The 72,089-nt window shown below is 37.1% G+C and overlaps 1 protein-coding gene and 1 long non-coding RNA gene across 2 annotated transcripts; one reads left to right on the top strand and one right to left on the bottom strand.

The window, feature by feature from the left end:
• Window positions 1–861: 861 nt before the first annotated feature.
• On the top strand, window positions 862–56,570 carry LOC149143530 (uncharacterized). Its single transcript, XM_089451862.1, has 5 exons — window positions 862–994; window positions 40,059–40,132; window positions 55,753–55,839; window positions 55,933–56,025; window positions 56,198–56,570. Exons 1-5 carry the CDS (start codon window positions 862–864, stop codon window positions 56,393–56,395), a joined length of 585 nt encoding a protein of 194 aa, XP_089307988.1. The 3' UTR covers window positions 56,396–56,570.
• On the bottom strand, window positions 43,497–44,695 carry LOC149143531 (uncharacterized). The gene is made up of 3 exons (XR_016264954.1): window positions 44,542–44,695; window positions 43,861–44,407; window positions 43,497–43,671 (listed from the first exon to the last, which is right to left on the bottom strand). It is a non-coding gene; the product is annotated as an uncharacterized LOC149143531 (long non-coding RNA).
• Window positions 56,571–72,089: the final 15,519 nt, after the last annotated feature.

A 72,089-nucleotide genomic window follows, 5' to 3' on the forward strand; every position in this document is an offset into this window, starting at 1 on the left:
CTTCATCTTCCTTAGTACACCCAATTTTCCATGTTTCATGCTTAAAGAAGGTTATTGATGACAAACTCCCAGTTCAAACAGTATTACCAGAACTTGACAAAGAATGGAAAATCATATTGGAGCCTGAAGGATTCATGAAAGCAAAAACCGGATAGTTACGGAATCAATCAATTTCATAGTACCTCATTAAGTGGAAGAACTTACCTATTGAAGATTCCACATGGGAGTATGAGAATTTTATACAGAAGCATCCATAGCTACTCAAGCGTTGAGGATGACATTTTTTTGAAGGATAGGGGCATGTTAGATGCCTATAATACTAGTGTATCTCCATTATTGCTATTATTAGTGTAGCCCCCATATTGTTACTATTAGTATAACCCCCATATTGTTATTGTTGTGCCCCATAGAAGCCCAATATTGTTATTGTTGTGCCCTTACATTATTATTGTTATGTAGGATCTGATTATATTGCTACCCCTTAGACTCCTATATATACCAAGGAGGTATTTTCATTTGTATCATCCAAGAATTTTCATTTATGTGATGTAAAGGAGGTTTCCCCTCGAAGAGGCTAATTCTCAAATATTTGATCTATCTTTTCTTCGGTTTTGTGATCTAGTTGCATAACATCTTAGTTGTAACTTATTTGAAATTTTCTTATCATATGTGCACTTTGATACGATGTAATACGATTATTGTTTCATTTTGTATGTTGTAATATTAGATATATAATAGATAAATTAATTATTACATGAAATAAATAATAACTTTTCATTCTAAATGTTTTTTTGTTGCAAAATAAGGATCTTCCTTGATCCTCATCACATAGATCTAGATCACATTGGGTCTGATGCTGAGATGGCAGATGATGCTCATGATAACATTTATACAAATGAAAATGAGGTTGATGTTGATCCAAATGACGATGATGATGATCATGACGATTATGATCACGATGGTGATGATGATGATGAGCCAATTGTTGGTACCTGTCAGTGACATTCATGATCATATAGACTACATCATGTGTCACTTTTTATATATTGTTATGATGTCGATTTTCATTGTTACTATCATATATATCATTTTCACGTCCTCCCGTAGCATATTATTAAGTTGTATCTTTTTGACATGTATCATTTTCACATGCCATTGATCTACTAGTAGATGTGAATTTCACTTGTTTTAGTTATATATGATGATGATCTTATCAGTATTGACTAGCCAATTTTTGTATATTGAAATTGGATGATGATTTGGATGCATATTTATTACGTATGATGGTTTTTATTTACTGCTCATGATGGATGTTGTCAAATCCACTTAAATTATAGATATTGGACTCACATGTTTTAATTATAGATGATGATCATGTTACAATAATTATCTTGTTATTTTATATATACTCGATGTTGTAGATTCTATTTTGAAGGAGATTTTATAAGTATAATGATGTTAATTTGTATAGATGTCTATTTCCCTAAAAATTGTTTATAATTGTTATCTTATAAAATATTTCAAATGCATTCATATGAATTATTGTATAATCATATAACTTATTTAAGGGACATGATATATTTAACTAATTAAATTGAAATAAAACATATCAATTTAACTGTATCCAAAACAATAATCATTTTATGAAGAAAAAAAACAACAATGGAAGAAAAATTGGAAGCTACACTAGAAGAAAAACAAAAAGCAAAATTGGAAGCAAAATAGGAAGCAAAACTAGAAGCCAAATCAAAAGTCAAGCTAGAAGCAAATCCTGACGCTATTCCTGACGCTTGGAAGCAAAAAAGGAAGCAACAATGGAAGCCAAATTGGAAGAAAATTTTGAAGCCACACTAGAAGCAAAAATAGGAGAAAAGTGAGAAGCAGAACTAGACACAAAACTCAAATCCAAAAAAGATGTCAAATTGGAAGTAATTCCTAGCGCTAAGCATTATTCTCATCTCTATTCCCAATGCTCTTTCCGATGATATTCCCAGTGCTATTTCTGGGGTTATTTCTGGGTGCAATTTCTAATGAAATTTCCAAGACAATTTACAGCTGAATACTTGGCACTATTTTTGGCGCTATTTCTGACGTTATTTCGGGCGCCATTCCTAGTGTTGTTCCAGGCGTTATTTCCGACTTTATTTCCAGTGTTAAATCTAGCACTGTAAGATCCCATACCTTAAAATTTTTAGTAGATCTAGTTCTAATTAACATTAGCTTTCACCCAAAATGAGAAAACATAAGGGATCTGGAACTACAACCATTTTATTTAATTAATTAATACAAATAATACATGGCATAATAATTAACATCATAAACCCTCGCCAATGGCATGTGAGGTTTCTCATCAAATGAAAAATCACAACACTAAAGCACAATCATAGATCCTAAATGGATCCACCAAACAAATTATTCCCATGACGTTTTCATCCCTAGGATCAACTAGAATTGGCCTTGCCAAGTTCTCAACAAAGGCAAAATAGATAAATAACTAAGGATGATCTCAATGTCTACCTCCCATCCCCTTTTATAGGCTTGATGGACTCTCCACAAGCTCTATTTTATTATTTTCCATCAAAAAATGAAGGGGAATACCATGGGAAGGTACCATGGGTAAATACCACGGTAAATACCATGGGTAGATTCTGTCTATTTTGACCATGTCCAGAAAATGGAATATTGCAAATCCTCCCACCCAAAGATTGCTTGCCCTCAAGCAATCTATTTTTATCCACACGGAAGCATCTGAACATTAATACCAGGATCCCCTACAACCCAGTGTGTTATTTTATGCCTCCATGTTAAATGGTCCTGAATGGATTCTTCGATACCTGGATCCCAAACAATCCCTCGGCCAATCCTTCCCTCGATATATTCACCTAGATCCCAAACAATCCTCTATCCAATTCTGCCCCCAATGGATTCTTCTAGATCCCATTGCCACCTAAGTTCTAAGAAATGTGGGTTATGATACCATCTCAACCTTCCACCACTTCCTGTGCCAAAGGGCCCAAGCTACAATATGTTCTTGGCTGTGAGTATCCTCCTAGGAATCAACCCATTAATAGAGTACCAACTCATCATCTCTTTCCAATTCATGCCTTGGGAAGGATGAATACTTGCAAATATACTATGTTGATGGTGCTCGATGCTCAACTCATGTTGCTCCACTCAGTCACCCAACATGATGCATTTGGAGAACTCTTCCCCACTCTTCCCAATGTATAAAGGTGGGTTGGTAGTGTTGCAAGCCTTATCTATGTACTCTTGTAGAGGGTTGCTCTAGAACTCCCAACTGTACTCCTCTTGCTTCCTTGTGAGGGACTTGAGTCGTTCCTCAACACTAGATAGCTTGGTCATTGATTCGGCACATACCCTTATGAGCTCCTCAATTTTTCTATTCTCTTGTAAGACAATGTCTCAGACTGTCTAGACTCTCTACTTCAACATCATAATATTTGTCTTGAAATGCAGGATCCTCTCTCGAAAGTCCTCTACTTGAAATTTTGGTTCACTGTTGAATGTCTTTGTATTTGTCTACACCAGATGCCCCACGACCACAAATTCATCTTGAACCTTTGACTGACCCTCCAGAAATGGCGCATCCTGCATACTATATTTTTCATGCTTCCCCGCATGATCATGCTCATCATTGGTGGGCTCCAGTATTGTAGCAATAATGTTACAACTCCTGGAGCTTCCTATCTCTAATTTTATCAACCCGGTAGTTCGTACAAACTTGGAAGCGACGGTGCGGTATGCACAAGTACTAGCTCTTGTCGCAGCTGCCACTTGGTCAGCTGGCACAAGTCCGCTAGGGCTCAAGCCAACTTCTATAGGCTCACAGAAGAAGCTTTATGAATGATGGATGAAAGCTAACTCAAAGGAGACTAGTCTAATTGCAGAAAGTAACTGAAAGCCTAATAAAGCATGAAAACCCTAGTAAACCCTAATTTAACTAGCTAGACCCTAACTATGCAAAACTGTGAATGAAACAACTACCAATAATTCCATTACTTGCAGTGAACTGAAATACATGCATCTAAGCTACTTGCATCTGAAAAGACATGTTTTTGTATTTTTTCGTTAAGTGGTTGGATTTATTGTGATGATGCTTTTGATTAGGGTTTGGTTGTGCAGGAGCGGTTGGAATGGAAGGAAAGCATGGGCAAGGTCAAGATGGCTAAGGGAGGTCCCAGAGGGTCTCCGGCATCAGTCCACAGAAGCCTACCACGTTCGGATGCTCAGCAACCGAGTTTGCAGGTTTCTACAGGAAGTCTGCAGGGGATCCTACAGGAAACTCAGGGGTTTCTACAGGAAGTCTGTGCAATTCTACAGGATGTTTGGCCATGGAAGTTTTGGGAGATGGTGGAGTGTTGGAGTAGTGTGGAAGGATAGGTGAGATGGAGATGGAGCTGGTGATGGCTCAGGAGCAGAGAAATCAGATGGAGGAAGAGTGCATGCAGTGGTTTGATGGTTGGAAGGATGGGATCAACGAAAGTTTGAGTAAATGGAGCTAAGTGATTAATGGATGAGTTGGAGGGTAAATGGGTTGGACAGAGGCTGAGTAGGTGGATTGAGGAGAGATCAAGAAGAAGAAAAAGGAAGTAGAAGGATATGGAGCAGTGTAAATGAAACAAATTGCTTATGAATGTCACCAAAAACAAGAACTCATTAACCTATGCTACCTATGATATAAAATCAATGAACAACAATGTAAATTGTGAAGGAAACTTGTGCATGGAAGTGAAATGAAGAAGTAATGCTTAAGATCAGAGTGCATGGATGGATCTGTGATTAAGGTAACTATGTTGCAGCTTGCATGAACGTAAGAAGACTGCGTTTTTTTGTGTGGTTGGTTATGGACTGCACCCCAATCTCCAAACAGAGATGGCAGTGAGGTCCTTTCAACCTTTTCTTGTAATTATGATGAATGCCAAACTTCCTATTCTAATCTAGACTACTGAAAGCACTTGATCCAATAAACTATCCTACTAAAACACAACGAGAAATTCGAATCAGCAAACTGCATTTTTCAGCGCATGTAAAGAAAATGAAATGAAATGTTGAAAGGAAAGTCAAGTAACAGTACAAGGAAGAGGAGGTCTATTGCTCTCAGGTTGGGCCCTAACCTGAGAGCTATAGCTCCCTTAAAAGCTCAGAATTAGATCCAAATCTGCTTGCCTTTATTCATGATAAAAAAGTCTAACATCATGCCAAAACTGGCTTACAAAAAGTCTAATTGGCTAACCGAATTGACTAACTAGCTACTATCTACTGGCTAACCCAAATGAGGCCCCAAGGCTTCTTATTTATACAATTTGAGGACCCAAGAGTCCTCCTAAAAGTTAGGGACTTGGCTGCCCAAGACTTGGAGTTAACAACAGTCCTACTTGACTTGCTTGGCTGCCCTTGTGCTGATTGATTCGGTGGCCCTTGAACTCCGAGATGATGGTGGAGAATTCGAGGTAAGGGCCCATAAATGAGGGGGACACCTTCCTACAAATCCTCTAGCTTGTTCTCCCACGAATTTGGCTGCCAAGTGCTCATTAAGACCTTCCATTTTGTCTCCAAGTTGACCAAAAAGGCTACACAAAGCACCCATTAGACTTGTTGGCATAATGACTAACCAAATTCACTCTATTAACATAAAAATAATCAAAAACATGCAATAAACAAATGAGAATGGTGGACTAAGCCAAATTAGGAGGTTGAATGAGCCCACATAATTGTACATTTTTTGGGCTCATCATCACCCCCCTACTGAAAGTGTTGCTCATCCTCTGAGCAACCAATCTCTCCTTATCTTTGATGGCCCTGGTGGCTTCCTTGGCTAGCATCTCGGCCGATTTCGCCTTTGGCTTCCCTCTTTTCAAACTTTCCTGTAGAAACTGTTCGTTGGCTTCCTGTAGAAATAGTCCTCTGTCTTCCTGTAGAAACAGTCTTTGTCTTCCTGTAGAAACGGTCTTCACTGTTTGGGTCTGCGCGGCTGAGGGTGCCTTCTTCTTGAACTGTGCTGCTAGGCATGGTGAGAATACCCGAGTGACAGTGTCACATTTTTCATCAGCATTCATCACTGCTTCATTGAGATCTTGATCTTGCCATGAATGTAGTTATGCCCATACTTCTAGCGCTGAGACTGAGGTTGTCCTCATTATTGCACCATTATTACATCATCATTGAGATCCTCACTGTTGCTTCTTAATCATATCCATGAAGTCTACCTGAAGGTTAGATCTCCATGTGTGTCTAAACTGTGATTGCAACCGTGGAATTCAGATACCCATTGAGAGATATCAATTTACTTTTTCAGATCTGTAGCTAGGATATCTGTTGCCTGTTCAAACAACATTAGAATACACATCTGATAAGTGGAAACATTAAGTTCACACACAGCCCAGATTTTTGTGGGTAGGTTACAACGTGCACCTAGCTGTGTTGGCCATGAACCTGTTGTGAGAACTTGCACGGCCAAAGTAGGCTCTTCGCTGATTTCATTGGATCCTTCCGACGGTTATCATCGACAAACAAAGAAATATATTCTGGTGACATTGTATTCAAATTCATAAAGAATTCAAATGATAAATTCAAAGCATTTTGGAAAGTTTTATCATTGCTAAATGCCATGCTAATAATGTTGTCATACTTATCAAGAAGGTGTTGCACAAAGCCAACTGAATCTTTCAGCGTCTTCCTCCCGCAGAGCTGTTCTCTGCCTTTCCTGTAGACGACATCCTGTAGAAACGCCTGTAGAGCGTGACAGGTGAGAATTTTTTTATGAAACGACAAAAATCTAAGGAATCAGGTAGAAATCTTGTAGAGCATCATTGGTTAATTGATCTGGAAGTGGTAGACATGCGCTTCAGTTGACTGCAGTTAAATAGAGGGCGGTGAGAGTCAGCCAAGCATCATTTAATTTCAACGTGATTTTTGGTGAGGGAGTGAAGTGGCCAAGTGCACGTTGGCCCCATGCAACTGTTGTCTCCACTGCAGTGTTTAACTAGTTGTCCTCTGCTGTTAATCTCATCCATCAAGCACGCTGAAGTCTAACTGTCCATCACTACCCGTTTTCAATTTCCTTCCTAAGATGGCTGAGCGCACGTGTCTCATTCACCCACCAAGTGCTGTTGAACTGGATGAGGGTGGCCAGTTAGCTGGCCACCAATTTGTCTAAATCCAACCATCTCATTGTTCACGCAGTTCTCGAATTACATTCATGCAACAGAGAAATTAGTTTAGTCACGTACCTGCAAGTCGACTGGCTGCTGTGAAGCTTTTTGCTGCTGCATGCTTGGATTCCTTGGTTGCATGAGTGCGTGGCTGATGATTTTTGATTGCTTTTCCTTGTGCAGGTGCCCTCTGGCCGGATCTGAGCTGCATGCAATCGTTTCCACGTTCAACTCTGCCCGTTCAAGCTGCTTCTGCTGCATGGTCACAAAACCAGAACTTCTTTTTTCCATTTCTCCCAAACGGTAATCGGATTGATCTGAAACTCGGTGAGCATGTTCCTACCATCATTATGCATCTCCCATAGAAAATTTGTGATCAATGGATGCACGGATTTCAAGAAAAATGGAAAATGGCTGACGATTTCAGAGCTCGATTTCTCGGAAACCGTGCATCGGAATCAGTTGAAACTACTTGGGTAGGTTACCATCACTCACATGCATATCCCCATGAAACAGGTTTTGAAACGGATGCACGGTTATGGAGAAAATGCAAAAATGGCTGATGGTGGTTGAGGCTGATTTATTGGAAACCGTGCACCGGAATTGCACGAAACTGCTCGGGCATGTTGTCATAAACCTTGTACAATTCCCCATAAAACGGTTTGTCAAATAGATGCATGGTTTTCAAGTTATGGAAAAAACAAATTCTGCTCTATGTGTTTTTGCTTCAAGGCACTTTGCATTTTGGTTGCATGGGATGACAAAATGAATTTTGGTTGTGATGCAGGTATAGAGATGATGGAGGAGGAGTTGGAAGACTGCATGACGACTTTTGAACCCTTGAGGAAGCTACCATGTTCGCCAAACCACTTTTTGAAATGCATGCCTAGTTTCCCACAATTTCTACAGGAAGTTCCTATAGAAGCACAATGAGAAGCACAAGGAGGTGAAAAAATGATGGATGAAGGCAAGGGATGGACACACAAGTGCTTGTAGGCCTAATCAACAGATTCCCACCATCAGATTCACTTTTGAAATTGGATTTGGCTCGTCCAAAGGTTCTATAGGATGTTTCCTGTAGAAATACAGAGCTTCCTGTAGAAGGCACAAGAAAGAGTCCTTTGACCTTGATTTGAGTGCTCCTCCTGTCATGAAACTTCCTTCTTTAACCTGCAATGTCATTGCTGCAACATGAAATAATTCAATGGAGATTAGCTTTATTTTTCTTTTTCTTTTTTTTCTCTTTTTTTTTTGAAAAACAACTAGGGCGCCTCATGGAGGTTTTCACCTTAATTGCCTGCCCTGGGCGCCTCCAAGGGAGGTTTTCACCCAGAGATCTTATTCTCTTTTCTCTTTTTTTTCAACCCATTGACCACCTCATGGAGGTTTTCAATCAATGAGCCAATCTAAGGCGCCTCCGAGGAGGTTTTCACCTTAGATTTTTATTTTCATCTTATTTTCATTTTTTCTTTTTCTTTTTTGTCTTTTCTTTCTTTTTTCTTTTTTTTTCTACCCTACCCTACTTGAAAAACAAAATCATTCTCAAGTATAAGAAAACTTCCAATGGAGCCATGTGCACATCGAGATTAGAGAAAAAATGATGTGAAGGCTCGAAATACATGCTTGGATAGGTATCCAGATCTCAGAGACCAAATGATCTGGTTTTGAAGGGATCAAACGAAGTTGAGGAAGAAAGTACTGCTGCAACTTAGTGACCTTCTGAAACCATATCTCAATATAGCTTTGATATCCTTGGTCATCTTGCTGATTTGGATCATTCTTCATGTCACCTTCTATCATGACCTTCTGATCTTCCTCTTGTTGTTGATTTTTCTCTTGAATACATGGAAGATTTGATGGTAACCATGAGGAAGCTTTCTCGATCTCTGATTCTGATGTCTTCTCTTCATCAAGTGCAGCCCATGGTTCTTTGATCTCCTCTTTGGACTCTTCTTTTGCTTTTGGTCCTTCAATGTTGTCAATAGAATCTCTGCTTTGCAACACTCTTCCTGAGCTTTGGTGAAGATCATTGGGCTCAAGAGGAGTCATTTGCACATGTTGTGCCTCAGATTTGCAATGGGGTTGAGCTGCTCCATTGTATGGCTTTGGAAATGGTACGGGTAGTTGAGTGGAGGTGTGAAATTGAGATGGAGATGGATGGCATTGTGATTGGGTAGGCATTTGGGGTTGCCTTGGTGGAGGAGGAGGTGATGGTTGTGGATGAGCAGGTGGTGGAGGAAAATGAGCGGGATGAAAGTTGTACTGGGGCCTCCACTCCTGATAAGGTGCATTCCACTGAGGCTGTGTATGAGCATAAGAGTGAAATGAATGAGCAACTGGCTGGGCATAATATGGATCTGTGAAGGAACAAGGAGGATATGACCAAGGAGGAGGTGTAGACCAGGAAGGATGAGCAGGGGGACCCCAAGAAGACATGAAAGTGGCTTGATAGGGGTCATAATAGGTCTCGGGTGTCCATTGCAGTTCTTGTTGGTAAGATCTAGGTCCATATGGCCTCCTTTGGTTCATATAGTAGAGTGATTCAGTGGCTCCTTTGGCTCTTTGATATGTAGCTTTGATTCTGGGTAAGGAAGGGCACTGATATGTAGGATGGTATTCTTCACAGACAAAACACACTTCTATGGAGTACAATGGACATTCGTTCCTAGGATGCCTTCTAGTGCACCTAGGACAAAAAATGGCCAAAGCCCTCTTGGCTTCTTCTTGCTTCTTTTGGATCTGCAAGGTATCCAGTTGCATGGCAAGAAACTGCCTCATATCACTCTTGAAATCTTCCAGCTGATTTTCAAATTCATCTTTGGACAAGATGTTGCTCCCAACATTTCTACTTGTAGCCATTTGCTCCAGAGGAATGTTTTCTTCTTCTTCTCCCCTAGAGGTTCTTCAAATATGTCTTGATGTCCACCCAGGGGTTCTTCAATCACAGCCATCGAAGAAGAGAGAAGGCTGTGTGAAGCAGTGGGGGTGTTTTGCAATCATTTTTCTAACTTATCTCTACTCCTACAAGGCATGAAATGAAATCTTTTTGCTTGATTTTTGCTTTTTTTTTTCTACTTCTGCTTGCAAAAATGAAATAGATTGAACTGCAACTAACTATCTTGTTGAAATGAAAATGCGGAATTGAAATGAAAGCAGGAAAGGACTAATATATTTTGCTCAAATGAAATTGCAGGAATGAAATGCTAGTCTACGATTGCAGAATTGAAATGCTAATCTATGAAAGCGAGAAATGCTAATCTATGAAATCGGGAAATGCTAATCTACTTTTGCATAGACGAAATTGCATAATGGAAATGAAATAAACTACTTAGCAGAAGATTGTAGTGGAAAATAGAAGAAAAGCGACAATTACTAATACTCTGACGCTTCCCCGGCAACGGCGCCAAAAAGATGGTGGGCTCCAGTATTGTAGCAATAATGCTACAACTCCTGGAGCTTCCTATCTCTAATTTTATCAACCCGGTAGTTCGTACAAACTTGGAAGCGACGGTGCTGTATGCACAAGTACTAGCTCTTGTCGCAGCTGTCACTTGGTCAGCTGGCACAAGTCCGCTAGGGCTCAAGCCAACTTCTATAGGCTCACAGAAGAAGCTTTATGAATGATGGACGAAAGCTAACTCAAAGGAGACTAGTCTAATTGCAGAAAGTAACTGAAAGCCAATAAAGCATGAAAACCCTAGTAAACCCTAATTTAACTAGCTAGACCCTAACTATGCAAAACTGTGAATGAAACAACTACCAATAATGCCATTACTTGCAGTGAACTGAAATACATGCACCTAAGCTACTTGCATCTGAAAAGACATGTTTTTGTATTTTTTCGTTAAGTGGTTGGGTTTATTGTGATGATGCTTTTGATTAGGGTTTGGTTGTGTAGGAGCGGTTGGAATGGAAGGAAAGCATGGGGAAGGTTAGGATGGCTAAGGGAGGTCCCAGAGGGTCTCCAGCAACAGTCCACAGAAGCATACCATGTTCGGATGCTCAGCAACCGAGTTTGCAGGTTTCTACAGGAAGTCTACAGGGGATCCTACAGGAAACTCAGGGGTTTCTACAGGAAGTCTGTGCAATTCTACAGGATGTTTGGCCGTGGAAGTTTTGGGAGATGGTGGAGTGTTGGAGTAGTGTGGAAGGATAGGTGAGATGGAGATGGAGCTGGTGATGGCTCAGGAGCAGAGAAATCAGATGGAGGAAGAGTGCATGCAGTGGTTTGATGGTTGGAAGGATGGGATCAACGAAAGTTTGAGTAAATGGAGCTAAGTGATTAATGGATGAGTTGGAGGGTAAATGGGTTGGACAGAGGCTGAGTAGGTGGATTGAGGAGAGATCAAGAAGAAGAAAAAGGAAGTAGAAGGATATGGAGCAGTGTAAATGAAACAAATTGCTTATGAATGTCACCAAAAACGAGAACTCATTAACCTATGCTACCTATGATATAAAATCAATGAACAACAATGTAAATTGTGAAGGAAACTCATGCATGGAAGTGAAATGAAGAAGTAATGCTTAAGATCAGAGTGCATGGATGGATCTGTGATTAAGGTAACTATGTTGCAGCTTGCATGAACATAAGAAGACTGTGTTTTTTTGTGTGGTTGGTTATGGACTGCACCCCAATCTCCAAACAGAGATGGCAGTGAGGTCCTTTCAACCTTTTCTTATAATTCTGATGAATTCCAAACTTCCTATTCTAATCTAGACTACTGAAAGCACTTGATCCAATAAACTATCCTACTAAAACACAACGAGAAATTCGAATCAGCAAACTGTATTTTTCAGTGCATGTAAAGAAAACGAAATGAAATGTTGAAAGGAAAGTCAAGTAACAGTACAAGGAAGAGGAGGTCTATTGCTCTCAGGTTGGGCCCTAACCTGAGAGCTATAGCTCCCTTAAAAGCTCAGAATTAGATCCAAATCTGCTTTCCTTTATTCATGATCAAAAAGTCTAACATCATGCCAAAACTGGCTTACAAAAAGACTAATTGGCTAACCGAATTGACTAACTAGCTACTATCTACTGGCTAACCCAAATGAGGCCCCAAGGCTTCTTATTTATACAATTTGAGGACCCAACAGTCCTCCTAAAAGTTAGGGATTTGGCTGCCCAAGACTTGGAGTTAACAGCAGTCCTACTTGACTTGCTTGGCTGCCCTTGTGCTGATTGATTCGGTGGCCCTTGAACTCCAAGCTGATGGTGGAGAATTCGAGGTAAGGGCCCATAAATGAGGGGGACACCTTCCTACAAATCCTCTAGCTTGTTCTCCCACGAATTTGGCTACCAAGTGCTCATTAAGACCTTCCATTTTGTCTCCAAGTTGACCAAAAAGGCTACACAAAGCACCCATTAGACTTGTTGGCATAATGACTAACCAAATTCACTCTATTAACATAAAAATAATCAAAAACATGCAATAAACAAATGAGAATGGTGGACTAAGCCAAATTAGGAGGTTGAATGAGCCCACATAATTGTACATTTTTGGGGCTCATCAATCATGTCGGCTTATTATTGTTGCCTCCTCATTTGTTTTCCTTGAATGTCTTCTTCCTGGCCTTCTCCACATATGGGGATAAGTTGTCCACCCTCTCTAGTTGTCAAACTTGGATGTACTGGTGGACTATTATCTACCACTGATTGCCATACTCTTTATGGATGTCCTCGTGGATATCTATGGACTCAACTACCACATTATCAGGAGGAACTACTCCCCTCCTTTACCCATGTACTTTTTCAAGCTGATTGATTATCATCAGCTTGTCCTAAAGGTTTCTCTGAAAAACATTGTGTCGTTGCTCACCATCTATAGTTGACTGCTTGGATCCTTCGTAGGTTATCTCTTGAAAACTGGTGAACCCAACTATGGATGAATTCCCGTGATTTGAAGGAGTCTCTAGCTATTCTTCCCTTGTCGGTTACTTATCACTTAAACATGAGTGGTTAAGGGTCCAAGGTCCCTTGTAGATAAAGCATAGTCCTTTACTCCTTGGCTCATTCTTGCTGCATATTTTGTTCTTTCTTCCTCCACCAATCCTTCTCAATTCCTTCCTAGTCAACACCCTTCTGAGCAATTTTATGTTTTTCTTGATCAACTTCTCGACTAGATCATAGGAAATTGATGATACCTTTGGTTCCTTCCTCCAAATAGTCAACAATTTGGATCTTAGTATCTTGCAGATGTCAACATCTCCTTCTAAGAAAGGAAACAGAATCTTTTGCATGCTTATTTTGACATAGTTTGGATGAGATGATGTAATGTTGGTGTAAAACCTTTGTAGTAATTGAAATATTAAGTCATTGCATTCCAAATTAAGCATAGAGGTGCCAAGGATGAACTCTGCCACCAGTTTTAAAATTATGCACCATTTTTGGAAGGTAGGGAGCTTGATGTTGTTCAACCCATGTTGGGCTTCTACTATCAATTGTGATACCTCTCTCATGATATCATTATTGTAAGACAGTAGTGGTGATTTTAAAGCCATGATATTGTCGAGACAAGAATCCAATGTGAGCCTGACCTCTTCGCAAAGATTCTCCCATAGTTTGGGTTGTATCAATTCAAGCATGGACGGCCTGAGTGCCCAACTAAGTTTCTTCCATTCTGGCTACCCCACCCTGGAAAAACATGTGTCTAATTCCTCCAAAATATGAAGGTCTCTGATTTAATTTGTTTGTTGTAGCTTGAATCTAAGTGTAAAGAGCTTAACCTCTCTTCCATGTCCTTCCTTCACTTCCCATGTACATTATTGTTGCAAAATGGCATAGACACTTTTCTAGAAAGGCCTGTTGTTTGGTCTAAAACTGGTTTTGTTGTGAAAACACCCCATGTTTCTTAAATTTTATCTAGAATTTTGTCCAAAATTTCATGAGTGTTTTCTAAGGAAGGTCCCATCTCTCTACATAACAAATCTATTCCCTCTTCTTTTTTTTTTGAAAACACAAGGAGTCAAGCTTCACCCATTTGCCTGAAGGCCGAGCGATAACCCCAACACCAAATGAGGGGTAGTTGAAATCAAATGCCAAATGACATAGTTAACCAGTTTCAAAATAAGCACTGGTGATGAGCCTCATTATTGAGTAATTATATGGGCCTTAATTGGCCTTACTTAACCTCCTAGCTTAGTCAAACCAACTATTCTCACAACTTATTACATACTTTTGATTATATTTTGTTTATGAAATGAGTTAGAGTTGGATATTTGGCTTTGTGGTCTAATGTGCATATAATGCATGAATAAGGGATAAATTCAAGGATAAATGCAGCTATAAAGGAGAAACGAAAAGAAATATAGAAAATACCTTGGTCAAGACTTGAATGGGACAAGGTAGAGGAATTATAGGAGGTTAATCCTCCTCATCTATTACCCCTCCATTCGAATATTCCTCCACCAGCTCGGAGTGCAAACAACCACATCATGAGGACTAAAAGATAGCCAAGCAAGTGAAAAGGACAAAAAACAATTTAATTATTAGTTGGGAGCCAAACCACCCTAATTTGAGAGGAAGTTGTTGGAGAGTTCATATGTATAAATAGAGAGGCTTAGGACCTCACTAGGATTCAAACTTCATTTGTAAAACTCTACTTTATTTTCTGAACTGCAAAGACTTGTGAATTTTCTCTGTAATCCATGGTTTCTATAATAAAGATGAGTTATGTTTAAGCCAGCTCTGAATTAGACTTCAAGGGCTGAAGCTCTTGGGTTAGGGCCTGACCCAAGCAGCCACAAATCCTCTTTACTGTATTGCTATTCTAGCATAGAATTATATTCTATTTATTTTTTAAGTAGTGTCATGGTTTCTTGATGCATTTGCTTAAGAAGTTTTGGTTCTAATTCATTTGGTTAAGAAGCTTTCTGGTTCTATGCATTTTTTTGAATAGCTTCCTGTTTCTATTCATATATTTCAGTAGTTGCATTTGCTATAGTTTACTGTCATTTGAGATTTTTTAATTCATAGGTCAGATTAGCTGAAAATATTACCATCAGGTTGTGCGTAGGTGTCTCGGACTCATCTCCTCCCTCTGGGACCATGACTTGAGGCAGAGACCCGCCAGCAACCCCCAAAACATAGTTTCTGGTTCTCGCATAGGCTATGGAGTTCGTTGTTTGAATGTAGTTAGCTATATGCCCTCACTGGTTTTCTCTATTATTTTCCTTTGAAACTACCTCCAACACGTTCTCCCTCCATCCCTTGTTTGCCATCTGATCACCAACAAACCTTGACAATCACCGTCCGATTCACTATTTTCTTCAACTGCTACCTCACGTGGAGTCCACCATTCACGCTATGAAATTTAAGTCCCCACTGTCGATCTGCCTTACCTAATCCGATGATTGTCGCTTCACCCAATCACCAACTAGCTAGGTCGATCTCCACCGTTGATTAGCCCCGCCTAATCCAATAGCTATCATGCAATATTTCACGGATTAATGTATGAAAGTTATCTGCCTGAGAGAACACGAGAAAAGTGATTTTCTCATGCTATATGTCGCGCAATAAGGCTAATCACGTGAAAATTTTGAAAACTTCTTATTACTTGAAGAGCACACGAAAAACTACTTTCCACCTTAGAAACTCGCTCCCTCATTTCTACACGTTGCTTTTCCGGGCGATGTGATCTCTGACCTTCACTCGCGTGATAAGATCGTAGTCGTCCATCACTCCTATTAGCCTCGCCCATCCATCTCTTGACCTCACCAGCGCGATTAAATCTCAACCACTCATCTCCTTTGTTCCCCTATCCATCCATCCACTCACCTAAATCCCTCATGACACGATCGTTGTTGTTCATCTGCCTTTCTCCCTTGTTCGTCCATCCCTTCACTTAAAACCTTCGTGATAAGATCTTAACTATCTATCCCGTTAGCAACCCTGTTCACCCATCTTCCTAAGTAACCTTCTATGATCAAATCTCCACCGTTCATTACCTTTCACCAGATTGATCCAACATTTCTTATGTGTTGTTGCTCCCTCACACCCTCCTTTCACTAGTTTCAACCTCTGATCACTTTTTCTGCTTGAAACCCGACTTATCCTAAGTTTCTTTGTTACTGCTTAGTCTAGTTTTTATGGTTTTACTTATGCAAACATAAATAATAAGCCTTAGGTTAATGTTAAATTAGCAATTCTTCTTAGCATAGCTATTTGGTTGATTAAGTTAGGTTATGATGCAAGTTTAGCCTTTCATGTTGTTTTCTTCATTACTGCAATAGAAGTAGCTCTCTCTTAGAATAAGGTTTGCTCTCCTTCCATCAAAGAATTAAAGTTTCTTCTGACTCTATAAACAGTGACAACAGGCAGGACCTTCACTTCTACTTGTGCATATAGCACTATCACCTCCAAGTTTGTACGAACCTCGGGTTGATAAGTAAAGTTGGTAGCCCTGGGAGTTGCAGCATTATTGTTGCAATACCTAGGCTCATCACTTTTTGGTGTCGTTGCCAGGGAGGTGTCTAAGTAGAAGTAATTACTGATTTCTTCTATTTCTAGTCTCCTACTTTCTTTTCTTCTACTTCTAGTCTTCAAACTTTCTTCCATTAGTTTATTTCTGCAAAAGTAATCTAGTTTCTTTCTTTCTTTTAGTTATCATTAGTTGCTTTCCTTTCCATTCTGCAAGTACTTTCTAGCTTTAAAACAAAATCTTACAAAAACCAACCCAAAAACATTTCCTTTCATGCCTCATAGGATTAGGGACAATTTAGGAAAATTCTTGTCAAATACCCCCACTGCATCCAACAGGCAACCTTCTCTCTTCTTCAGTGACGGTGAATTGGAAGACCCTTTAGGTGAGAAAACTTACCTATTTGGGGAACCTACAGAAGAAGAAGAAGAGGAAGAACCCATTCCTACTGAACCAATGGCTAGAAACCAAAATGACAGGAGAGATAGAGAGAGAATTGAGAGTGTCTTCCCCATCAGGGAAACTAATGGGGACACCAAGATGAAGAATATAAGCCCCTCTGCTCTTCCTCATTTCCATGGCCTGACCATAGAGGATCCTGAAAATTCCTATTTGAATTTTTTGTTATATTCCAAACCTATGACTATATAAATGATGAGTAAAAGTTAAAAATATTCCATCTACCCTCAAGGATGCAGCATTGCGTTGGTTTGTGGGTTTACCTGGAGATAGCATCACAACTTGGGCTCAGATGCAGCAAGCTTTTAACAACAAATATAGGGATTACTGTAGGTCAAAAGACACTAAACATGAGATTTTCAGGGTGACCATATGCCAAGATGAATCCCTAGAAGACTATGAAGAAATATTCCAGCTTAGTTACAAAAGGGCTAGGTGCACACTTGACCCTAAGTCACTAAAGTTGGTCTTGCTTAGAGGAGTAAGGGAAGATCTTCTGGATACCTTACATATGATAGCAAGAGGAGATGTCTACCAATTACCCTATGAGGACATTAAGACTATCTTTAGAAACCATTCTAGGACAACCAGGAAAAAGGGTAGGGGTAGTCAACCTATGGCAAATACATCATCCTCTAACTTATCCATCAAAGGTGAAATTGGAAATATGCTGGAAGATTTCAAAAGTGACATGATGAAAACCCTTGCCTTACAATTGGATACCATGAACATCAAAAGGAAGCAAGATGAAGCAGAGAGAGCCTTGGCCATTTTTTGTCCTAGATGCACTAGGAGGAATCTTATGAATGAATGTCCATTAAACTGTATTCATATTTTCTTAGTCTGTGAAGAAAACCACTCCACAGACACGTTCCCTTCTTTACCTGGACTCAAAGTTGTATATCAAGGAGCTGAAGGGGTAACTGAGTAGCTTTGCTACATCAACCAAAGGAGGCCTCCTAGGCCTAGACCATACCAGCAAGTTATGAAAGGGCCATCCCATGGATACTACAACACCAACCAAGCCACAATGATACCTTCTTGGGGACCCCCTGCTCATCCTTCCTGGTCTACACCCCCTCCTTGGTCCTATGCATCTCAGTATCAATCCCAGCCAGCCAGCTAGTCATTTCAACGTTATGTTGAACCACAACATTAGTGGAATACCCCACCCTAGGGGTGGAGACCCCAATTCAACAATGTTCCAACCCTATTTCCTTCACCACCTACACAACCACAACTATTGCACTATGCTCCACCCAAGCAACCCCAGATGTCTGCCCAACCAAATCCAAACCCAAACAATAGGCAGGCTCAACAAGCATACAGTGGAGAGACATCATACCTAGCTTATGTTGTAGAAATCTAGGAGATCAACCTAAGATCAGGGAGAATTCTCCCTAATAACCAACCTCCCTCTCCACATAGGGAGGTTGAGGAAGAAAGAGAGGAAGGAAACCTAAAACTAAATCCACCCTTTCCTCAAAGATTAGCCCAACCATTCCAGCCTACCCTAGAAGAAATTGAACTTCTAGGAGAATTAAAAAATCTGTGTGTAAAAATCCCCCTTCTCTAGGCAATCAAAGATGTGCTTATCTACAATAAATTGATTAAGGAGAAGTGCTTCAAGCATCTAGGAAGAAGAAAAAGGGATGCCCCTACCATTAATGTCATTGGGCAGTTGTCTGACTTAATGCTGGGGCAGGTAATATGTCCAAAATATTTGGACCCTGGAAGCCCTGTAGTAGATGTACACATCAATGACACAATTGTCCCACACACTCTGATTAATCTTGGGGCTACCATTAATGTGATGACTAAGGACACCATGCTCAAACTCAACCTCCAAGGGTCATTGAGAAAGACCACAATAGTTTTGCAACTTGCAAACTGTTCCACAGTCACCCTTGAGGGAATTGTGGAGGATGTGATGGTCTCCATTGATTCCTGGGAATACCCTGCAGATTTCCTAGTTCTCCAGCCTAAGGCTAAGCTTACTAGTTACCCTCTCATCCTTGGGAGGCCATGGCTAGCCACAACTGATGCTTACATTAGCTGCAGAGCTGGGAATATGACCATCAAGAATGGGCATATGTCCAAAACATTAGTCCTACATTGTCCTGCTCAACCTTCGCTAGAACGTGATTTACCTTTATGGTTAGAGAAGGAGGAAGACGATGAGGGTTACTTTTCCCAACTTTATACTTTGGAAGCAATCATAGGAGGAGGATAGCAAGATGAGGATGATTTAATTGAACACCTGCTCCAAAATCCAACTCCTAGTTCCCTGCCATTAGAAGAAGAAGTAAGGGAAACCCTGAAAAAACATCCAATTGATTTATGCCTGGCCAATTCCAACCCACTCCATGTCAAAACCATAGAATTTGGCCCAGAGAAAGCTTTGCAAACTAATCCATCTCTTTCTGCTTTGGAAGAGGAAAAGCTATGCAAACTACTGAGGGAGCACCTAGAAGCCTTCGCTTGGAGCCATAAGGAAATGAAGGGAGTACACCCCTCAGTGTGTACCCACCACATCTACATCCAATAAGGTTGCAAGCCAGTCAGGCAACCATAAAGGAGGATGAATCTAGCTCTTAAAGAGATAATTAAGGAAGAACTGCAAAAAATGCTAGATGCAGGATTTATTTACCCTCTCTCAGATAGTGAGTGGGTCCCTCCTTTAGTATTAGTGCCCAAGAAAAATGGTAAGTGGAGGATTTTTGTGGATTATAGGGAGTTGAAAAAACCCACCAAGAAGGATGATTTTCCCCTACCCTTCATTGACCAAGTGTTAAATGGCCTGGCAGGGAAGAAATTCTTTTCTTTCCTAGATGGATTCAGTGGATATAACCAAATCCAAATCTTCCCAAAAGACCAGGACAAGACCACATTCACCTATCCTTGGGGTACTTTTTCCTATAGGGTCCTTCCTTTTGGCCTATGCAATGCTCCTGCCACTTTCCAGAGAGCAGTCTTGAGTATCTTTGCTGAATTAGTACATGATTCTGTGGAAATCTATATGGATGACTTTACACCTTATGGCTGTGATTTCCAAGAAGCCCTGACTAACCTAGGAAAAGTATTACACAAATGCATTGAAATGAATCTATCTCTCAGTCCAGAAAAGTGTGAATTCTTAATGACTGAAGGGATTGTGTTAGGTCATTCAATATCTCAGCAAGGACTACAGGTGGACCCAAACAAAATAGCAATCATCTAAGGGGTCCCACCTCCAAAAAAGCAGAAAGATGTCAGAAGTTTCTTAGGATTGGTTGGATACTATTGAAGGTTCATAAAGGACTTCAGCAAGTTGGCCTCTCCTTTGTTTGGATTGTTGGCCAAAGATTCTGAATTTATATGGTCAAAGAACTGTCAAGAGGCCTTAGACATTCTCAAGGGTAAGTTGACTACTGCACTAATCCTTACAGCCCCAAAGTGGTCCTCCCCTTCCATATTCATGCTAATGCCTCACAGAAATCCATAGGAGTAGCCTTAGGTCAGGAAGAGGAGAAATTGCCTTATGCGATCTACTTTATCAGTAAAAACCCATCAAAGTTTGAGATAAACTGTACCGTGAATAAAAAATAACTCTTAGTTGTTGTGCATTCATTGAACAAATTCAGGAATTACATTACAGGCTATCAAACATTTGTGCATACTGATCATATTGTAACCAAATATTTAATGAACAAACCAGATGTAAATGCTAGAATTATAAGATGGTTGCTTCTATTACAACAGTTTGATCTAACCATTATTGATAAGCTTGGTAAGGACAATTTTGTTGTTGACTTTCTATCTAGAATAAATCTGCCTGCAGGTGAAGAAGGAATGGTGGATGACCAATTACCAGATGAGAATCTGATTGCTATTTCAGTTCTCTCCCCATGGTTTGCTGATATAGCAAACTATCGGGTATCATCACAGTTCCCACCAAACTTGCCCTCCAAAGAAAAAAGCAAGATAATCAGAAAGAGCGCCCCTTCACCTGGATTGGGGGCAATCTTTTCAAACTTGGCCGAAATCAAATCTTAAGAACGTGTGTAAGGGAAGAGGAAGTCTTTGACATCCTTCTGACCTATCATGATGGGCCTTGTGGAGGTCATTTTGCAGCAAAGAGGACATCATTCAAAGTGTTGCAAGCAGGCTTTTATTGGCCTACTCTTCATCAAGATGTAAAGAAGCACATTAGTCAGTGTGATCAGTGCCAGAGGATGGGAAAGCCTAGTTAAAGAGATGAAATGCCCCTACAACCTCAAGTGACTTTCGAGCCATTTGACAAGTGGGGCATGGACTTCAATGGGCCTATCAACCCTCCTTCAAATAAAAAACAACACATCATTGTGTGCATTGATTATTTGACTAAATGGGTTGAAACCAAGGCAATTAAGGCAACAACAGAGGAAAAGGTGGCTGAGTTCCTAAGGGAGAATATACTCTACAAATTTGGGTACCCTAGAGAGATAGTCACAGACCAAGGCAACCAGTTTACCTCCAACAGAATTGAAGAACTGTGCAACCACCACAGAATCAAGCATAGGACCTCCACTCCTTATCATCCACAAGCTAATGGGAAAGTGGAGGTGACCAATAGGGCACTAGAGAACATCTTAACCAAGGTGGTGAGTAGCAGCAGGAAGGATTGGGTAGAGAGACTAGTTGAGGCCACCTGGGCATATAATACAACATGGAAGACCACCACTAGATTTACACCCTATGAGTTGGTCTATGGTAAAAAGGCTATGATATCCATTGAATTTGAATATAACACATTGAGTATAGCAACACAACTAGAATTAGATCTCATTCATGCATAGAAAGAAAGGTTGTTGCATTTGGATGGCTTGGATGAATTTATAATGCAATCCCTCCTACATATAGAGATAGTTTAGCTTCAGAGGAAGGTCTGGCATGACAAGCACATCAAGGAGAAGAAATTTCAAGAAGGAGACTGGGCATTGCTATATGATTCCAGGTTTAAATATTTTATGGGCAAGTTAAGAGAAAGATGGCTTGGACCTTATGTGGTGGAAACATGCCATGACAATGGTTTAGTGCAAATCAATACTATTGATGAAGAAGCCATTCCATTGCTAGTTAATGGACACAGATTAAAAATGTAAAAGAGGCCTTTATCAAGACAAGAGATCATTGACAACATTAATAAGACAGTGATGATGGTGGAGCAAGTTCGAGCTCCTCCCTCATTCGGTTACTAAAAAAGGAAAAAGAAAAAGGATTTAGGTGAAAACCTCTATGAGGTGCCTGAGTCCCATATTTGGGTTGAAAAACTCATGAGGCGGCCCAAGGATGAGAAAAATGAAAAGGATAAGAAGATCCCTAGGTGAAAACCTTCCTGAGGCGCCCAGGGCAGATATCTAGGGTGAAAACCTCTCTGAGGTAGCCTAGGTGTTTTGTTTAAAATATATATATAAAAGAAAAGGAAAACATAATTGTTATGTGCAGGTGGGTGAGAAAGACAACTAAGGAGCAAAGAGAAGATCCAAAGGGAACCCCGCCTCACATATATTTCATCTCCTCCACTCCTTACCAATGCATCCCTCCATCAATTCTTTTTTTTTTCACTTCATTACTTCCATTCAGATGAAGATTTTATTTTCTAACAGAATCACCTCAACCATTACCATCATCCCTGGATCCAAATACACTCCTACTCCCTCATTCCATTCATTACAACATCCTCATAGCACCATTCAGCAACATGATCAAGAATTCTAAGGAAGACACCAAACATTTCCAAGTGGTAATCCACGAGCTCCATAGCAGTAGCATCATCAAATCCAAGAGCTCCACAACGACAACAAAAACATCAGATCTTCAGTCACAGACACCTGCAAAATCTAATAAATCATCAGCAGACAATAGAGGAGGAAGATGAATGACCATCAACAACACCTCTGATCTTTGATAATGGCAACATGGCATCAAGACCATAGGTAAGTATCCTACTCACTCACTCATATGCATCATTTGATCAAAACTTGTAAAGGTTAAGTGGTAGTTGGTTTATAAGTGGTGGCGAAAAGGAAATTCTTTAATAAGTCAAAAGAGAATGAAAGATTCCATAGAAACAGTGTTGTTATGGCAACCATTTGAGAATGTTTGAAGAATTAAGATTTGGTGTAGAAACACCAGTTCACCAAAGACTCAACATACCCTATTTTTTGATGCAATTACTCATAGACTCCAACAACAAAGTAAAGGAAGGAAATTCCCAATAGTTGGTTCACCTGGGTTGATCAGGATCCTCATTTAGGATGCCCTCCAAAACCTTAGGATCCCCATAACATGGCCAGTCTTCAGAAACATACCAGTAAAAGATGAAATCAAAATCCTCCCCTATGATGTTAGTCCTTCTGTCAGTGAGGAGGGGAAAAAACAAGAAGAAGAAGATACAAAGCTAGATGGGGATGAGATGGGTGAAGAAGAAACTAATACAAAGGAACATGCTGAAAGAAGATAAGGAAGATGATGCTGAAACAAGAGGAGGAAACAAAGGAAGAAACTGATGGAGATGCGAAAGAACAACAAAAGGAAGAAGATAAGAAAAATAGAGAGGACAACTACAGGAAAAGGAAAACCAGCTAGCATGTATGGTCAGCCTCTCCTTGGAGGCTATCTAGTGTAGGATTCTAGCTAAATCCTATGCTCTTTAGCTCAGAGAACAATAGCTGCAATTTCAGATTAAAACACAAGCACAAAGGAGCACCATGCCATTTCAGGACTGTAGACAGTTTGTTGATCCTTGTGATCAAAGTGCACTAAAGGATGGGGCCAAAATGGATGAGTTTTACTTGCATAACATGACCATCACAGACATGAATAATTGGGATCCTAATGCAGAGCTAGGAGATCTACAATTAATGGCTTTGGCATCATGGATAAACCATGAGACGTCATGGGCTACAGAGATGAAAGAATATTGGGTAGAGAGAAAAATGAACCTCTTTTCATCAGAGCTGAACAATCAAATCCCATGGCCCTACTCAACATCCATAATCTGATTGCAAATGATCCTCAACAGGCACTTAGATATATTTCTTCCCAAGGGCAAGCAATTTCACATTTTGAGGATATACTTAAGTTGCTAAGATATGATAATATACATGCCTACTAAAATAGAACACACTGCCACAAAATTTGAATACCAGAGAAAAGAAGAAGAGGAAAAGAGGCAGTGGGAAGAAGCAGAAAGGAAAGCAGGCTTCTATGGACAAGAAGAAGAGACCACAGTAGAAGCATGGGATGTCAGAGAGGTTACCAAAGCCACTAAGTTGCTTAGAGGATGAGCAACACTTTCAGTAGGGGGTTGATGATGACCCTCATTATTGAGTAATTATATGGGCCTTAATTGGCCTTAATTCACCTCCTAGCTTAGTCAAACCAACTATTCTCACAACTTATTCCATACTTTTGATTATATTTTGTTTATGAAATGAGTTAGAGTTGGATATTTGGCTTTGTGGTTTAATGTGCATATAATGCAGGAATAAAGGATAAAAGCAAGGATAAATGTAGGTGTAAAGGATAAAAGCAAAGAACTATAACAAAGACCTTGGTCAAGACTCAAATGGGACAAGGTAGAGGAATTATAGGAGGTTAATCCTCCTCATCTACTACCCCTCCATTCGAATATTCCTCCACCAACTCGGAGTGAAAACAACCACATCATGAGGACTAAAAGACAACTGAGCAAGTGAAAAGGACAGAAAATGGTTTATTTTGAGTTGGAAGCCAAACCACCCTAATTTGAGAGGAAGTTTTTGGAGACTTCATATGTATAAATAAAGAGGCTTAGGACCTCACTAGGATTCAGACTTCATTTGTAAAACTCTGTTTTATTTTTTGAACTGTAAAGACTTATGAATTTTCTCTGTAATCCATGGTTTCTATAATAAAGATGAGTTCTACCAAGCCAGCTCTGAGTTAAACTTCGAGGGCTGAAGCTCTTGGGTTAGGGCCCAACCCAAGTAGCCACAACTCCTCTTTACTGTACTGTTATTCTAGCATAGAATTATGTTCTGTTTATTTGTTAAGTAGTTTCATGGTTTGCTGATGCATTTTCTCAAGAAGTTTTGGTTCTGATTCATTTGGTTAAGCAACTTTCTGGTTCTGTTCATTTATTTGAATAGCTTCCTGTTTTTGTTCATCTGTTTCAATAGTTGCATTTGCTGTAGTTTACTGTCATTTGTGTTTTTTTAATTCACAGGTCAGATTAGAGGAAAAGATTACTATCAAGTTGTGTGCAGGTGTCTCGACCTCATCTCCTCCCTTTGGGACCATGACTTGAGGTAGAGACCCACCAGCAACCCCAAAAACATAGTTTCTGGTTCTCACATAGGCTATGGAGTTCGCTGTTTGAATGCAATTAGTTGTATACCCTCACTGTTTTTCTCTATCATTTTCCTTTGAAACCGCCTCTAGCACGTTCTCCCTCCATCACTTCCTCGTTGTCCGATCACCAACAAACCTTCACAATCACCATCCAATTCACTATTTTCTTCAACTGCTACCTCGCGTGGAGTCCACCATTCACTTTATGAACTTTAAGTCCCCACCGTCAATCTACCTTGCCTGATCCGACGGTTGTCGCTTCACCCGATCGCCAACTAGCTTGGTCAATCTCCACCGTTGATCAGCCCCGTCTGATCCAATGGTTATTGCGCAATCTCGCGTGGATTAATGCATGAAAGTTATCTGCCCAAGAGCACGCGAGAAAATTGGTTTTCTCGTGCTACATGTCGCGCAGTAAGGCTTATCACATAAAATTTTTGAAAACTACTTACTGCCTGAAGGGCACACGAGAAACTACTTTCCTCCTTAGAAACCCGCTCCCTCATTTCCGCACGTTTCTTTTCCCCATGATGTGATCTCTGCCGTCCATCTCTGACCTTCACCCGTGTGATAAGATCGTAGCCGTTCATCGCTCCTGTTAGCCTCATCCGTCCATCTCTTGACCTCAGTAGCATGATTAAATCTCAGCCACTCATCTCCATTATTCCCCTATCCATCCATCCACTCACCTAAATCCATCATGACACGATATCCGCCATTCGTCCGCCTTGCTCCTTTGTTCATCCAATCCTTCACTTAAAACCTTTGTGATAAGATCTTAATCATCTGTCCCGCTAGCAACCTTGTTCACCCATCTGCCTATGTAACCTTCCACGATCAAATCTCCACCGTTCATTACCTTTCACCCGACTAACCCAACGGTTCTTATGCATTTTTTCTCCCTCACACCCTCCTTTCACTAGTTTTGACCGCCGATCGCTTTTTTTGCCTGAAACCCATCTTAGCCTAAGTTTCTTTGTTATGCCTTCATCTAGTTTTTATGTTTTTACTTATGCAAACATAGATAATTAGCCTTAGGTTAATGTTAAATTAGCAATTCTGCTTAGCGTAGCTGTTTGGTTGATTAAGTTAGGTTATGATGCAAGTTTAGCCTTTCATATTGTTTTCTTCATTACTGCAATAGAGTTAGCTCTCTCTTAGAATAAGCTTTGCTCTCCTTCCATCAAAGAATTAAATTTTCTTCTAACTCTATAAACAGTGACAACATGCATGACCTTTACTTCTACTTGTGCATATAGCATTGTCACCTCCAAATTTGTATGAACCCCGGGTTGACAAGTAAAGCTGGTAGCCCTAGAAGTTGCAGCGTTATTGTTGCAATACCTAGGCTCATCAACTAGAAGATCCACATTCTAGCGGAATGAAATTGCCTTTGGATATTGGTATGCATCTCTTCATTGCAATTAAAAAACACCTCATGTAATATTGTAATTGTCACTTATGCAATGTTAATGTTGTCTCAAAACAATAAGTCAAACTTCCCATAAGATTGACTCCACTTCACGATTATTATGATCTTCTTTGGATCCCAAGAGGTATGTTTACAAATGGATGTCAATAGAACTACTTGGAAAGAAAACCTGAAGTTTCAATTCGGTGCTGACAAATATGGCCTTCTAATGCATGTGCACCGGTCTTGTGTTGTGACTGTTGGATCGGTCCACGTACACCTACAAATACAACGTTGTCATGTGAAGATTGTTGTTGAAGAATGAAGCAAGGTTGGCACAATGTAAGTTCGTGATAGCTTCCCATTTCCCTCTCGGGCTTGAGACTTCAGCTGTCGACTTCACATTCCTCCCAATGGATGGGGCTACCACACTTTAGAGATGTATTATTTTAGGCCAAATGGTTTGGTGAGATATGATCAGAAATAATCATAAACTTCAGCCCTCAATCTGGAACCTTAATGTTGTAAATAAGTGGATCGTCCCACTGCAGAGGTGGCTCCTCGCTTGTGGCATCAACTGTAACATTTAAATATGTCCTCATCTTTTTTTATATATTCTGTGTGCCCAAACAATTGCACACAACGAGATCCGTTTAGGCTCTTCACCAAAAGAAATTAATTGCAAATAATGGCCAATTTGACCACCGATCTGGCACATGAAAAAGACAAAAATCAATATAAAAGAAAAATCCTCCACGATATCCAAAACGACACATTAAGACCCAAATATTCTCAGTGTTGACGCATATACATGGATTTAAACTCTGCGCAAGAAGTGTGTGGCCTTTTTAGCCTTTGGAATTCTGTGTATGAATGGCCCTTGACCCTGGTGCTTCCATCTGTATCCCTCGGTAGGATGAAATTTTCAGCGAGGTGCTTAGCTCTTCGATCTGGCCACAATTCGCTATGCAAATGCAGTAGGCGAATAATGTCGTCTCTTTGCCAGAATTTCAAAAGAATAATTGAGCCGCTTGATCACAGTAGCGACTTTTATTAACTTCTATGCAAATGGATGAATTTAGCCATGCAATTGCTGCGAACAATAATCCTTGACTACGTGGTGTTGATGCATTCACCTCAGGGTTTACAACCCCCTTTGTTGCACATTCACCACAACATCCACGATCTCTTTCTCCTATATCTGCAATAGTGGCACGCCTCCTCTGTCTCACGGACCACTGGGCTGATGAGCCTCTTGTTGTGGGGAAAAGTATCCGATGCGGATGACCCTATCCCTACTCTAAAGGTGACAGTCTTTAGCAACAACTGAAAGTAAAGCTTTGATGATTTCCTTTATGAAAGTACAGAGAGAGTGGAAAGAAGGCCAACCAACCTGGTGTCTTTCGCTTAGTCGATCCTTGTCCTCTCTCCTTGTCTCTTGTTCCCAGCTCCTTGCTCTCTTTGCCGGTCCAGCTACACACAGATCCTACACAAAACAAGAGAGGAAACTACAAGATACATGTACTCATAACTGATGCATGGATTAGAGTGAATCAAATATACAAGTAAATACAATCCATCAATGTAATACAAGTATATAGGAGAACATGCAAAACTTTATTGATAGAAGTAACAGGGTTCTGAGAAGGTTACAACCAATGATGGCTCCAATCCAGCAGCACCTCCCCAGCAGCAAGAACTCTCCTCTTCACCTCTAGTAAAACAATCACCCAATAGCTCTAACTGTAATCCAACAGCACCTCCTTGCTTTACACAAAATTCCAGCCTCCTTAGACCTCATAGAAGAGCTCTATATATAGGAGAGAAGAAGAGAGGATGAGTCAGCTTGAGACTGACATGAAGCTGCCTTGTGTCCTCTCCCTCTTCAGTTAATCTTCAGTTCTTGAGTCCACTTGGAGATCCTTGCTTACACATGGTGATCAAGTACCTCTTACTCATCACAGGGCGAATCTCATGAACCAAGTGTCAGTTTGGAAGCTTCCTGGGCAGTTGACACCTTGCAGGATGACTGTGCCACTTGGCCAATCTCGCCCAGTGCAGGTAGCCTTCATTAATCTTGACTTCCAGCGCAGGTACAAGGAGGGACAGTTGCATTCCAGCGCAGAAGCTCAGTGGAGCAGCTGACATGATCCAAAATAAGCCTGTTTTGAAGTGTTTTCAGGTGGAGAACTGATTGGAAGTGCTGTTGTTTGATGACCTTGTTCTTTTAGGGGTAAGAAAAACATGTTTAGGGACTGAGGATCCCTGTAATTATCGACATTTCATGCTCCATGACGCGAGGCACAAAAATGTCTATAACACCTCTGTGCCCCTGATTTGTCAATCCCACGCAGATACTCATTCCATGACCCGATCTGTTTCTCCTGGCGGGCTCTTGAGATTTGTCTTAGTAACTCTTTACACAAAATGGTTTTTCAACCCAACTTCTATGCGGGAGATCAACGAAACCCCAGAACACTTTATGTTCAATATGGCTACGATAGATATTGGCAGCAAAACAAAGCACACAATTTGTATTACTGCCTCTTTTTCACCCTAAAGAGCCTCTGCAATTTCACCAAGTGTATTTTCTTTGTGCATTGCAGAACCACCAGGTGTAAATGTGACGCCATAGATCACTGCAATAGCTTCTTCGACCTTACATTATGATGCTACTTTCAATGCTGAGATCGGGTAGAAATAGATCTCTACAAACTTGTTAGAAATAGTAATTACTCTCGCATGTGGAGTTGGCTAAACATAGAGAATCAATTAACTGAGTGATTGAATGTTGAGTCAAGTAGAGTTAAGTTATAGACGAATTTTAGTGTGTGGTTGCATGTCAAGATATTTTAGGCAAGTCGCTAGTTGCAAAAGGTTAAATACCCTTGACCAGGTTCATTGTAATCATCATATTTAGTGTGATCAATAGAAGAGCAGTAACTCATGTGCTTTATGTGTTAATTTATGCTTTGTCTCTTTCTCCTTTCCAACAAAATGGTATTAGAACCAAAGAGGCACAACTAGAAATTTTTTAGCAGAAGCTTGCAGAGTTCTCCGTGAAGGGTCGAAAGTTTCGCTGCAACGGTTGAGTGATAATCCATAGCTTTTCTCTTGTTGAATTTATTTTTTCCAGCCGAAGAGGAGAGTAGTCGGAAGAGAAAAGTAACAATTTTTTTTCATGTCCTTGATGCGTTAATAGTGATGCAACCACGATACAGAGAAAGAGTGTTAGCCACGTGGCCCACAGGCATGTTAGGATTGCACTCAACAACCATTCTACACCGAGAAGTCAAATGTTTTTAAAATTTTTGAAAGTGTTTGTTTAAAGACTTTACAAAAGGTTTTTTAAAAAAGGCCGCCTAATGTCACGTGGGAAAGTTATTGAAAATTTAAATGGATATTTTTTAAAGCGCTTTTTTGGAAAGCGCTTAAAGTGAAGTTTGGTTTTTTTTCTTTATAAAAATTAAAAAAAAAGTTTATTTTATTTTGAAAAAGGAGATTAGTGATATTTGTTTGGAAAGAGATATTTTTTTGGATTTTGAGAATTAGAATCAAAAGGTTTTTCTTGAACAAGAGGCTTTAGGGTTTTGCAAGGCGTTGTTTATTTTGTTAAATATGATTTTTTTCTGTGTGAAGATTGTGCTTAACGGGGGCGCATATTGAAAATTATATTTTTTTTTTCGGGGGCGATATGGAAGACAGCCTCATGTAACTAGGAAAGAAACTATAATATAGAGAGAAGACCGCAAACATGGGTTGCAAAGAGCGACTGAAGCATATTAATAAAATAAATCGAAAAGAAGAGGCAAAGATCATTTCCATCGTTAGAAAGGTTCAGGTCGCAGCCGAGGGACTCATGAGAAGTCTAGAAGAAGACAAGCAAGAAATCGATGGTGATTGGTGTAGCTTTTGATCTGCTACCACCTCCTAGGTTTACAAGTGAATATTTTGATCATTGGGTTATCAAGATGTTAACTTTTCTTAGAGCTAAAGAGCTAATTGAGTATGAATCTAATAACCAATATGATGCAGTATGTGATGTTTTAGCATTGAAGTTTATAAAATGCATTGGATGACAAGTGTTTGTGCAAGGTATAAAAGGCTACAACTTCCAAGGAAGCATGGAAGTTCCTGGAAGAAGAATTTTGTGCAAGGGGGAGTGACATGCAACAACAGGTTATGTCACAAGCAAGGAAGTCAGCCGCAGATCTGAGAGTAGATGAGCAAGACTCTGAGAGGAAAAAAAAGCTTGGAGAACTCCACTCAAAAGTGGATGATGGTTTTCATGACCATAAAATTGAAACCCATTATGCAAGCATGCATATGGATGAAGAAGATGCATCAAATATTGCTAAGAGAGAATTTGAAGCCTCTTTGTGTGAAACAGGGCAAGAGAAAATAAATGTTTAAGGAATCCACTGTAATATCACTACAACAAAACCAGCGATTAGCGTCCCTTTTTACTTCTTTTTTTGCATCTAGAGCCCATTTTTGGTGCTATTTGCATCCATTTATCAAATATGGTGCAAAACTTGACACAAAATTTGCATCAAGTTTTGCACCAAATCTTACACCAAGTTTAGCACCAGGTATTGCAATAGGTTTTGCACCACGTTTTGCACCAAATTTTATGCCAAGTTTTGTGTCATCCTTTACACCAGGTTTTGTTCCAGGTTTTGCATCAAGTTTGGCACCTAATTTTGTTTGACATACTTTTGCATCCTCATTTGCATCCACTTTTTGCACCTACACTTGCATCAACTTTTGCATCGACTTTTGCGTCCTTGTTTGCATCCTTTTTTAAATCATTTTTTGCATCCATTTTTTCATCCATTTGTGCATCCCTTTTGCGCCAAGTTTTACATCGTGTTTTGTGTCTAGTTTTGCATAAAATTTTGCATCTACTTTTGTTGCATCCACTTTTCCCTCTTGTTTGGCATCCATATTTACATCCTCTTTTGCATCTATTATTGTACCCACTATTGCATCTAATATTTTTGTGCCACAATTAGCGCCTAGTTTGGCACCTCCTTTTGCACCCACTTTTGATTATAATTTTGCATCCACGTTTGCATCCTCATTTGCGTCTAGGTTTTCATCAACTACTACATCTATTTTTGCATCCCTTTTTGTATCCAATTTTGGACCGGGATTTGCATCGGGTTTTGTGTCTCGTTTTGCATCTACTTTTGCATCGACTTCTATTGCATCCACTTTTGCACACAATTTTGCATCCACTGTTGCACCCATTTTAAATTTCACTTTTTGCATCCCTTTTTACATCTTCATTTGCATCATACTTTGATTCTTTTTTTGCATCTATCATTACATCCACTTTTGTTATGCCACAATTTGCACCATCTTTTGCACTCACTGTTGTATCCACGTTTGCTTCCAATTTTGCATCCATGTTCACATCCTCTTTTGCATCAAATATTGCATCTATTTTTGCATCCACTTTTATGTCAGGTTTATGCATTGGGTTTTGCATCTCGTTTTGTATCTACTTTTGCATCTACTTACATTATATCCATTTTTTGCATCCAATTTTGTTTTTCCTGTTGCATCAATGTTTGCTTCCACTTTTACATCCATTTTTGCATCTTATTTTGCATATTTTTTGTCTATTGTTACATCCACTTTTGTTGCAGCATATCTTGCGCCTACCATTGCAACCACATTTGCTTCCACGTTTGCATCCCCTATTGCATCCACTTTTGTTTCATCCATTTTTGCATATACTTTTGTTTCCGTTGTTGCATCCACATTTGTTTCACCACAATTTGTGCCAAGTTTTACACCTACCATTGGACCCATGTTTGCTTCCACTTTTGCCTTCATGTTTTCATCCAAGTTTGCATTGACAACTGCATCTACTTTTGCATCCACTTTCTTGTCAGGTTTTTCATGTTGTTGTGCATCTACTTATGTTGTATCCACTTTTCATCCAATTTTACTTCCATTGTTGCCCCCATTTCTATGTTCGCTTTTACATCCCTTTTCCAACACTCATCATATTTTCTGCATTGATGATATTCCTTATGGCATTGACAATTATGAACAATTGATGACAATGTCAATAATATTGACAATGATGAAAATGAAGATGATGGCGATGACATGAATTGTGATTATGATGATAAAGTTGATAGTGGTTACAATGACAATGATGATGATGGCAATGATTATGATGATGACGATGCTAATGACGTTGGCGAATATTCCCAATTTTAGATGTTGTCATTGTCATAATCATAAGCATTATCTTTGGTGTCATGATCATCATTTTCGTCTAGGTCATCATCAAAAACAATAATGGCATGAATGATGATGATGCATGATTACAACAATGTCGATAGAAATTACATTAATGATGATGATGGGGATGATAAAAATGACAATGACGATGATAATGGTGGTGATGATGATCATCATCGATCGTCTGTCAAAAATAGAGTTGTTATTTCTCTTACATATATCAATGTGTCCTAAACAACCCTTTTCTAGCACTGATCACATTTTTTGGGTTGATGATATTTCTTACAACATCTACAATTATGAACAATTGCAAACAATGTCCATAATGATGATGATGATGGCATGAATGGTGATTATGATGATAATGTAATGATGGCAATAACAATGACAAGGATGATGGTGATGATGATGACAATGATTATGATAATGATAATGACCTTACAATCTTATGGATTCGTGAACAATTACTAGTTTCAATACCATCTTCTGGATACGTATTACTATCATACTTTTTAAATTTTCTGTCTCTTTTGAGGTATCTTACTATAATGGTGTTGTCAACACTAGAAAGATATCTTGTTGTAATGGTGGTTCTAATGTTAGCACTAGCAAAGTTTAGTAGGGAGGATGCTACTACAAGAGGAATTCATTCTAAGTGACTATGGCATTCAAAATGAGGCTTTATGGGCTGCTTTTTAACACATGTTCTCATGCTCATATAAAATTAATGTGAAAAGTTGCTTTAATTGGTTCCCATGCATAATTAATATTGATAATGGGGTGGTATAAAATTGTAATGGGAATATCCGTTAGTTAGTTATGATGGGTCAACAACATTGAAACCATCCAAGTGACATTTCACCTTGGAACAATCGTCGCTCGTGCGAAAACATGAAGTTTATGTAAATGAAAGTTGTGATTGTAGTGGAATTAAAACCATCGAGAAATATCAAAGAAGACGCTGCCTACCAGTTTTGAAAGAAAACCAAGGCATTGAACAACTATTTGTGTTAGGATGTAGTGAGGGAATCGAAGGAAATTTGGCAGCCCTAAGTTGCCATTACTATTGCCAATCACACATTCAATAGTAATCGTAAAAGGTAGCCACATATAAACAAAACCTCGAGGTTTTGACAGTCAGAATCTATTGTAATAGCTTTGACGTATATATAGTTTTGTGTTTAGATGAGAATGAAGTGGGCTTCATCCAGGGTTCGGCTCAGTCCTCGTCCATTCCATGCAGTGGTGTTTAATTTGCCAAGAAAGAGAATATTACGTGAGTGTTCACAGTTAAATCAACAGAAATCAAGGATGTGTGATTGTCAAATTATTGCTCCTCCCTTATGATTGAGAGCTTGATGCGATGGTCATTATCCTTGGGTGATACTTTTATTCCCCATTTTCTATTGAAAAAGTAGCGTTTTTCTGTTCAATTATGATAGGGTTGGATGAACTCCGGTTTGGGTGGATGTAGACCCATGTTTTTTTGTGGTGATCTTCAAATGTCTTTAGGATAAGAAAAAAATCCTTGACCAAGGTCCATGGTTTTGGGGATGAGTTGGTCTTCTAGTGAAGCCATGGTTTCCCAACTTCAATCCTCTCACTATGTTGTCGATGACTACTCTAGTATGGGTAAGATTCCCAGTTTTCCCATTCACTTTACCCATCTAGATCTCTTAGAAAAAGTGGGCAATTTTATTGGAAGATTTGTCAAAGTAGACAGGGAAAGACTTTTGAAAGGCATTTTAACCTATGTTTGCATATGTGTTTAGGTAGATCCCAATGAAGTTTTGCGAGATAAAATTGAGCTCAAGTGGATGGGAATTGTGTATTCCCAACCCCTGGACTATGAACATACAACTTTTCGATATAGGAATTACTAACAAGATAGACACCTTCAAACTGTCTGTCCCTTTCCAATAGGGGCTTCCTCCTTACAGTCATCTAAGAACTCTAGCTGCAGTTGGAGGGATCTTAAGGAAAGAGAGGGATCCAAAATGTTACACCCCTCCCTTGTGTGTCAAACTTTGCAAACCTAAGCTGAGAAAAGCTAGTTATGATGTGTAATATAAAAAGTAAATACATTATTAATAAATTAATCACTTGGAAAAGCGAGACACCAAGAGATGAGATTCTTGCCAAATCACATTGGTGAATGGGAAAGGATAATTCTTTCATGGTAAAGCTTCTCGATTTAATTCTAGATAAGTTGGATGGATTGGAGATAAATATCCATTGAGAAAAACATAAAAGTTTTGCGGAAGAGAAAGGCAATCTTCTATGAGGAAAATCCTCACGGAAGAGAAAGGTGAGATTTTATGAGATAAGCCTACGCAAATGGATAAAAAGATCCATAAAAGCGAGACACCGCTAATTGAAACCATATCATGAAAGAAGGTATTAAATACCCATTGCATAGATCAATTGGAGGCGGTTGATCCATGGCAAGAACCTCGACTCGGTGGTGAACTGAAGAGTCATTTCTAGGTTGGGTAGCGGTGCTCTGTTTTCCAAGTGTCGTTCTCTCTTTTGATCTAGTTTGACTCACTTGCGTGGATTGTTCTGTATGTTGGTTTCTTACCCTCTATGTTATAAATTCCTTAGCATATGAGAGAATTTTCTTGAGTTTTAAATGCACTGCATGTGGCGTTAATGAGATGATTTTATGGATGCACATAAATGAAATTCTAATTACAGTCACAGTATGTGGATCTTATGTAGAATTGGTGTTAACCTGTCTTTTGTTAAGATAGTGAATAGTCGTGCTTGAGCCGCTATGCAAATTTGTTAACTGTGGTTAAGGCTCGACTGTATAAAATATGGTACAAGTTACTTGTGTTATGCATCCAATGCTGCGCTTCTGATTAATTGTGCATAATCCCTAAGACACACATGTTAACGTGTCATGCAAATGTGGCAGACAGATTATTGATTATGTATGATAAATTATTTTGTTTTGAAACGGTAGAGCCTATGGTTCGGGTTATCTAATATATGCATTATGCATTATAGGATGAATTGCATCCATTGAGGCGTTCTAATTATTTATTCGTATAGCATAAGATATATGTCGGTGGTACTTTCGGCCATGACAATAGGAATATGAACATGCTATATGACAAAGCTAGTTATTGTAAATGGATGACCTGATCTCCATAAATGTTGGATTGAATCCTCAAAGGAGGGATACTCGAATGTGGGATATTGAATAATATTGATTGATTCCTCCTCTGTGATGTGATGTAGGCATGTGTAGAAGTGCTTGTGTTAGCTTTGTTATGAGGTAGTTGTATATGAACGCGTGTGACAACCATTACATCTAAATTTATTACAAGCTAAAATTAGTAAAGGAAACCAATATGTTGCCTTTAATACTGTGGCTAGGAGGTGTCTACTGAAAGAGGACCCAAAGTTGATCATAATTCATGGAAAAAGGTACCAATCAACCTTAAGCACAATGCAAGAATAGGATGAAAACCTTAAGCATGACCACCAACTCATCGAATGGCCTTGAGGCTGCAATATGCAAGAAGAGGATGAAAAACATTGACTTTGAAAGCTTTTACAACCAGAGAACCTTAAAACCCCAACTCCCTCCTTAGGACAAGTGTATTTGAGTTTACCAAGAGTTGGCTTCCAACACACCCAACGCTCAATGCCAAACATGACATGGTACACTAAAACACAAAGACCGTAAAACCTTTCAACATATCGACAAAGTACACATTCTTCCTTGAAATACACATTCTAAGGAAACCCACAAATGACTTCTCCTCATTTTGAGGATGGTACCTAAGTTAAATTGGATTGCATAGGGATTTCTTAACACAGGGTTCAAAATTATTACAACAATATACTCATTAATCACTAAATATGTCATTTGTAGGAATTGCAGTTAGGTGGGGAGGATAACACTCCTATCCATTTTTAAAGCTACACCCAATTAATAAGTTCTCCATGTGCCACAATAAATGCAATTTTTATGACTATAGTGACACATCCCTCGAGATTTCCTTCCACACCAACACTTTTATCCATGAACTAAAGAGTGACTATTTCATTATTATATTATACATACATGTTAATATAAGCATTAAAATTTGTATTCCTTTGTAAAAAATGCTAGTCCAAGAGATACATTTGATCACCTTGTCTTGTATCCAATATCCAATGTTGACCCCTATATCCTTAGATCTAGAGTGAAGGTTTCATTTCTAATGTTGTGTTTGAGCTTAAATTCTAATTAAATATTTGGGTTAGCCAAGGTCATTACTTAACTTAATGGCTTTGCAATATACAATGTATCATATTTTTTTTAAGTTCAATTGGTGAGATATGTCTAGGGGATTGAACTTTCGATCACTTGGATACACAAGGGCTTGCCAACATGCTTTTTTCCAATTGTGCTACTACCCTCAGAAAATATACAATGTATCATATTAACATCCACTTAAACCAAATTGACTTTTGGGACACATGTCTCTTTGATGATGAAGGGAATCCAATTATGTGATGTCAAACACATTCCCTCACAAACACTCACAAAGACCCTACACTTTTTAGGGTTCGAACCTAGGTTGTCTGTTATGAAACCAACTCACAAAAAGATAGAAAAGATAGATCAAAAACTTAGAATCAGCCTCTTCGAGGGGGCAACCTCCTTTACATTACACAAAAGAACAATTATTGGATGATACAAATGACAAAGCCTCATTTCTATATATAGGAGTCTAAGGGGTCACAATATAATCAAAGTCAACATAACAATAATAATATAAGGGCACAAAAATAACAATAGTGGGCTTCTATGGGGCACAATAATAACAATATGGGGACAATAAGGGCACAACAATAACAGTAAGGGCCACAATGACACTAGTAATGGGGGAATCACTAGTGTTATAGGGACCTAACATTGTCTATATGGAAACACTGTATAATTCTGAATTTATTTATTGTAGATTTGTACATAGATGGATATTCCTTTCTTTGCATTTATCTTTTAGACTTCTTTCTTTCACCAATTGATTTGGAGCTTATGGAGTCTCAAGTAGCACCAATCCCCTTGCTTCTATTGGATTGAATAACATGATTTCTCTTTTGAAATCCATAATATCTCATTCACATGCTTCCTATTTCTCCCATAAGACTTTAGCACAGACTCCATGATCATGTTTGTGTCCCTCTTAATAACGCACTCCTTGGAAGGGGTCATAAAATCTTTTATTAGGACTAAACTTGGATGTCTCTTCTTTCTTGCCCTTTGATTCTTCATTCAATCATACCACCCATCAACTTGTTATTTTTCCATTTTTCTTATAATGACCTTTGTTGTTGGGAAGGTGCCTTTCAAGTATTTTGTCTTTGCATATAGATACACATAAAGTATCATTATTTTAATCTAATGGATGTGGTTGTTAAAATCACCAATATTTAATTAAATATGCATTGTTATACCTTTGCTCAAGCCAACTTCAATTCAAATTCTAACACAAGTGTGTATACCCTTCCTTGCTTAGTTTGTATATTGTTGTAAGTCCCCAATATATTTATGTTGGCTTTTGAAAGATCATCTCATCCCAAAATAAGTAGGGGGGATTCAATATTCAAATCCGGCAGAGTGGGGTTGAAGAAATGGATATTGAAGATGGATTCAATTATAGAAACTATCTTTTGAAAAAAGGTTAGTTTTGCCCCAAAAAGAAAGTTCCTCCTTTGAGACCTTGCCACAACTTCCATAGTTGTGAAATTTTACAATAATAGAACCTCTAGAGTAGAGGTTTACCATATACTTAGAACTTAGGTTGGAATTGAATTGATTCTTGAACTCTTTAGATGATGACTAGAGATCATTAAATACATAGTTTGAAGCGTTTTCTTGTATTTATTAATGAACTTGTTAACCATCCATAGATGAATACTTCCCTTGCACGTGTGCTTGATTTTGTCAATAATGAAAGAATCCTACTATGTTTTTGGTATATTTGACAAGACTACATCTTTAAAATAAAGAAGATTCAATTCTTAATGCTTTGCAATCTTGTAAGAGGGAGGGACAATCGAAGTCACGCAGGAGGAGGTATTCCTTTGTTTAGCGAAACTCTACAGAGATAAAGCACTAAATGCAAGATTAACCCCTTGTTTATGTGATAATTAGGGAATATATATCTATTCTCTCAAAGATTAGTCTTATATATTCAAAAAGAATTTCTCATTTATTCTAAATAACACTTAACAGTGTTTATAGAATAATTTCTCACCATTACAATCACAATAATCATTTTTCAAGGCAAAAACTACATCAAAACTTTTTGAATATGCAAGTAGATAATCTCCACAAATGAAGATCAAAACATATTTTGAGCATGTTTAAAGTGGATTAAAATATAATAATAAAAGACACAACAAAAATCTTGATACAATAATAGCTCAAATAATTATCTTTAACAAAAATATATTAAAAATTACTATAAAATTATAAAATGAAATTAACATTAATAAATAGTCAATTAATTTATATAAAATCCCAATTTAATAATGAATAATTACTTAATTCTTTAAGTTCCACTTCAAAGAAAGCATTGGCACATCAGCTAGAGAAGGGTGCATTATTGTTTTGGAGTAAGAGAAGGGTGCATTATTGTTTTGGAGTTCTATGTCCGTCGCATCAATATTTTATTTGATGTGCCCAATAATTTCTCCAAAGTAAAACTATTATTCAGCTTAAATAATAGAATGTATAATATTTCAAATTCTATAAAATGTATAATATTTCAAATTCTTTGAAAATCCGTTTTACTGAAACACAAATATATGGCCGTCGATTACATGATCGGACGGTAAATATTCTATCTGCCTTTAAATTCAAATCCTCTTGGTAGTTTGGCGCCATTGCGCGTATCCCTCTCAACGAGCTCAGTAGCCGGCATATGAACAATCATGGTTTGCAATCGCATAAACATTGCCCCAGAATCGATCCATGAGCCACCAGATCTCTCTCTGCACGACTTCCAACAGTTCATCTGCGTTTCTTCGTGGTCAAAACGATTTCAGAAAAGGTATTTTTCTGCAAGAGAGTGCTAAAATTGCAAAGCGCCATTATTTTCTTGTCGTCGTCATGAATCCTCTACGCCTTGTCCTAATGAAATTATTTAGAGTTCTTGATTGGAAAAATTTGCCATATTTCAACTTTCTGGAAATATTTCATTAAATAAGCTACCGTATTATCTAAAATAAATCTGAAGACAGAGGCCGTGCTCAAAACAATGTTTTAAGCAGCAAATTTCACAAGGGTTATTTCTGGTCAAACTGTCAATATGTATTGGTCTAGAATCTGTGGTCTTCATCAGGAAAACCCTAAAACTTTGGTTTTCTATCAACAATAACTCCATTTCCTAGGCTCTGATTTGCACATTTTTTTTGAAGCTGGGTATTTTTCTAGAGGAACCCAGATCTACAACTCGTTTCTTCATATTTTAAAATTTTAGAATTTGATTTGCTTTTTGCTGTCCTCTTTTTCCTTTGAAAAAATTATATAAAAAAAAAAAATTCTTCCACTTTGTACCTCGAAAAAGCTTTGATACCACTTCAAACTGAGCCAAAAAATCCAATAATCTGCTAACTCAGCTAATATTTTCCATTTTTTGGTGACATTTTGTTGATATATCAGGATATTTTCAAAATATCATGATATGTTCAAAATTTGTAAAATTCACAACTTTTTCTACTGATAATATCCATGAGCTAAGAGAATCATGATATCTCATGATATTGACGATAGATAACCAATCTTTGCGACACTGTATTGGACAACAGAGCATTAATTGAAGATTTTTGGTCTCATTTCGATGATTCTTTGAGCATCAATACATTCCTTTGCCTTTGGTAGTTTTACATACAGTTTTCCACAGCCAACACTTTTTCCCAAAAGTGAGTGTGGGGTAAGATGTTATTATTTTTGCCCATTAGTAATTACAGAATGGTTACATAACGGTAGTAGTTAATTATTATTAAACTAAGAGCGTGAATCCTTTGTTTATATTCACATCTCCTTCCACCCTGGAAGGCACAGAAGGGAAAGTGTTATTATAAATTTTCTGCCACTTATTTCTTGTTTGTGGATTGTTGGCTTGACATATTACAGGCTATTAATTCTCTCTTTTTGTTGTATTGGGCTTGTTTCCTTTTGTCTAACATTTCAACTGATAGACGATGGATGGTAGCCATGTGAAAAGTAGCTAAATTTTAGCAACAGATTCCTTTGAATTATATATGTTGAAAATGGTTGTTATTGATGTCAAAGGCTATCCAAATGAAAGAGAGTTATATAGTCAAATAACATATTTTGAGACCTTTCCAACGATATATGACACACCTTCTTGAAATATTGTTTTTGGATTTTTGATGTCCCATTTAGGTATCCTATCTTTGAATGCATTTTTACTCCAATTATGGAACATGATATATATATATATATATATATATATATATATATATATATATATATATATATATATATATTGGCACTCCCCCTAACTTCTTTTGGTTAAAGAGATGATTTTTTTCAATATTATAGTCTGCCAAGTTAGCCTAGCCAGTGGGCAAGTCGGCCTTGCTTTTGGTGGTCAAACACACTATATATAGGTGTTATGTGTAGGGACCTAGGACTTACTCGCTCAAGCCAATTCATGTTTGTCTAAGCAAGAAAACGAGTAATTCTAATGTTCATACCTCATGAACCAAGTGAAGCATAGTTGGAGAGTTTTCTTGTGGGAAGGGTTTTTGGCACTCTTTGTGAAGGTTTTTGGTCCTAGTTAGAAGGTGAGTTGCAACACTGTTCTAGAGGCTGAGTTTTAGCCCTGTTGAAGGCCGAACTTCAATGTTGTTGAGGCTGAGTTTCAGGTTTGTTCTGGTGGCCAAATTTCGATGTTTGAAGGTTGAGCTTAGGCCTAATTTGAACTTTGAAGGCCAAGTCTTGTAGTTTTGATGGGAAAATTCAGGGTTTGTTTGAGGGTTCAATATAGGGTTTATGTGTGGATGAAGTGCAGAAACCCAGGGAACTTACCCAATGGTGGGCATGCAGCCTTGTACTTATCTTCATGGCTTGTGGAACTTATTGGCAAGATACCTCTTCTTGATCCAACTGTCTAATGTGAATGCCATCCTTGAGAATAGGCAATGATATGGTAATGGAGGTGTAGTTTATATGGAAGTTTTCTTTCAAGATTCAAGTGAAACATGACAAGAGTGCTCGTTCTTGTCCTATTTAGGTCAAGATAATACTATATAGAATGTTCAAGGTAAATTTTTACTGTGAGTAGGGGAAATATGGCAATATCCAGCTGCTTGAAATCTCGCTGACCCCAACAAATTGAGGTGACCAATATGCAAGCTGAAGAAATATACAACAACCCAAATGGTAACTTGCTGGTTGCATACGATCAGAGTCTCATTTCTGGCCCTAACTAAATCAAGGCAAAAGCTATGTAGCAAGCTTCCTTACTAGTCCCATGAGATTGAGGAACAAGATACATTCAAACAAACATTGTAGTAGTAAGGTTTCTTGAATATATCTCTGCCTACACATTCCTTTTGCAAGTGTGTAGTTGGTTATACCAGCTTATCATATAAGGGTCAAGGGAAAATTGCAGAATGTGCAACGTGCAGTATCTGGCTAGTTGCACCAATAAGAAAAACCATAACCAACAACATCATCTTCTTATCTATGAAAGTGAGATGGTTGGCAGGGGCAAGTTGAGAGTTGATGTAGCTTTAATCCTCAGCAAGAGAAAGAATAATTTTACCCCATTTGACATATCATGACCCCTCTTTGTTTTCCCAAGGCAATCTGGTTCATAATCCAATTAATTGCAAGCTTCACATGTTGGCTAAATAAAATGCTGTCATCTATGCATAGGTATATCCCTTGGCAATTGGCACTTGAGCTCTCATTTTACACAATTGATGCATGTATGTATGTATGATTGTATGCATGTGTGTATGGATTGTATGCATGTATGTATGCATAGTACATATCCATAGATACATGTATACAATCCATACATACATGTATACAATCCATACATACATACAATGTATGCATGTATGGATGTATGCATAGATGCATGCATACATACATCCATGCAATCCATACATACATGCATACAATCCATCCATACATTTTTTTATTTATTTGTTCAGTAGAAAAAAATATCTTTCATTATTAAAACAAGGAGCCACTGCCCTGGCGGTAGTCCCTGCCGGGGTCTGCAGGGACAATACAATACAAACGCTTAAAGCTGTCCTGATTCATGTGAAGAACAACACGAGTTGTAAGGTAGGATGAAAATGGAGGATGTATTTATCGCATACCCATCAGCTGGTAGTATGATCTGTACATTGCAGCTGTCCCATCTATTACCATCAGCCTTCCATTTGCATGCTTTAAGCCTGAACTATTTAAATTTTTATCCAAAGTGTATGGAATGCCCTCAGTCTTGTTCGTTTCAACAAGTAAAGGACCTCCTGTAGATTCCCCATCACAGGTTGGTCCACAGCTTTCTAGAGATTCCTGATTGTCTGATTCTTCAAAGATTTCCTGGAAAATAAAATTAAAGAAAACACAAATTTTGAGAGGCATTGCAATATAATATTACATTTAAATCACAAGAAGAACTGGATGGCAGTAAAAGGAAAATAATTTTCAGTTAAGGCATTCTTCTGTCCATAAAAGACCGCAGTTCATCACTGTAGCATAACCACTTCGAAAGGTAGTATTATCAATTACCTTGAGGTTTGCACTAGCTGAGAAACACTGGCCCTGAACACGTAGAGGTAAATGAAAAGCAGTGGTTGATTTTTGCCTGCCAAGTACCTGAAGAGAAGAACCTCCCAGCTTTGGCAATGATCTTCACAAATGACAGATGTACTGATGTGAAACCCAGGAGGATGTCATTCTCCCAGCATCAGCAGCACATACTGCTTTAGATTATTCCATTAATAGAATGCATGCCCATTTAGAGAGTAGCTGAGTTATTGTTTGCCTCGACAAAAGAGTTTTGCCAAGGCCTGATCTTGGAATAAAAGCTGATAGAGGGATATAGTTAAGCAGTGACCATATGTTTATTTTTGATACTTAAAGAGTTTAATATACAGGCTGCATACTAAACCCATTTGTCTTCTGTTGCCTGTTATTTTATGGCCTTGTAAATGCACATCGCATAATCCCAAGAAATGGCCTTGTAAATGCACATCGCATAATCCCAAGAAGTGCTTCCAATTGCAACCAAAAGAAACTTAAATATCTTATTTATAGAGCAATTTCACTTTGCAGTCTGCACATATAAAATACCAACAAAAATCATAATATATATCAGAGAAAAATAGGTTAGTTTAATGAAGTGACAAAATACGAACTGTTGGCCATCTCCAAGGACTCACAATTTGATCTGCCTGTCAGAGTATGTACCTGTTTAACAACACAAGCTTGGTCATAACAGACTTGAATTTCAGGGTTAGAATCCAAGCATTAAGACGTCCATTAAGATAACATCATTCTCTCAAAGTGCGCTCCTTTAATGGCTCCATAGGAAATGAACTAACGGTTGCTTGAGGAAAACTCAGAGGAAGCAGCTGGAGCCTGAAACATAATAAAACCATTTAAGCATCAGAGCTCATTTGCAGCAAGGCTGAATCATTGAATTGACTTGAACGAAAACAGTGTCTAGGCTGTTAGAATATTTAAAGTCAGTTTGACATGTTAATAGTTTAATATTGTCCACATGATTCTGTATGCACACAGATTTACCACCCATGGTTTTATTAGGTCAGCGAGTTGTTTGTTATGTAAGCAGCCCTGCCCAAACTAGTATACATCTGAGCTCTTGAATTGTAAAATATAATCAATTGAGTACTGAAACAGATTGTATTATTTGGGCATGTCTCTTTCTGTTTAGCGTGCATATTATTTTATGGTAAACCCTAAAATCTAGCATGGTATCAGAACCATGCTATAAGGTGTGTGACAGGTCTCCTCTATCACTATTTAGTATTTTGTAAGCAGATGAATTCGAGGGCAAATTTTATTAGATAGTTGAAAGTGGTGAGTTGTGCAAGTGCTACTGTATACATGACATGCAACCATACGGAGAAAAGGCAAATGCAAAAGTTACACCATCTTAGTAAATAGTTGCAGCAAAGGCATACTTTACAGACTGCTAGCAAATCACATGAAACAGAAAGCCTTGTTGACTAGCAGTGACAATCTGTGTGAGCTTTGGCAAAGAAGATTTGGTCAACGGAACTATGGATCCTTGCCTCTTCTGAAGGATATGTTGGTTGGATTTTCTGATTTCAAGGTGGAGAGGATACAAGTGTGCAAGGAAATGTGAATTCAGCAAGCATGCCAAGGCTGTTTTCCCAAGCGGTGATTACCGATCAAGAGGGATCTTTGATCTAATTCATTCAGATCTCTGTGGACCCATGCCATCATCATTATTGACAGGCAATCTCTATGATGTTACTTTCATAGATGATTCTTCCAAGAAAACCTGGGTATATTTAATGAATACCAAGACTGAGATCTTTAACAGGTTCTGAGAGTTTAAAGCTCTTGTTGAGAACCACACATGTAGGAAGATCAAGGTACCAATAGCAGACAGTATTCCTCCAATGGTTTTGATTCTTTTCGCAGAGAAGCAGGAGAAAAAGGGAATTTATGGCGTCTTACAACCCACAGTAGAATGGGGTTGCAGAAAGAAAGAACAGGTCCACAGTAGAAACTGCTAAGTCCATAGTTCATTACATAAATCTGCCTATGTTTCTTTGGGCAGAAGCACATTGTACGGCAATCTGCATACTAAATAGGTGTCCTCACCAAGTGTTGAAGGACAAGACTCCAGGAGAAGCTTTTACAGGAGAAAAACCTTATGTTTCTCATTTCAAAGTGTTTGGGAGTCCAATCTACATTCATGTTCCAGGGGTGAAGAGGACAAAGCTTGGACCCTCTATTTTGAATGGTATTCTACCTGGCTATAATGAGTTTTCTACGACTTACAAGATATATGTTTCACCTAAGAGGAAGATACTAGTGAGTTGAGATTTGAAGGTTGATGAAGATGCATGGTCTTCAGGGTCACAGGGACCTCCAGCAAAGGTTAAAGAGGTAGAAACAGCTGTTGTCCTGATTGCTGAGCAACAATCAGCAAGAGAAGATTCAGATCAGCCAAGTTCTAGTACAGATACAGAGATAGTTTTACCTTCAAGGATTGTTAGGAAGCCGTGGTGGCTTACCAAGTCATTGCAAGAGGTAGAGGAGCAAATTGGTGCTCCAAATACGTCTTTTCCAGTAAGTCATCCTCCGCCGAAATTTCTGAGTTATCTTACACGGATGTCTTCCATCATTGATGCAGAGCCTTCAAGTGATGAGAAAGCAGCAGGATGCCATGGTGGAGGACAAAGTCATATGATGCATGGGAGATCGTGCCTAGACCATAAAGGAAATCATTTGTTTATTCCAGGTGGTTGTACAATGTGATGCATGCAGCTAATGGCACCATAGAGAAGTACAAGGCTCAAATCACTTCGGTAAATAATCCGGTAATGGATGAAAAAGTTTGACACGTGTTTCTTACCACAGACACGTTATCAACTGCATGAACCAAGATGGTCAAATGGGGGCCGTTCATCTGACTACGTGTGGAAGTTTTCCATTAATGTTTTATTTGGATAACTTTCAGCGAGAACCCGGACGGCCGATTTTCATCTCCCTGCTCATCAATAAACTCTGTTAATGTTCGTTGAATGTTGAATTGTCCCAAATCTTAATTACATTCTTCCTAGAACAGAAGCCGCCGTTGTCCGTCCGTTAAAGAGAAGACCGAGAAGCGTCTGAGAGTGCGACCGTTATATTGACGGAAATACTGTCAACAAAGGCGAGTCCGTTGGCTGATTAGGTAGGTATGCTGTGCGTTATTTCCGAAATTTGTTCTCTGTGAATGGATGAATTTAGCAGGACCAGGATCAATGGATAGATCAACCATCTAAACTAGCTAGTATGAGTATTATATTTGGTTCAACTCTATTTGGGGTGTTAAATGGTATTGTTAGAGATCTCTTGATCCCAAACGAGAATCAAAATCTTAAATTTGTTTACCGTAAATTTGGCTCAATTCTCTTTGGGGTGTTAAAATGGTTTTGTTTTTGAGATCTGTTGATCCCAAATGAGCAATCAAAATCCTAAATTTGTTTAATTGGTGTTGTTAATGTTTACCAAATGTATAAGGTTAAGGTTCAAATATTTAGAAGGTATTGATAATATTAAGGGTATTGTATTGGGATATGTTGATCCCAAATGAGCAATCAAAATCCTAAATTTGTAATAAAAAGTATAAGGTTCAAATTACTTGAGAAGGTATTGTTAATGTTTAACAAAGTTGCAAAGGGCGTTAAATAAACGGATTTATTTTTGGGATGTAAGGGATTTGTACATCCCAGTGAGTAATTAAAAGCCTCTATTTCTTATTTTTTAATCCCTCTAGGTGATTAACTGCATTTAATAAAATTTTCGGCCCTATGGGTGCTTCATAGATTATATCTATGATTATAGATAAATAATGATCCATCTTAAATCTAAACCTCACCCCAAATTTGTTAATACAGAAACAGAGGGAAAATCTGCCAAATCTGGTAATACAGAGACAGACCTCAAGTCTGCTAAATCTGTTATGCACCCAAAGGTATCAATTTTTGGAGGTGCCATACCCAAAATCCCAACGTATAGGGCCACACCATAGAACCATTTCAATTTTCAACACAGTTTCAGATTCCTGAGCCACAACATAGAACCATTTTAACACAGTTTCAGAATATAGAACCATTTCAACACACCGTTTCAGATTCCTGAGCCACAACATAGTACCATTTTAACACGCAGTTTCAGATTCCTCTAGATGCAAGAGTTCTTGGCGCATTAGATTTAAAGATTAAAATAAATTGATGCTAGTTTGTATTTTTTGTTAGTACCATTTTAACAGGCAGTTTCAGATTCCTCTAGATGCAGGAGTTCTTGGCGCATTAGATTTAAAGATTAAAATAAATTGATGCTAGTTTGTATTTTTTGGTGCCATGCTACACACCATCGCATATTCAGATACACAAAATGGAGCCACAAGAAATTCATCTAATGATATAGTGACACATACCTCGTAACAGTGAGAATGCCAAAGCTTCTGCTCTTCTTCAGGGAGAGCCTCAAACAAACGCTCTGATATGATATACTCCACACCTGAAAAACCCAACAAAGATTTGTGCCCAAATTTAACATCCATAGCTTAAATTCAAGATGTTATCATTACTAACATGAGGATCAACTACAACTAAAACTTCAGGAAAAAAAACATGGGCTTTCCCCAACTTTCCTATGAGACGTGCATCGCTGGCATCTGAATCATACACAACACACTGCAAGAAATCCTCATTCACCATGGCCACATAATGGTGTGTTTCAATCTGTCTGGTCATATTGTGTCCATATATTGCCCAAGTGCACACATGTTGTACACAAATTGCACAAATTGCGTTAATAAAAAGCAAAGGCCAGAAAGAAAAGGCAGAGAAACCAGTTACTACCGGACGGAATTCAGCATCACACCAGGGTTGTATTTGTGTTTTTTTGAAACGCACCTGACTTTTGAACGCAATAGCCTTCCATGACTTCTGGACGCAATAGCCTTCCTTGCTCCTGCCTCCATTACTATCAGGTATCTTAGCCTGCCCAGCCTTCCCTGCTCCTATCCCCATTACAACCTGTCTCCATTACCAACAGGTCTCTTAGCCTGCCCATCTCAAAACAAAAACAAAAAGATTACACGCAGAGGCAGAGGACTGTCAAAAATACACGTGGAGGCAGAGGAATGTCAAGAAGTAACATGTAGCATCGATTGCATCAGCGCCCGGGCTAAACAAAACTACTTTGGATAAACAAAACAAAACTTTGGATATAGATAAGTTGCAACATTCCTCGACCTTGGATAAATATACCGTGTCATACTATTTCTATATTGGGATATGCGAAGCCGGCAATAAGAGGTCGATTTCTTTCCAGTGAAAAACTTTGGTTAAAATTTGGAAGGATAACGATTGCAACTCTAAAAATTTGGCTAAACGGTGAGAAATCTTAAAAAAAAAAGAAGTCAACGATGAATTAAATAGGGTCAACGATCTATCGATCGCTATAGTCCTGCTGAAGGCAGGGACTAATAAAAGAGGTTACATATTCCCGAGTCTTTACTGTTCCTTATACAACCAGATGAAGAAAAAACAATGCATCAAGTTAACAACAAATAATCTAAAGCCAGATAAACCAGTGGAGAACCTCCCTTCCAGATAGCAAGAAACCACAAAAAGCCTAGAAAACTATTAAAAAGTGGACTAGAAAAGGGGGAAGCCAAGAGAAAAATCCGACAACTAAAAAAATAGAGATAACAAGGATCGACTAGCAAATACAAAACCCAGGAAAGTACAGGAAAAACAGAGAAGCAAAAAGACCTTCATGAAAGAACAAAGGTGTCGGAGCTGGTGGCAATGTCCTGAACTAAAAATGAAATAGTCCACCCGAAGCAAAGACATCGTGCTTGGAAAGATGATCAACTAAAATATTTTTCTCCCGATAGACGTGGCAGAAAGATATAGAGGAGAAACATGCCCTCATGGAAGAAATTGCTTGAGCGAGTGGATTAATGAAGGCATAGTAAGAGAGTGATGCCCCAACGCCCAGTTAATGGCCACCTTCGAATTGCCAACAATAAGGATCTTGTCTATCCTATAGCAAACTATATCAGGATTTAAATTTTTTCATCTCCATTAGATAGTTCCTTGCATGGTCCACTCTACCAGCGTTGCACAAAGCATTGATCAATGCATTCAAATGGATTGTCCACTCCGAGAAAGGATTGTCCCTGATTTTAATATATAGTGTGACAAACCGTATGTGACAGGCAGGTGGAAAACTTTTCTCGCAATTGACTAAGCGACGTCCTGCGAGCCAGACTTGAGACGGAAACCCTCGTCAGAAGTATATGCTTGGCTCTTTTCCAAACAAATGAAGAGTCAATGAGGTTTTGTGTAATCACTTCTGGTATCGTATTGGGTTATTGTTAGAAGCGATAATTGGATTCGGATTCTCATTGAGTGAGTTGTTCTGCTTTCTCAATTTGAGAGGGTTTGTTTGGAGGGAAAAACAAAAGAGGACATACAAGAATAGTGAGGGGAAAGATGCAGAGGAAGAGGATTGACAACATCGCCAGCAGGCAGGCTACATTTTCCAAACGTAGGTGGATTGCTGAAGAAAGCTTACGAGCTCTCGGTGCTCTGCACTGCAGAAGTTGAACTTGTGATTTTCTCCCCAGCAGGAAAGCTCTATGAACTGTTTTTTTAGTGCAAATCCTACTATTTTGATTCTAATAATCATGGCTATGCTAACCTCATGATATTCTTACTAATGACCCCAGTGGTGCAAGCCCTAGTAAGCTCGATGTTGAAAAACTTAGTGTAAAACCTCCAACAACAACATAATCAATACATGATGTCAAAAAAAATGGAGAAGCATCCAAGGTTCTTAAGCAATGATGTAATGAATGAGGTGGAGAAGCATCCAATGTTATTGAGCGATGGTTAGCTATACGAGGAAACATGCAATGTCATCTTCCTTTCATTTTCATGGATATAACTTAATATAACTTTCTTATGTAGAAAACATGGCTTATCTTAGGCTTAACCATGCATATAAAATACCACCTATCATCTTCATTGAAAAAAGAATGGTGTCTTTGTTCATAAATATCAGTGATTAATCGTAGGAATGGCTATTATTCTCTATCAAACAAAATCAAGGACTAAGTAATGAAGATCTTGGTCGACAAAAAAACTTATGATTATTAACTTCACATTAAAATTCACTTCATCTCTGCCACCTTCAAGGAAATCTTTGTTATCCATCACCATATTGATGTTGTGACTTGGTCCTTGAAAAAAATTCAACATGTTTGATTCATGGAAACCTTCAAGTTAGATAGTATATGTCATGCTAACTTGAAAGATATTGGTGTGAGGTACATTGAGGCTTGCAGGGCCTGCCCTGCAGTTTGCCCTCATGAAAGCATAGAAGTAGATTATAACCAGTTTCTTAGGAAACCATGAATCCTTTCTAGCCTTGACATATCCGTGACCAACAAGATATACAACTCCTGATAATTCAGAGCACTTCCATAGTTCCAAATGTACATCACAAGAAGGAAGCAGGTGGCAAAAACCATTTATCCAACCATTTTCCCCCACTTTCATCAAAACTGCAGAAAAATAAATTAGCTCAGTTGATCCAAATAGAACAGGAAATCCAATCGCAAGGAATATATTTTTTGCCCATATAAGAACCATGACAAGAGTCACTAGGCTTGTATTCACCATAATCATCTCTACCTTTGCAATGCCATATGCATTTGATATCTCGACCATGCTCTTAAAACAATCACGTACCAAGACACACATTATCATTAGAACCCAGTTGATGACAAGAATGTAGATCTGACCCATGAACCGTCGGGATGTGTGAATTATTTTCAATCTGGGAAAGCATCCTAGGGCCATGGACATTTTAATAGATGAAATTGTTGCTGAGATCATTGCCTGGCTTGCAATCATGGAAACAACACTAGCTATCACGAAGACTGGCCAGATAAAACTATCTGGAATTGAAGCAGAGAATACGTTCTCCACCACAGAGGGATGCTTCATAAGATATGCAACTTGATCCATGTAAGCCAATAGTAGGCATGGGAATACTACACATGTGAAGGCTATCTAGATGGATCTTACTGAGAAGTGACCCAAATCAGCAAACATAGCTTCAGCTCCTATTATGCATAACACGCAACCTCCTAGGGACATCCATGCTTTGATAGTGTTCCTCTTGAACAAGTAATAGATATAAACAGGATTGAATGCCCTTAAAATTGTCATGTCATGTTAAATAATATTGTAAAGTAAAATAGAACCAATAGAGAAAAACCATATCATGAGTGCCAGGGGAAATGTCATGCCTACTTTGCTTGTACCAAACTGTTTTATGCTGAACAAGATCACCAGGAATATGATTGATACAATGACCACTGTGTCTTCCGTAAAGCTAGATATTTCATCTTGCATGCCACTAACAACAAACATGACTGATATTGCAGGTGTAAGTATGCCATCCCCAATTACCATGGAAGTACCCATGAGAAACAAGAGTAGCAGTAGGGTCTTCAATTTTGTACTTCTCTAAAGGATTTCTTTGATTCTTAATAATATTTCTAGTTTCGGGGTGGGAAACTTGAGCTTGAAACTGGAATTTTTTTTCATCTGATGGTTGCTGGTTGGGGAGCAGATTGACCTTCGCATATGTGCAAATCAAAGAGTACAAGGAAAATGTCCCCCCTTCACCATTTTCATTGGCTTTGAGCATAATGAACACCTATTTAGCCAAAGGGATGAGGGCTATTGTGTACATCACTAAAGCTAATGCACCCAAAACATCTTCCTCTCCTTTGGTACGAGCTTGGATGAATACACTAGTGAAAACATACAAGGAGTTGGTACCCATATCTCCATAGACCACTCCAAGTGTTTGGAATGCCAAGCCGAGCGTCTGTCCTAATGAAAGGTCCTTATCATGGCCCTTATGAACACCGGGCATGTCCATGGCCTCCACATCAAAGGAATCCACTCACTTGGTCTTCAGAACGAGCCCACGCCTCATTTTGTGTCATGTCTGATCATCGTCAACAAACCACCTTGGGGATTACCCTTCCATTTCACTGCCATCAACCGACCTGGACTCTGATGACAACAAAGACATTGAGCCCTCACTGATCCCATCCCTGTCTTTCTCATCCTAGACATTGATATGATAATGGGGTTGACAATGACAAGAATGATACACAAAAGAGAAATCAATAAAAACTTAGGAGAATCCCCACAACTGTTTATAAAAAAAGCACAAGTTTATCATCCAAAGAAGCAATTTCTGCATTCAAAGACCACAATCCTCAATCTCATAATTTTATCATCCATAGAAACAATTCCTGCATTCAAATCCCATAATCCAGAAAAAGAATGAGCTCAATCTCTTCGACCCACATCGTAACATCGCATCCCACATCCAGATTTCCATTGAAATCTTGAAAATCCTCATACCCAAATGATTTTTTGTAGTGACTTCTATGAATACATTACCATCCTTCGATCAGAGCGTTTTTCTTATCTCATCAGAGAAATTCTCTGAGGTCATGTTAATTCCAATAAAATTATACAGAGCGATAACCCGTAGTTATGAAACAAAATTGACACACTAGAATCTCAGCTGAAGCAATATATGTTATAAAGATGATAAGCTCGTGGAAGATGTTCATTGTAGTTTTGTTGGATTATTGAATATTAAATCATAGATAGTTTAAATTGATTTAGGTGATAATGGTTTCATTGTAGACCGTGTTAAAACATTAATTCTAAATCATAGATAAAATTTTAACCTTTTTTATATAGCATTAATTGTGTAACAATTTACAGTGTTAATTGTTTATTTACTTATAAATTAATAAAATATAAATTATTTATAAATTAATAAAATATAAGTGATGGCTTTAGGTACCCAGAAATATCTGCAAATAAATTAGCTACTCTACGAGTATGTTAATTTTTTCAGTTAGATTACAAATATAAAATTTAAAAGTATATAATATTTGTTTTATGAATTTTTCTTACTAATTTTTTTTTTAAGTTAAATTACAAATACAAAATTTAAAAGTATATAATATTTGTTTTATGATTTTTTTTACAAATTTTGTTTTTGTTTTTGTTTTTTCTTTTTTCTTTACATTTGGTTATTTTTCTGTGTTCTCTCCATGTGATTTTTTCTCACTAGTGAACAATCATGGTATTCAAAACTCGATGATGGGATAATGTGTTCTATCATATCTCAAGCTATTCCCTCGCCGTAAACACTCTTAAATGATCATTTTCATGGTATTAAAAACTCACAATGATGGGACACTGTGTGCTACCATATCTCAAACTATTCCCACACTTTTTAGATGTAAACACTCTTAAAATTATCATTTTTAAATTGCCTATAAATATGAACTTTTTATTACTATATGAATAAACCATTAAAATGTTATAAATAAGATATATGAAATAAAAATTCTTAATTTCTTTTTTATTATTATGTAAAGCCAAATTATGTTGAATTGTCAAAATTTAGACTTTAAAATTGTTAATATTCTTTTATTATATAAAGCTAACCTCTCCTAACCCAAAACATCACTTAAATCAATCTCTTATATCATAAAATATTCTAAAAAGTGAGATTTTATATTCTTTTCAACTTTAGTATTTTGTCAAATATTAAGAAATGAGAAACATAATATATATGTTAAAGAAGAAACATATTATATATCTTCAAGGATAAACATATAATGGTAATGCAAAGTTTTAAAAGGTATGTGATCCTTAGGCTTAGGCTTATGAGGCACAATACTTGCTAAGGTTTTGCAAATGGGGTAGCAAGCTAAGTGGGCTTCATTGTGGGGAAAAACTCCACAGTTAAGCGCGCTTGAGCCAGAGGAGTTCTGGGATGGGTGACCTCCTGGGAAGTCCTGGTTACCGGGTGCAAGCCCCGGAAGTGATGATTGATGCTATGTGATTCGTTCTCCACATTTCACTAGTTTCAATCCCACTTCTTCACCCCTGTGAGCATCACCCGATGCAATGAGTGCTAAGTGAACTATTCAAAAATCATGAGAAATTAGTCACTTTACGACTACCTCTCATGGAAATGGTCATACTGAATGACTTACTTAACGCAGTTGAATCCCAAAAATGATATCTAATATATAAAAAATTTCACACCTTTTTATGAGATATGGGAGGAAAACATGTTAAATATTTTTAATAAATATAAAATTTCCAAAATGATGCTAGTTACGTGTGATTATTTTTTCATTGTTTGTGATTATGAAAAATGAAACTCAACGTTTTTTCATTAGTGCACACATATTTCATTATATAATTGCATATAGAAAAATCATTCCAGAGCCGATAACAATAAAAGTGAAGAATTTATGGTCCAACGTTATATCTAAGGGAGATGTTTAAGGATGACGTTTGAATTTTGTTTTTCATTTTAAGACATTTGGAGCAAATATTAGGAAGGACTTTGAGAAAGGATTGTCCTTGATTTTCGAAAATGGAGTTGTTCCTTTCCAGCCATATGCCCCAAGTGACCATCAAAGGGAGAGCTCATATGTTTTTTGGATGTTTTCTTTATAACCATTTTTTTACACATATCCATAGAGTCCCCATGCCATTGATGTGAATTACTTGTTCGGTTTTTTTTAACCAAACAAGAAAAATTAAAAAAATGCCTCAAGATCAAAGACTGAAACAAAGACCTATTGACATACCTTTTAAAGTATGGAAAGAACTTGTAAAATCATATGAGAAGTTGGATGCACAAAGAAAAGCAGGCAATGAGAGCATTCAGGTATTGAATTTTTCATTAAACATTATTTAGAATGTATTAATACTTATAAGTATCTTAGACATGTATTTGTGTGAAAATAAATTGAATTGGTTTATGTTTAAGGACAAGGCATCCAAGGCGAGGTTAACCAAGACAAAAGTCACTCATCGTAGTGGCCAGAAAGGTTTAAAAGCACTGATAACAACCTTTGTAAGTATATTAAACATGTGATATTTTTTTAATAAATTTTGTACTAGAAGAAAGTCATTGTTATCTAATTTCTCCCTATTTACTGATTGATAGGAACTAAAATATGGAAGACCTCCAAATCATTTGGAAAAGGAGGTGCTGCAGCAAAAGAGATGGGTTGAATTTGTTGTTTGGATGGACTCTATGGTATGTAATCTTAGTTGGATTTCCAATATACTTTTAAACCATATTTTCATTTTATTTTTTAGTACTATTAGATATTATATCTTACCTCATTTTATGGTTAACATTGTATAACAAAAACATGCGTTGTGTTATGTAATTAATACTAACATGTAATATTGATTTTTTTTGTCAGAATGCTATAGGTAATGATTGCCAAGACGATGATCCAAATTATGTTCAACATATATCAGGAGATGATGAGGATGAGGATGAGGATGATGGTGGTGAAGGAGGAGATGATGATGATAGTTGCGGTGTTGGTGATGATGTGGATCAGAGTAATGAGGATGGTCAAGATGATCATGAGGATGATCTTGGTGGTGGTAGCTAGGCATGCACATGCATGGTTTTTTATGAAGAAATTATTGTGTAGAATGACATTGTTATGTTTAGATGGGTGTTGTGAATTTACCCTATATCAATGAGACATTTTGATTTTGTAATCATACGATGAGTTTGATTTATGTATGTTGTTAATTTATCGTAGAATAACGATATTCATGAAATATTTTGATTTGTTAATCATATTTTAATTTTACTTGTTTTGATTAAAAATAATACTGATTTTATTAGTATTATGTTGCTATTTTATACATGTTTTGAAAATTGTTAATGACACATTGTTATTTTTTTGGATGGATGTTGTCAATTTCTCTTAAATTTCTTTACAAATGATTTTGAATTGTGATATCTGCTTTAATGATATTTAGAAACTATCATATATTTCACTATGAATCTATAAAGGGGGTCATATATGTAAAGAAAAATATACTCTATATAAGAAGTCAAATGCGGATGTAACCATGGATGCAAAATTGAAAGTAAAATTGGATGTTAAACTAGGAATTAATACAAAATGCAAACAATTGACATACAAAGTGTTTTAAATTAGAAGTGAAAAATTGTGCAATAGTTGACACAAAGAAGGGAACAAAACATGGCATACAAAAGGATATCAAATTGGGCAAAAACAAGGACACATAAATGGGCACCAAATTAGATGCAAAAAAAGACAACAACTAGATGTACAATAAGATGCAAAGTTGAGCGTTAAAAAGAAGCAAAAAACGTTACAAATTAATATGCCAAATGATGATGCAAATAATGGTGTAAATCTGGGATGCAAACTTGGGTGCAAAAAAGGAAAAAAAAAAAGATGTAAGAAAAGACATAAAACAAGATGCAAAATGGGGCTGAAAAAAGGTGAAACCAAGGATGCCATATTGGATGTAAAAAATGATTCCTAATCACATGCAAATTTAGGCTCGAACTCAGACACAAAATTATATGCAAATGTGGACACAAAATGAGGCAAAAAAAGATGCAAATTTGGATGGTGAAAATGATGTAAAACTAGACACCAAAAAAATGAAAAATTGGATGAAAAAGTCAGTGTAAATAATGGTGCAACATTGGACACAAGTAGACACAAAAAAATGGTGCAAAAAGGGGCATAAAATAGCTTAAAATTGGATGCAAAACTTGGTGCAAAAACAAATACAAAAGTAGACGTAAAAAATGGCTCTAAATTGAATGTACCATTAGACACAAAATAAGATGCAAAGATGGACACAACACATGACTCAACATAAGATGCAAATATAAATGCAAATTTGGATGCTCAAAATGATGTAGCATTAGATGCAAGAGATGGTGTTAAAAATGATGCAAAATTGGATGAAACAAATGACGCAAAATATGGTGCAAAATGAGATGGGAAAAATGGAGACAAATCAAACGTAAATGTGGATGTAAAAAATGGTCCAAAAAAAGATGCAAAAATGGGCACAAAAATGGATGCAAAATTTGGTGCTAAATCAAATTCAACACATGGTGCAAAGATAGGCACCAAAGCTGGTGCAAAGATAGGCACCAAAGCTGGTGTAAGACTAGATACAAAACCTGGCGTAAGACTAGATGCAAAAACTGACACAAAATGGATGCATAAAAAGACGTTAAATTGGATTCAAAATACAGTGTAAACTTGATGCAAACGATGGTGCAAAAATGGAAGCAAAGAATGACACAAAATAGGAAGCAAAAGAGAATGAAAAATAGATGCAAAAAATGACACAAAACTAGAAGCAAAACTTGTCATAAAATAAGATGCAAATCTTGGTTCAAAATTTGACGCAAAAAATGATGCATAGTTTGGTGTAAAAAATGATGCAAAATCTAGCGTGAAAAAGGATGCAAAATCAGGTGAAAAAAAGGACGCTTTAAAAATTGTACAATAGAGCCAGATTTAGCGCCAGGTTGCTCATCACAATTACAAAAAAAATGCACTAAAATCTGGCGCTAAATCTAGCGCAAATCGCTGGTTTTGTTGTAGTGTATGGATGATGCAGATGATTGTGAATCCCACTGTGATGAGATACATGTGGGTCATGACTGCAAATTTATATGTGAATTAGTGAATCCAGCCGCAATTGATGGATTTGGTGAAGTTGAAATTGTCAATGAAATTGACAACGAGCACATGCATGCTCGGATATCCCACCATAGTGTGGATAAACATTATGTTGATGATATGTGTGGTTTATTTTTTGAAACGGGGATTGATTGTGACACTATGGTAAGCACAATCTTTAATGAAACACTGAAAGTTGAAGTTGTCATTGTAGCAGCAAGATATGAAGTAGTTGGTACGACTCATGAAGTAGTATGTCATCTAGTAGCAGTTGATGATTAAGAACATAATAAAGTGATTGAAGATTTTTTGATGAGAATATGCACTAACAACATAACAGTGGAAGACAACGTCCATGCAATTGAAAAGAAGGCAGATGTAGAGTAGGACGCTCTCACTGAAGAGACTCATATTAAAGATGTTTTTAACATTGTTTTTGAATATGCAGGTGTTCAGAATAGCATGGGGAAAGAAGTTGAAAGGAATTTTGTTAATAAATTTGATGTAGACTTGAAGCTCATTGAAGAATGGATTCAAAACCAACAGAACAAATTGATGCAAGTCTTCAACTAGCAACTAGAATAAAAGAATTGAATGAAATGGTGAATAATGATCATGAGTGTGAAAATTACAGGAAAAAGGAAGAAAACCAAAGAAGACATTTTGAAGATGCAATGTTATGGCATCAATCCATAGTTGAACGAATATTTGAAGAGGAAGTTGTAGAAGACATGATCCAATTATTTTTTAGAACAAGTTTAAAACAAATCAAAGAAAAATTGCAGCAGCAAGTGAGTAAAGCCTACAACAAGGAAGTTCCACAAAGAATGAAGCAATTTCGAGGGTATTAAATATGGAAGCAGAAAAAATAAAATGCTAAATTGTAAAATTCTTGAGTCGTTGTAAGCTTAGCTGAGACATAGACTAGCATACATGTTTGTGTGATAGTTAAATCATGTTGAGTCATACGGTTGTAATTAAGGGGGAGTGTTAAAAATAGTAATTACTCTTGCATGTGGAGTTGGCTAAACATAGAGGGTCAGTTAACTGAGTGATTGAGTGTTGAGTCAAGTCGAGTTAATTGATAGACGACTTTTAGTGTGTGGTTGCATGTGGATGTATGTCAAGATATTTTAGGCAAGTCACTAGTTGAAAAAGGATAAATACCCTTCATCGGGTTCATTATAATCATCATGTTTTGTGTGATCAATAGAAGAGTAGAAACTTGTGTGTTTTATGTGTTAATTTCTACTTTGTCTCTTTCGCAGATACTCAGTCCACGACCCGATTTGTTTCTCCTGGAGGCTTCTTGAGATTCGTCTTAGTAACTATTTACACAAAATGGTTTTTTAGCCCAACTTCTACACGGGAGATCAATGCCAAAACCCCAGAATGGTTTATTTTCAATATGGTTACGATAGATATTGGCAGCAGAACGAAGCACACAATTTGCATTACTACCGCTTTTTCACCCTAAAGGGCCTCTACAATTTCACCAGGTGTATTTTCTTTGTAAATTGCAGAACCACCAGGTGTAAATGTGATGCCAAATATCACTGAAATAGCTTCTTTGACCTTACATTATGATGCTACTATCAATGTTGAGATCTGGCAGAAATCGATCTCCACAAACTTCAATCTCCTAGACTGAAAATAAGATTGATGTCTAAAATGGTAATAGATCTCAGTCCTTTATAAATATATCTGCTTCGTAAGCTTGCAAACACATTCACATTAATTTGTTTGATGGATATGACAATCTCGCTACAAATATCAACTAGGGTGGATGTGAATAAACCACCGAAATTGATAGATTACTAGCTAGGGTGATTATGGTAGATTACTGGAAACTAATCTCTAAATTATTTTGTAATAAACTCTCAGGATGGCATGATGTACAACTCTGATACCACTGTAAGGTCCCAAGCCTTTCAAATGAAAAAACACAACACTTAAGCACAAATGTAGATCTTTGATGGATCCACTGGACAAATTATTCCCATGGAGTTTTCATCCCTGGGATCAACTAGAGTTGGCCTTGCCAAGTTCTCAAAATAGATAAATAACTAAGGATGATCTCAATGCCTAGCTCGCATCCCCTTTTGTAAGCTTGATGGACTCTCTAGAAGCTTTATTTTATTATTTTCCCTCGGAAACCGAAGGGGAATATGATGGGCAGACACCATCGGTAAATACCACTGTAAATACCATTGGTAGATTCTGTCTATTTTGACCATATCCAGAAAATGGAATATTACATGATAAACATCCCTAATTGCCCCAATTTTTATGCCCCAATTTTTTTTTTCAATTAGTGAACTGAAATACACTAAATTTCGACATTATTTTCCTGTTTTATTGTAGTGAAGATCATAGGTAACTTGCCATGCACTGGCCCCTTGATGTTGTAAGACCCCAAAAGAAATCCCACCTATAGTGAAGGAGGGACTGAATTACATAATAAAAATTGCAATGACAAAGCTTTATAATTACAGTTGAACCCGAAGTGAGTACTAGTTATGTTCATAAATCAATGAGGGAATGTTAGCATGTGTTTGCATGTGGGGGATGGCCACGCCACCCTCCTCTTAAATGTTTTGTGGGGTGGTGGGTGGTGAGCTTGCCCCCTAACCAACTGTATGCCTTCATTTCCCACCTTTCTTGAGAAAACCAAATTTTTATTTTTAAAATTTTATAAATAAACAAATATATTCATATGTCTATTTTAATTATGTAATTAAAATCATACTTATCAAATTTGCTCAAATTGAAGTCAAATGTTCAAAAAATTGTTAATTTGATTATAATAGCCAATGGTTTGATGAAATTCAATCATGTTCATCCACTGATTTGTTCATGCATGGACGTAGAATTTTATAAATAAACAAATATATTCATATGTTTATTTTAATTATGTAATTAAAATCATACTTATCAAATTCGCTCAAATTGAGGTTAAAAGTTGAAAATAATTGTTAATTTAATTATAATAGCCCATGGTTTCATGAGATTCAATCATGTTCATCTATTGATTTGTTCATGCATGGACATAGAATTCTATGGCTGCCTCCATACCCCGAAACCAATACCCTCATAGAGAGAGGGGGTTACCTTGGTTCGCTCCTTTAATGAGGTCAAGTGCACTGACCTCGATGGTTTTTCTCGGACCCCATATGTCTGAGGTGTCATTTACAGTGACGACCAAATTCAAGGCATTCATATTCTCTCTTGACTATTGTTATGCAATTTTTATTTTTAGTGCTATCAATCTATAAATGTGTGGGGCAGTGTATGCCCATTATCAGATCAAAACAAGTATATTATTTGGTTGTGGGCATGTACTGCCTCGAGCATTGACGGATCGATAGCATAACAAATAAAGCTTGCTTTATTGTTATCTATTTTTGAGTAAAGAAAAGCAAGGAAGTTATACTCAAAGGGAATTCATACTCAAAGGTTCCAACCATCAAGGGAAAAGGTATCATTGAGGCTAGTACTACAGTGTGGCTAAATACACAAATAAGATAAGAAATATAAATAATCTTGAAATTAGAAAAAAATTCATGTTTCAATTTCACTTTTGCTTTGCATAGCTAGAAAGCTAAGAAGTAAAAAAAATAAAAAATATTGTGAAAGTGAATTATTTTGATGAGAAGTGATTAATTTTTTAAACATGTTTATATCTTTTAATAGATTTTAAAAATAATAAATTTAAAATGTTGAACAAATAGATTGAAAAATAAAAAATCATGTTATATTTGTGTTTTAAAAAGAAAAGAAATCTTATATAAAAAGGGAAGTATAGATTTTTTGATAAATTGTAAGAATAAAATTATCTAGAATTATTTAAAACTTAAAAATAAATATAATAAAATATATATATATAAAATTTCTATCGGATATTGTATTGTATGAAATTTCTATCCCTAACAAATTGATTAAAAATGATACCAATATAATTAAAATTGATAATAATATGAAATCAGATAGAATAAAATGCTTACATATTTATTTCAAAATGTGAAAGCAAATTGAGCTTGCTCCCATGTATTTATATAAACCTATCTCAAAAGCTTTTCCACCGAAAAAATCTTTCATCGCAGAGAATTTGGGCAAATCCAAGATATTTCTGACTTTTCACTGAAAAGATATGCAGTTAAATCATAATTCTTAAACGACAAGATATATATATATGATGGCTAATTAGTAAATTTTTGATTTCTGGCTCACTACGACTTTATTTTTCAGAATATTACCGATTGCACTACCAACAAATAAAATATAAAAGCAATAAAAATTTTACTGATATTTTTTAAACTAAAAGTTATTTTAATATTTTTTAATTAGTTTAAATTTATTATTATTAATGTTTTTTTATAAAAAACATTTACCATCAATAACATAAATTAAATTTATGTTAATTACAAATACTCCATGTCAATTTATATTAATTATGAACATATATATGAAAAAATAAAAACAATAAAAATTATTTTGATGTTTTTTTAATATATTAATGTTTTTTTAATTAATTTAAATTTATTATTATTGCTATTTTCTATAGAAGAACGATCTCCCATCAATAACATAAATTAAATATATATTAATTACAAATTCACACAAACTCCATGTCAATTTAGGTTAATTACAAATTCCCACATGGCTTCTAAATATATAGAATTTAATGCACAAAAATGACAGATGAGGACTGACTATGAGTGGTAACGAAAAAAATTGGGTTTTGCTTTCATACTCATTCCAGTCCGAGCAGGAAAGAGACAACTACAAAATTAATGGGTTGCAACGTACACAATTATTCCACAGACCAGAGAATTATTTACCATATTTACACAATTATTCCACAGACCAGAGAATTATTTACCATATTTACACAAGTGTAGAAAAAATCATACAGTGTATGTCATGTCATTATTCATCGTTGTTTATTGACGCGTTTGTAAAAAAAAGGTACGTGAAAACTTCTCCAAGTAAAAGGATTAGTACAACAAACAGTTTCTATTATTATGTGGCTCTATGTTTTCCACATTAAGAACAAACAACATACGATTTCAACGAACCATCGAACTTATCTTCACTAAACGCTAACAAATGGGTCCACACTTATCTTGACCGGCTGCATATTGGAAGGCTAGAAGTGCTTTGTGACTAGTAGTAATGAATCGGAGATGAAACGGACAACTTCAAAAGCATCAAACTAGACCCTGATTGATCCAGAGGGTTCAGAACAGGTAGAAAACCTAGTTTAGAATGAGTTTCAATTTTAAATACGATTTTTGTTTGTGAAACACATTAAATTTCCAATTTATCAAACAACAATTAAACATAACATGCTAGACATAACATAGGTTTAACACATCATATTGGGGAATTTTAAAATTTATAACACATGTAATGTAATTGTAGTAAAGATGAATTTAATTCAAACTATGAGAGACATATTTTATTGAGCCTAGAGGCTTATTTTACAGCCCAGTATGATGTGTAACGATGTCTGTCCCTCAGCAAAGCTGAAATTTTGCTAATGTCTGTCAAAATAAAAATGAAAAAAATTAAACAACCACACAAAACATTTAAATAATGTCAGCTCATAAAAAATTTGCACTTGAAATTATTGGATCCCTCTCAACTCATGTTAGATCCTATTTAAGATGGATCTATGCTACATGTTAGATCTTATTTAAGATGGATCTATGCTTTTTTTATACCCAGTGAAAAATAAAATCATTGAGAACAATATTTATGGACAATTAATTGTAAATACATTATAAGCACCCCCTTTCTAAAAATAATTAAATAATCATTTTTGTAATTTGAAATTTTGACATTGAACTTAGAGATGCTATTGTTAAGGCTAACATATTCTTGTTTTCCTTTCTTATATTAATGATGAACTTTTCAGTATATTTTTCCTTTTTACATTTTTTAAATCTAAATATTTATTATTATTAAACATGTTTTTTGTTTTATTTATATTTACTTTATACAAAAATAAAATAACAATGATCAAATAATAAATAATATCATGATTATGAAATGGAACATGAATTTATAGCTCAATTACAAAAAGATTGTATAATATCATGAATTATGAAACAGATCATGGGTGTATACCTCAATTACAAAAAGGATTGTGAATGTGTTCTTGGTCATGCCTTCGGATAGAACTCAAAACTGGTTTTGCCTCTGCACTATGACAGTCAGTATAAACTCATAGGTTGGAGGTGGCTGTGAGGGACTTTCACTAATTATATCTCACTCAAAGTCTTCCAACTTTCGGAGTTCTCAGTTTTCCGTTGTGACTGATATTCTCTTCTCAAGCTCAGTTATCAGATATCATATTGTTTGTATCAATTTTGTACTTTGCTACCATATCTCATCATTCTCTTCGGCAAGCCTCAGTATGCCCATAAGTTCTTTAGCTACAAATTTTCATGACAACAATAGGCTATTTATGCTGAACACTATGGGTTATTGGTGGCTGTGAAGTCTTTGTATAAAGTTAATCGTGCACATGAAATAGATAATTTGTGGAGATGGATATAAGATTTTATGTAGTTGATGGAGGTTTTATCCATCCACATCGTAATTTTAAGCAACATCATTATTATATATGTGTGTGTGTGTGTGTGTGTGTCACTACAAAATTTTATTGTTGGGTACACTATTGAAAGAAGAAAGGCCCACCTTCTTGACTAGGGTTGTCTATCCTTCATTTGTCACCTGTAAGCGTAAAAATGATTCTATAATGCAGAATAAACACTTAAAAAAGAATCGAAAACTTTAATGCCCAATAAATCATATATTAAGCCATTGATGCTACTCACACAATGATGTCTGTGAGGATCCCAGCACAGGATTAAAGCTCTCTCTAAGCTTCTGAGAAATAATTTGTAATCAGTCCATTCTGCTTTTGGCACTGAAATTTTCTTCTCATCGTTGTAGCTAATGATCCTCATTGTGCCTGGACCTACTATGGCTGTGATGCCCAATTAACCCCTCGTCACAATATGGCAATAGAACAATGTTAACCCATGCCACGATATGGCAGCAGAGCAGGGAAATGACTAGCCGCCAGCCGAACTTTCCACGTTTGGCATATAACAGAAAGAAAATTCTTTGAACTTCAGAAAAATAAAAATTCAGCCAAAATTTCTTATCCATGTGGCACTTCCAAGCTCTGCTCACTCTAACTTGATGGTGTAAGACTAAAGGGGATTGAGTTAGTGAGCTTGGGGACCAAACAGAAGTATTTATAGCCAAGTTTCCATCAAGCTTATGTTGGCTATATGTCAAGTGTTCCACAGAGCATGGTAAAGAACTGCAGAGTGAGTAATGGACCACTCCAAGAGCTCCCAACAAGAAATTAATTTAACTGAAGATAGTTTTTGTAATTTAAGGAAATGACTGCACTTGGTTTCCATAATTTAAGGAAATGACTGCAGTTGATTTCCAGAATTTTTGGAATGGGTGGCAGATGGTTTCCTAATCATCGGAGCCGTTAAGGGAGAGGGAGCTTAACATTCTCCCACTTGGTCCATACTTCCAATCTTAATGTCTCATCTTAAAACCCATGATAATATGTATTAAGTAATAGATACATGAATCATGGTGATAAGTCCTCTAATGATGAGTATTATCTTCCATGTATTACTATGTATTTATTCTTATTATAATTTATGTGGCAACAATTTCTTAATGAATAAACCTTATGTTTATTCTTGGTCCTACATAGATGAATTCTCTCAAATCAAATTAAGGTGCACATAAATATGAGAAAAATGTCACAATAATTAAGAATTTCATTAAAATAACATTTTTCATTCAATGAGAAACTACATAATGGAACCAAGTCCCATATTCGTTACATGATTCTTGAATTTAAATGGTGGCATGCCCTTAGTCAAAAGATCAGTGATCATCAACTCAGTGCTGAAGTGCTCAATGACCACCTTCTTTTCTTTAACACATTTCCTTATAGCTAAATATTTAATGTCGATGTTTTTATTTCGACTCCCACTTTTGTTGTTTTTAGCCATAAAAACAGCGGCTAAATTGTCGCAATATATTCTCAATGGCTTAGAGAGAGAATCCATAATTCTAAGCCCAGAAATGGAACTCTTAAGCCATACACCATGTAAAGTAGCCTCAAAATAGGAGACGAACTCGGCTTCCATAGTGGAAGTGGAAATCAAGGTCTACTTGGTACTCCTCCATGATACAACTCCACCGACCATCATAAAAATGTATCCTAATGTTGATTTGCATGAATCAACACATCCAACAAAGTCAGAATTCGAGTAGCCAATTACTTCCAAATTTTTCGTCTGTCTATACATAAGAATGTAGTTTTTGGTTCCTTGAAGGTACCTCATTACTTTCTTTGCAGCTCTCCAGTGGTCTAAACCTGGATCACTCTAATATCGTCCCAACATTCCCACAACAAATCCAATGTTAGGTCTTGTGCAGACTTGAGCATACATTAAGCTTCCAACATCAGAAGCATATGCAATGTTCTTCATTTGTTCTCTTTCAAAGTCGTTCTTCAGGGGTTGGTTCAAATTGAACCTATCACCCTTCACAATGGGAGCTACACTTGGTGAACAATCCTTCATCCGAAAATCTCTCTAAAATTTTATTAATATAGGTTTCCTATGACAGACCCAAGATGCCTCGAAATCTATCTCTATGGATCTTAATGCCAATGACATAAGATGCCTCACCCATATCCTTCATATCGAAATTTTTACAGAGGAATTGTTTCACCTCATGCAGCAAACCCTTATCATTGGTTGCCAACAAAATGTCATCCACATATAAAACAAGAAAATAAATTTTACTCCCACTAACATTCAGGTATATACATTGATCCATAATGTTTTTTACAAAACCAAAAGAAGAAATTACATTATGGAATTTCAAATACCATTGACAGGATGCTTGTTTTAATCTGTATAAGGATTTCTTGAGCTTGCAAATCAATTGCTCACCATCACTAAAGGGGAATCCTTCAGGTTGATTCATGTAAACCTCCTCCTCTAGATCTCCATTGAGAAATGTCATTTTCACATCCATTTGTTGCAACTCCAAGTCAAAATGGGCTACTAATGCCATGATAACACGCAAGGAATCTTTCTTAGATACAGGAGAGAAAGTCTCTGTGTAATCGACTCCTTCTTTCTAAGTGAATCCCTTAGCAACGAGTCTTGCCTTGTATATATCAATGTTGCCCAATGAGTCTTTCTTTGTCTTAAAGACCCATTTACATTGAATGGCTTTTGCACCATTAGGCAACTCAACAAGATGCCAGACTTCGTTACTCTTTATAGAATTCATCTCTTCCTTCATGGCATCGTACCATAATTCTGATTCTTTTCAACTCATGGCTTGTGAAAAGGACTCGGGATCATTTTCGGCTCCAATGTTATAGTCAGATTCTTGCAGATACACAAAATAATCAGCAGGAATTGCTGATCTCTTTGGTCTAGTAGATCTTCTTAATGTTGTACCACCATCTTCCTGAGAAGTATGTAGTTCAACTCGTTATTCAAAAGTTCTTGGAAACTCTTGAACTACCTGATCTACTGGAATGTCGTCAGCAGCTTGTGGAACTTCAACAATTGGTTGTTCAACACTAGTTTGTACTTGAGGGGTGCTATGAACAATAGCCAATCTATCACTTGAGGTGGAAGGTTGAGATTTTGAATGATCCTTCTCCGAAACTATGTTCCTAGTTTGATCGCTCCCACTAATGTTCCTTGGGTCTAGCTTATTCTCTTGTGGATTATATATTCTTACTTCAAACGGGCATCCCTAAATGTGCATATGTCACAAACTCGGTTTCCAACCATTCCATAATTCAAATGGCATTCTAGGAACAACCTTGGTTGGAACTCAATTTAATATATACACTGTCGTCTTAAGTGCTTCAGTCCATAAGGATTTAGGAAGATTGGAGCTGCTAAGCATACTTCGCACCATGTCCAATAATGTTCGGTTTCTTCTTTCTGCTACACCATTCTGGTTGGGTGAACCAGGCATGGTGTATTGGGCAACAATCCCATGCTCTTGAAGAAATTTTGCAAATGGCTTAGGTGCTTGTCCATCTTCTATGTATCTACCATAATATTCTCCACCTCTATCTGATCTCACGATCTTAATTTGCTTGCCACATTGTTTCTCTACTTTAGCCATAAAGATCTTAAAGGCATCTAATTCTTCGCTCTTTTATGAAGCATGTAAAGATACATATATTCTGAGTAATCATCTATAAAAGAGATGAAGTATCTCTGACCATGTGAGTCCATGTCTAGACTACATATATTAGTATGTATGATCTCTAATATGTCTGAACTCCTATTGGCACCTTTCTTTGACTTGTTGGTCTACTTTCCCTTTATGCAGTCCACACAAGTCTACAAATCAGTAAAATCCACGGTATTAAGTACCCCTTCATTTACTAATCTTTTAATTCTTTCTATGGAGATATGACTTAATATCTGGTGCCATAATTTAGAGGAATCTTCATTAATAACACATCTTTTAGTGCTAGTGTGAACATGCATTGAATCATAAGTGACATTGTTTTGTAAATTAATGCAGTAAAGACAATTAGACAAAATACCATTCCCAACATAATCAGATTTATAAAATAAACTGAAGGATGTTTCCGAAAAGTTAAAGGAATATCCAAAAGGTACAAGCCTTGAAACTGAAATCAAGTTTCTAGAAAAACTTGGAACATAAAAGGTCTTTTCTAATTCTAAAAAAAAGCCACTACTTAAAGTTAACTAGCATGTTCCTATAGCTTCCACATGCGAGCCCATCTTGTTTCCTGATAAGATGCTTTGCTCACTTCCCACTAGCTTCCTTAGGTTTTGCAAACCCTGCAAGGAATTCGAAATGTGAATTGTTGATCCAGAATCAATCCACCAGGTGTTAAAGTTGACATTAACCATATTAGATTCATAACAAACAAACGAGATTGGATTACCTTTTTCCGCAAGCCATTTCTGAAATTTGGTGCATTCCTTCTTCATGTGTCCCTTCTTTTTATAGAAGAAACACTCGGAATCCTTCTTGATATTAGCTTGGGGAGGTACTTTACCTTTCCCTTTCCGATTGGCTTGAGATTTTCCCTTTCCTCGCATTGCCAGCATTGCACTTTCTCCCAGTTCCATCACCAGTCTCTCTTCCTCTTGAACACACATCATCATGAGTTCGTTAATTGACCATTTATCCTTATGTGTGTTGTATGAGATTTTGAAGGGTCCGTATTGGTGCAGAAGGGTGTTTAGGATGTAGTGCACTAGGAAGGACTCTGATATTTCAACCTTGAGTTTCTTCAACTGAGCCACAATGTCCCTCATTTGCATGATGTGATCGCGCACACCTTTCACACTGGTGAGCCTTAGGGATGAGAACTTCATGATTAGGGTACTTTCTAGTGCCTTGTCTGAAGTGACGAATTGATCATCAATGGCTTTCAACAAGTCTCGGACCTTTTCATGATGATCAATGGAACCACGAATACCAGCTGAAATTTTAGTCTTAATGAACATCATGCTTAGGGGATTAGATATCTCCCATCATTCGTAAAGTGTGATGTCCGTTGCAGTGCTAGTATTAGTGAGTGCTCGTGGTTCATCTTTCCTAATAGCATAGTCTATGTCCATCCACCCCAAATGAAGGAGAATTCTCTCTTTCCAGACCTTATAGTTATCTCCCTTAAGTTCAGGGATATCACAATGAATTTCAGAGAAATTTGAAGGTTGTACAACTGCATAAAACTAAAGATCACATGCTTATGTTAAATTTGAGGCCTAAATAAAATTTCATGCTTTACCAATGTAAATCATGTTTAAAAATTGAATCTAATGACATAAAAATTGTCTGTGGACTAAAGTTTCAATTCAAGCAGATTCAATTATTCTTTATGATAGAATTTATCAAATTATTCACTTAATTCATAATTCTAATGGGTATACTATGATTATAATTCGATATAAATTCTATATTAGATTTGAACTTTATGATAAAACTATTAATTCATAATTCATGTGGGTAAGTTATGAATATTTTATCCTAATTAATTATATAAATATAATAAAAATTCTAGTGGGATAAAATTTATTATAGTTAGTATAATTAATTACAATTCATGTCTAAATATTCTTTATGTGATCCTAATCAATCATAATATATAATATTATTTAATTAGAGATGTTGTGGCTATTCTCTAATCAATAAAAATTATATGGATCACTAGACATTATTTCTTTTATGCATAAAAAATTAGCTTGAAATAAACTATAATATTCATGCATAACATTCAACGATGGGTCTCGTATACTCATCCAAAATAGCATGTTTTAATTTAAAACAGAAATAATTAATTCATGCAAATTAAATATGAGCATAATTAATAAATTTTACACAATAATTATCCAAAATGAATATAATTAAATAAATATTATAAGCAAAAAAAAGGAGCAAAAATTAGACATATTTCCAGAAAACATTATACAAGTTAATGACAAAAACCCAGAAATACGATTATTGGGTTGAATCATCTAAATTCAATTGCAATTTTAACAATTAAATTCTCACACGTCATAGTCTAGAAACATTATACAAGTTAATGAAAAAAAACCCAGAAATAGGATTATTGGGTTGAATAATCTAAATTCAATCGCAATTTTAACAATTAAATTCTTGCCGACCATATTTCCACAACTGCATTTCTTTCTTAGAGTAATAGCATAAATCTATAAATGTTATTTAACTGTTTCACTTACTAGTTTATATTTTTCAAAACATTATTACTGCAATTAAATTGATGCCTGTTGTAGCTTTGGAGGACCAAAAGATAATAAAAAGCGGCCATGGATAAGGATAGCAGGATGTGAAATGCAAATAATTCAACCAGGTGGTAGGCCAGTATGTTTATAAACACCAAGGCAGAGATAAAATAGGCTCTGATACCAAATGTAAGCATAAAAACAATTCTATAATGCGGAATAAACACTTAAAAAATAATCAAAAACTTTAATGCCCAATAAATCATACCTCCGGCCATTGATGCTACTCACACAATGATGTCTGCAAGGATCCCAACACAGGAATAAAGCTCTCTCCAAGCTTCTAAGAAATAATTTGTAATCAGTCCCTTCTGCTTTTGGCACTGGAATTTTCTTCTTGTCACTGTAGCTAATGATCCTCGTTGTGCCTGGACCTACTACGACTGTGATGCCCAATTAACCTCTTGTCACGATATGGCAACAGAACAATGTTAACCCATGCCACGATATGGTAGCAAAGCAGAGAAATGACTAGCCGCCAGCCAACCTTTCCACGTTCGACATATAACAGAAAGAAAATTCTTTTAACTTCAAAAAAATAAAAACTCAGTCAAAATTTCTTATCCGTGTGGCACTTCCAAGCTCTGCTCACTCTAACTTGATGGTGTAAGACTAAAGAGGATTGAGTTAGTGAGCTTGGGGACCAAACATAAGTATTTATATTCAAGCTTCCATCAAGCTTCTGTTAGCTATGTGTCAAGTGTTCCACATATCATGGTAGAGAACTGCAGAGGGAG

This window comes from Pinus tabuliformis, chromosome X, assembly GCF_031772625.1.
Source record: "Pinus tabuliformis cultivar Carrire ecotype Pingquan chromosome X, CPIR1, whole genome shotgun sequence".
Lineage (NCBI taxonomy): Eukaryota > Viridiplantae > Streptophyta > Pinopsida > Pinales > Pinaceae > Pinus > Pinus tabuliformis.

Bases quoted from the DNA above. Each gene is read 5' to 3' on its own strand.
- LOC149143530 (XM_089451862.1), top strand. From the start codon at position 862: ATGGCAGATGATGCTCATGATAACATTTATACAAATGAAAATGAGGTT. The intron at 55,840-55,932 runs GTAAGTATATTA...ACTGATTGATAG, and splicing joins AAGCACTGATAACAACCTTT to GAACTAAAATATGGAAGACC. The intron at 56,026-56,197 runs GTATGTAATCTT...TTTTTTTGTCAG, and splicing joins TTGTTTGGATGGACTCTATG to AATGCTATAGGTAATGATTG.